Source organism: Phascolarctos cinereus, unplaced genomic scaffold, assembly GCF_003287225.1.
Source record: "Phascolarctos cinereus isolate Bilbo 61053 unplaced genomic scaffold, phaCin_HiC Scaffold_2;HRSCAF=192, whole genome shotgun sequence".
Lineage (NCBI taxonomy): Eukaryota > Metazoa > Chordata > Mammalia > Diprotodontia > Phascolarctidae > Phascolarctos > Phascolarctos cinereus.
The window spans coordinates 379,133,915-379,206,003 of record NW_027555625.1 but is presented as its reverse complement, the minus strand read 5'-3'; the positions used below and the strand labels follow the sequence as shown (position 1 = coordinate 379,206,003).

Here is a 72,089-nt window from a genome sequence, read left to right as displayed (position 1 = left end):
CAAATCCGCCTCAGACCAAGTACTTGACACTTACTAGCTGTGTGACCTTGGGCAAGTCACTTAACCCCAATTGCCTTTTAAAAAAAAGTGTGACAGTTTCTGGGTAATTAATCATTTTATTAATTATGTAGTAGATAATTAATAAAAAGGGTCAGTTGCATTTTTGATTGCCAAAGACCCTTCATGGAAACTACTCAATGCTTATATACCCTTGGAAGAGTGGGCATGCCTAAGGGTGGCAATCAACTCCGATTGGTTAAAAAGTAATGAGAGAAAGAACATTATAATGATAGGTGGACCTATTCTAATAAGAGGCTGAGTGATGTGGTTTTGATTGTCATTTACTTCCAGATGTTTCCCAGCCTTGGACAATCTAAACAAAGGATCTACCCCCACCCAAACCTGAGTAGAACACAATGGGCTAGAATTCAGTTTAGATTAAATTCTTTGTAAGGTTTTCTTTTTTAGGCAACAACTCCACCTAGATAAGAAGGACTAGGTGGGTAAATTTTGGGGCAAAGACAGATTTCCTAAAAAGGAAATAACTCTGGATCTTCCCAATAGTTGGTTATTTAATAATCATTTTTCTCAAATATAAGTGTTAAACCTGCGCATATTAGACTGAGTAGTGAAATGAGAGGACCTGGGTTCAAATTCTATCTTTTCACCTACTACTCATGTGACTACAAACAAGTTATTTAGCCTCATGAGTGCTCAGTTTTCTCATCTGTAAAAAGAATTGACTGGGCTAGATGACTGACCTTTAAGGTTCTTTCCAGCTCAGATAAATCTATAATCTTTTGACCCTATGTTGGTTATAGGGAACGAATTGGTCTTTTTCAAGTGGTTCATTAGCCCTTTTGGGCCATCTGGGCAGCACTTGGTGAAAGACTTCTGCACTAAGCCTCGGAGGTCTGTAAAAGTTTACCTCCAAGGGCTTGACTGCCTGCTCAGCCATAGAAATAGAATCTCTAGTGAGGTAGTTAGAGGCAGATAGATCCTCCAACTCTGCTGCTGATCATAGAAAGATTTTGGGAAGATAAGTGCCAAGGGCTCGTAAAAGACTGTGCAGATCTATTATATAAGTGTTATGGAAATATTACATGATGGAATTCATTTTAATCCCTTACTGTGCCTAATTATAAATAAATGGTTGAAACATTTAAACATACCACACACAAAACATTACTAATGTCTCAGCAGAGACCATTTCTTCTTTCCCTATGGCCTGCATTGACTCATTTTTAACTTCTATGAATTAAACTCTGTCCTTACCAGTAAAAGCATTGAAATCTTTCTTTTTATCATGGGATCTCAAAACACATGAGCTAATTAAACCTTATGGTTTAATTATGGGAGCTCTCTAGAATTTATTGTGCCTGGTACTTAAAAGCAATTGCTTTTAATGTGGGCATATACCCCAAAATCATGCCAATCAAAAAAGTTAAGAAATGATAATAAATAGAAAATTTTGGAATACATTGTAGATAAATTGTAATTGAGATACTACAATAGGATATAGGGGGTGGGTGGCTGGGAAGGAGAAGATCTGTGTCTGAAAAGTTTCAATACTGATTTACTGTGTGGGACAGTTAGTGTTATGACCTTATTGTTCTTTGAGTTTCCTATTCCTAAAAAAAAATGACAGTAAAATTCCCCCTTGCCTACCTCTCAATCACTTTTGATTTAGCAACAGTTTCTTCAGAATAACTGTAGGCTCTTGAGATAGAAGTTTGTACACATACCTTCTCACTATGAAGTCTAGGAGCTGATTGTTAATGACCACTTGAGGTTACCATCCTCCATTCCAAAAGCAATAAGAAAGACAGCTCAATGAAATAAGACAATATGGTCTTTGTTGTCGGGGAATTTTTCCTTTTTAGATATTTCCTTCCAAAAGCCACATATAAATGTGTGGCTTTAACAGATGAGTGATTTGAAGTTCTTACCAGGTACTCTGATTAGAAAAATTGCTGATTGGTAACCACCAAGACCCAAATCCTCTCTCAATTTGGTGGCTCTATGTTTAAAATTAGGAGACTTTTGAGCATGGTTTGGAAACTGAATACATATCTTAATGAGTTATGCAATCATTTTATTTGATATATTTCAATAATAATTTCAGACTAATTCATCAGATCAGAGGTTAATCTAATCCCTTCTGTTTTATTTTACTGTTTTTTTAAAAAATGAAATAAATTAATCATGAAATGGTTGGGCACATTCAATTAATTTTAATGGCACATTGGTCTCCACATCATCTACATCATGTTAATCTCCACACATAGTCTTCACATATCAGAGCCTGGAATTAAGAACTTTTAAAAAAATATAAGAATATTATACAAGATTTATTAGATCTAAGCAAAAAATGCTCTTACTTTATGCATTTATCATGACAGCATGTGGCTGAAATGGTTTATAAAGACACGTTTGCTTTTTTTTTGATGAGGCAGTTGGGGTTAAGTGACTTGCCCAGGGTCACACAACTAGCAAGTGTCATGTGTCTGAGGCTAGATTTGAACTCAGGTCCTCCTGACTCCAAGGTCAGAGCTCTATCCACTGAATCACCTAGCTGCCCCTTATAAAGTCACGTTTGAAATAATAATGTGGCAGGCAGAACTGGACTTTGCAATTGGAAGGAAAGGAATAGTTTTAAGAAGCAACTAAGGGTAAAGTAAATACTGACCAAGCAAATAGCTTTGTGAATTTAAAATATCAGTGATATTGTGCTCCATATTCCACCCATCCCAGAATTTTATCTCTTACAGTGATACCAAGGGAGGGTTTGTAGGAAAGCACGCCTGTCACCTTTAACATCATCCTCAAAATATTAAGTATGTACCCCTGAACATTCCTAGGCTACCCTAATTACCAATTATACATCTCTCCATGAACTTATCTAAGTACTTCTTGAATTATTTGTATTTTTAATCCACTCAGCTTCTTAGAGTATGCTACATTAGTCAACAGAGGTCATAGGGTCATACATTTAGAAGTGGAAGGGATCATAGGATCATAGGGTCTTAGAACTAGAGCTGAAGGGAACCTCAGAAGCTATCAAGTTCAACTCCTTCATTTTACAGTTGGGCAAACTGAGGCGTAGACACAGAATATAAAAGGTAGAACCTTTCATCGAACACAGGTTTTCTGACTCCCAATGAACCTTTCTTTCTTTCTTTCTTTCTTTTTTAATATAAATTTATTTATTTTTAGTTTTCAACATTCCCTTCCACAAGTTTTTGAGTTCCAAATTTTCATCCCATCTCCCCCTCCCCCACCCCAAGACGTCATGCATTCTGAATATCCCTTCCCCTACTCTGTCCTCTCTTCTATCTCTCTCCCCTTCTCTTATCCCCTTCCCCTTCTATTTTCCTGTAGGGCAGGATAGACTTCTGTACCCCATTTCCTATATTTATTTCCCAGTAGCATGTGAAAACATTTTTTTTAAACATATGTTTTTAAAACTTTAGGTTTCAAATTTTCTTTCTTCCTCCCTCCCCACCCACCCTCATTGAAAAGGCAAGCAACTCAATATAGGTTGTACATGTGCAGTTATGCAAAACATCCATAGTAGACATGTTGTGAAAAACTAACTCTATTTCCCTTAATCCTATCCTGCCCTCCCATTTATTCTATTCTTTCTTTTGACCCTGTCTCTCCTCAGAAGTATTTACTTCTGATTAACCCCTTTCCCAATCTGCCCTCCTCTCTATCATCCCCCTGCTCTCTTGTCCCCTTTCCCCCCTATTTTCCTATAGGGTAAGACAGAATGTGTATGTTATTCCCTCCTTAAGCCAAATCCTATGAGAATAAGATTCACTCATTCCCTCTCACCTTCCCCTGTTTCCCCTCCACTGTGAGAGACTTTTCTGTTGTTTTTTTTTGTGAGATAATTTACCCCATTCTACCTCTCCCTTTCTTCTTCTCCGAGTATAATCCTCTCTCATCCCTTAATTTTATTCTCCAGATATGACCCCTTAATCTTCAGCTCACCCTGTGCCCTCTCTATCTATCTACATATACATACATATAATTTTTTTCCTCCAACTACCCTGATACTGACAAAGGTCTCATGAGTTATAAATATCATCTTTCCATGCAGGAATGTAAACAGTTCAATCTTAATAAGTCTCTTATGATTTCTCTTTCCTGTTTACCTCTTCATGTTCCACTTGAGTCCTGTATTTGAAAGTCAAATTTTCTATTCAGCTCTGGTCTTTTCATCAGGAATGCTTGAAAGTCCTCTATTTCACTGAATGACCATTTTTTCCCCTGAAGGATTATACTCAGTTTTGCTGGGTAGGTGATTCTTGGTTGTAATCCTATCTCCTTTGCCCTCCTGGAATATTATATTCCATGCCCTGGTCCTTTAATGTAGAAGCTGCTAAATCTTGTGTTATCCTGATTGTGTTCCCACAGTACTTGAACTGTTTCCTTCTGGCAGCTTGTAATATTTTCTCCTTGACCTGGGAACTCTGGAATTTGGCTACAATATTCCTAGGAGTTTTCCTTTGGGGATCTCTTTCAGGAGGAGATCTGTGGATTCTTTCAATTTCTATTTTGCCCTCTGGTTCTACTATATCAGGGCAGTTTTCCTTGATAATTTCTTGAAAGATGATGTCTAGGCTCTTTTTTGATCATGGCTTTCAGATAGTCCAATAATTTTTAAATTCTCTCTCCTGGATCTATTTTCCAGGTCAGTTGTTTTTCCAATGAGATATTTCACATTGTTTTCTAATTTTTCATTCTTTTGGATTTGTTCTACTGTGTCATGATTTCTCATAAAGTCACTATCTTCCAATTGCTCTATTCTAATTTTTAAGGAAGTATTTTCTTCAGTAAGCTTTTGGACTTCCTTTTCCATCTGGCCAATTTTGCTTTTTAGGGCATTTTTCTCCTCATTGGCTTTTTGGACCTCTTTTGCCATTTGGGTTAGGCTATTTTTTAAGGTGTTATTTTCTTCAGTATTTTTTGGGTCTCCTTTAGCATCACTCTCAGTTTTTCCTCTACTTCTCTAACTTGCTTCTCAAAATCGTTTTTGGGCTCTTCTAAGGCCTGGGACCAATTCCTATTTTTCTTGGAGGCTTTGGATGTAGGGGCTTTGACTTTGTTGTCTTCTTCTGGTTGTATATTTTGGTCTTCTTTTTCACCAAAGTAAGATAATATAGTCTGACTCTTTTTGCCCTGCTTGCTCATGATCCCGGCCAATTATTTGAGTTTTAAACTCTTTGTTAAGGTACGAATCTGCTTCCAATGTGGAGAATGTATTGTCCCAAGCTTCAGGGGTTTGTACAGCTGTTTTCAGAGATACTTGTAGGGACCTGTAAATTTTCAGTTCTTCCAAGGTGGTATGATAAGGGGCGAGGTGTTTACTCCTTTCCTGGCCTGCGACTACAAGTACTCCTTTCTGTCCTGTAACTGTCCTCTCCACAACCACTACAAGCTCCACAAAGCCAGCGCTCCTCTTCACCCCAGCACCGCTGCCCAGAACTGTGGCCTAGATCCAAACACGGGCAAAGCAAGAGAGTCCTGCCTCTGCTCTGGCAGAGAGATCCCTGCCATCCCTCTCTGATCAGCCACTGGATTCCCCCTCAGTCTGTGGGCCGGAAGCTCGGGAAGCTCCCCCCCCCCACAGGGCCATGCTCTTGGGCAATGGAGCAGAAACCCCGCCTTCCTTTCTCAGGCACCGACAGAAACAGACTTTTCCCACTGACCTTCTAATTTGTCTTTGGCATTGGCGGATTGAGGAGTCTGGAAACCTCCACAGCTGCCCACGATTCGGTCCTCTGAGGTTTGCTCCAGGTTTGCTGCAGCCTGCGTGCCCATGCGGCGGCCTGTTCACCCATGCTGCGCTGTGCTGCGCTCCCAGCCCGGAGCGACACACCTTCCTGATCAATCACCCAGGTTGTCTTGGGCTGAAAATTTGTTTCACTCTGTCTTTTTGTGGGCTCTGATGCTTCAGAATTTGTTTAGATCCATTTTTTATGAGTATTTGGAGGGGTTTGGGGGAGAGCTTAAACAAGTCACTGCTTTCACTCAGCCATCTTGGCTCCGCCCCTCCAAAGCCTTCTTTCTACCATGTACCACAATGTCTCCTTTGAATCATACTCCTTTGAATGGCAGTCTTTAACATTTAGTGTGTCCTAAAATTTTTTTGCATTAAACTTAAAAGATGCTTCTTAGTCCTAAGTATCTTGATAATAATAAAATCATTTCATATGCTATTTCTTCTACATTGCCTTGCCTCCCTAATATCCTCTGACAAAGATTCACTCATATATACTCATCAGCATGTGATCATTCACTGCTCACACCAAGCTCAGGGTCTGTTGGCTTCTCCATAGAAGTCTCTTTAATTACGTGGCAACTCAGAACTATGTCATTCAGATATGCAGGTCTTTTAGGGTGTTGTTACCACAGGTTTCTAATTACTGAGAATGTTATGTAGGGATCAGTACTAGGAACTAGAAGCGTAGGCCATGACCAACTCAGGAAAGTAAGAGCTGTCTTGGTTAGTCCCTAGAAATGAATTCCCTGTTTACACGTGGCTCAAACTATTCTTCACTAATTTGGAATGGAGGATGTCAGTACTCATACATACTTCCTGACTCACTCTCACATTCTCATATTCTGTATCTCCTCTGTATATGCCCAATAGCTGATCCACACTCACTTCTCTCTTTTGTTTATCTTTTCCACTTCATCTATTCAATAATGCCTCCCCCCTTCTCACAACCTTACCCAGGAATCAGATCCTACACTACCATGCCAACAGTCATGTTTCTATCCTCAGCATCAAGACAACATCTTGACACTCTTTCACAGCTATAGAGATAATTAACAATTGCAGAGTGGTGTGCAAACTGCATCTCCAGGATCTGTCTGTCTTCCCCAGGTTTTGTAAGATTAATAGCCTGACAAATGTTAGTACAGCTTCTGCTTAAACATTTTCAGTGCCAGAGAATTCACTACCATACAAAGCAGCGTATTCCATTTGATTCTATCTTCATATGTAATTTATTTAACAACCTTTTATTAACAACATTCATTTTTATGTCACAATCATACACAAATGAATCCATTCCCCACTGCATTCTAGCTTCTAGCAAAAAAAAAAAAAGCTAAAAAAAACTTGACAAAATGCATCTGAAAGCATAAACAACTTTCATCACCCACAGTCTCCCACCTCTCTATCAAGAGAAGGGAAATGTATTTCGTTATCTGTTCTTTGGGATCAAAATTAGTCACTATGGAGTTAATCTGAGTTTAGCTAAATTATTAGTTTTTTAAAAAAATTTACATTAATATACTAATTTAGTATATTGTTTTAGCTCCCTTTTCTCAGTTCTGCATGCATTTAAAAGTTTTTCCATGTGTCCCTGAATTTCTGATATTTGCTGTTTATTGTGGTATAATATTATTTTGCCACATTCATACATTTAGCCATTTGCCAATTGATGAAGACCTATTTAATTTCTGTTTTTTTTTTTGCCACCGTATAGAATGGTGCTATGGAAATTTTGTTAGGTATTATAACAGCTAACACTTATATAGCACCCACTAGGTGTCTGATGCTTGCTAAACACTTAACGAATATCCATTTGACCCTCACAATAACTCAGTGAGGTAGATGCTACTATCTCCTTTTTACAGTTGAGGTAACAGGCAAACAGAGGTTAAGTGACTTGCCCAAGGGCACATAGCTAGTCAGTGTCTGAGTCCAGATTTGAACTAAAGTATTCTTGATTCCAGGCCTCGTGCTCCGTCCACTGTACCACCTAGCTGCCCTTAGTGTATTCTATAAATGACTTTCTTGGGGATATATGCCCAGTAGTAGATAAAATAGTGTGAAAAGTTTAATTATGTTATTGCATAATTCTAAATGGAATCCCAGAAGAGTTAAGTCAATTCACAGCTGCAACAATAGTGTTATTAGTTTGTCTCTGTTATTCCATAGGTCTTCCAGCCTTCATTGTGTCAGTCTCTTTATCATCATTGTCAATTTAGTGGTGTGAGGTGAAGTGTCCAAGGTATTTTAATTGATATTTCTTTTCTTTATTAGGGATTTAGAGCTTTTTTTTTTAATGGTATGATTGTGTCACATTGTGGGTAGCAGCAGGTAGAGGAAAGTGGAAAGGAAACATTGACTGGGGAGGTATAATATATAGGAATTTAGGAGGCATAATAGCACCTCCCTCTTGAGGTTGTTTGTGAGTATTAAATTAGATAATCTATGAAAAGTGCCAAATAAATGTCAGCTGTTGTTACTTATATATATATATATATATATATATATATATATATATATATATATATATATATTTATAGAAAAAATATATATATATTTATAGAAATATATATATATATATGTATATATATGGGACAGAGAGAAAAGAGAGAAAGAAGAGAGAGAGGAGAGAGAGAGAGAGAGAGAAGAGAGAGAGAGAGAGAGAGAGAGAGAGAGAGAGAGAGAGAGAGAGAGAGAGCACATAACACATTCAGTCAGTCAGTTAGGCATTGTACTAAGCATGGGGGATACAGAGAAAAGTAAGACAGTCCCTACTCTCAAGGAGCTTAAATTCTAGTGCGCTGATAGAGTCAATAGAATGATTGACTTGTAGTTGCAAAGAGCTGCATTCAAATCCTACATCCAATATTTACTAGCTGAGCGATCCTGGATAAGTCATTTATCCTCTTTGCCTCAGTTTCCTTATCTGTAAAATCAGGAGATTGGACTTAATGACCTCTATAGTTCTATCTAGCTCTGTATCTATGATCCTATGGACTCTAGTTTAACTGTTTCTTTGATTACCTTCTGTATGCTGCTCTTTCAACTCTGAAATAGCTGCTAATTGCTGTCTATGTGCATGCATTTGGGCCCTTTTGCATTATCTGCTCTAATGTCTGTGACTCATCTTTTTTATCTGACACTTGACCATATTGCCCTGACTGCCTATGTTTCCTGTATATTCTACTTCCCTAGTCAATGTTTCCCTTCCAATTTCCTCTGCCTGCTGCTACCAGTCTGGGCCATGATTAGGTATCAGGTCCAGGTATCAGGTCTAGGATTTGAAACCCAGTCTCTTGACTCTAGGTGTTGTGCTTGTATCACACAACATCCATGTATTTGGGATTTACAGATGGAAGGGACCATAGGTATTTAGTTCAACCCATTCATATTATAGATGAGAAAAATGAAGGCCCAGAGAAACTGAGTGATTTGCCTAAGCTAAGGAAAATAGTAAACAACAGAGGCAAGATTTGAATTCAGGTCCTCTAGCTTCAAATCCAGCAGCTGCCTCAACATGTAACAAATGTTTTAAAGCATCTCTTATGTGTAATGCACTAAAGAGGTGGTGGAGGAGGAGTAAATATAAATTGAGCTTCTGAAGAAGCACTATGGGTCTGGGATTGTGTTAGGAGCTGGGTTGCTTAGCAACTTTTGGTAATATCATTATTATCAGCTGACAGTAAATTACTGTCCAGCTGTTTAGAATGCTAAGATGTACCAACTTGCCACCTACTCCCTTGTCTCCAATTAGAATAAAAGTTCTCAAAAATGTGGAAATTGAGTCATGTTTCTGGCTTGAAGATCATAGAACGAGGACTAGAAGGGACCTTAGAAGTCATCCAGTCCAACCCCACTCATTTTATAAAAGAAACTGAGGCAAAGAGAAGTTAGTTACTTGTCTAGAGTCAGCCATTGACAATCAGTAAGTATATGAGGCAAGATTTGAATTCAGGTCTTCCTGACTCCACGCCTAGTACTCTATCCACTGCATCACCAACAAAGCTATCTGTTGTTAAGATCATTTATTCTCCATTCAGAAGTGAAATTCATCATGGAAGAGGGGAATTTCTACTGGCCTTCATACTTGGCACAGAAATTAGAATGCAAAAGGTATGATGTTGCCATCAAACCTGAGAAGGTACTCTATAGCTAAGTCTAGCAAGGTGGAAGATGATTGGATAACTTTATCAGACTGGAAGTAGTTGGCAACTGAGTCAACTCAGAGCTTTCTCCATCTCTCTTTTCTTATACACTCTCACTGTTCCCACCCCGATTTGCATTTGGCTAATTAATTCATGAAGCATTTATTAAGCACCACATTCCAGGCACTGGCAATATGAAGACAAAAGTGAGATGGTTCCTGCACACAAGGGGTTAACAAATTATTTGGCTGGGGAGGGAAGAAGGTGAATAATATGTACACAGAAAAATAAGTTCAGAAGACAAAGTAAATCCTAAGAGAAAAAAGTGTAGGCAGTGACTAGAAAACCTCAATTCAAGCTCCTTTCTGACAGATACTGGATGCGTGACTATAAGATTGTAAGCTAACTCCTTGAGGTCAGGGACTGTCTTTTGCCTCTTTTTGTATTCCCAGCACATAGCACAATGCCTAGCACATAGTACATGCTTAATGAATGTTTATTGATTGACTGATTGATTGATCATGGTCAAGTCACTTAATCTCTTAGTGATCTGGACAACTCTCTAAGGCTATACATTAAAGAATAGCTGTTGATCTGCTTGGTAGAAGTTTCCATATCAGAAGCTTAGTAGGCTAAAAAAATATATATATTTGAATAAAAACAAAAAAAAAATCCAAGGTGGGAGGTAGCATTAGAAACTGACATGATCAGAATATACCTTGGTTAGGAGGTAAGGTTCCTTCAGCCTTGAAGGAAGTAAGGGATTTTAAAAGATATGGTTTGGAGCTGGAAAGCTTTCATAGTTTGGTGTCAGAGTGGACCCCTATGGATCTAGGAGAGCTTATTCAATTCCATCCTACTTACAAGAATGCCTATGTTCCATATCTTTCTGGTTACTTTTAATGAGGGGGGAAGGGAACAAACATTTAATAGACACCTACTATATGCCAAACATGTACTTAAAAATATTATTTCATTTGATCTTTAAGATTTACCTGTCATGTTTGGTAGAGTCATAGATTTGTCCTAAGTTAAAGATCGATTCGTACGTTTGTACTGAGCTGGAAATGGCCCAGAGTTACATGTATTGATTAGTCTATTTCTCTCCCTCTCTTTTGGGCAACATTATCTTTTTATTTAGCATGTCTCAGCCTACTAAGTGGCTTATTGTCCATTGCTTTAGAAGATCTCGAGGCATCTTGGGTCATCACCAGTCATTTTGACTTTTTTCTTGCGATTGGACTCTGATGACTCTTGAGGAGAAAGTGAGACTGATAACTTTGCACAGTTCTGCCTTACTTAAATCCAACTCACGCACAAGTTTGATATCATCCAGATGGTGTCATTGCTCCTCTTCAGGAATGCAGAATGAGCAGCAACAACTACAACAACAACAACAGAAGATCTTGAATTAATGAGAGCACTGGACGTGAATATAGATTTGGTGAAAAAACAATGCACATTGTCACGGTAACACACTGTGTTAATATTGGTGAGAACAACAGAAGTACTCATTGTTTCTGTACTCAAGCAACTGTTTAGGTGGGGCAACAACACATCAACTTATAAAAAAAATTCACTATGTAGTATTCATACCGATCATAGAAGGATCCAGAAAGCGGACAACTCAAGGAATAGCTCTTTTATACAATGACATGCTATATAACAAGCAAGCATTATATTCTGCTGTCTGGAAAGCTAAGCTTTAGTTTGTTAATATGTCCATGACCCTCCTCTTTTTTTCCTTCTTAAGTTCTTCATTTTAAGACAGACCTAAAGCCACCCACTTTGTTACATTTTTTTCAACCATTATTTTTTTTCTCTTATTATAGATTCTGTGGCATTTCTATTCTCCACTTAAAAAATGTGTTTATATTGATGTCTTTTGTTTTTACTTCGTGTTCATTTATAAATATATTCTTTCTCTGTCCCACTTTTGTTGGAATGGTAATATATCTTTCTCTTTTCTTTTCAGAGGTGAAGGATTATGGTTAATTTTGTTGAACTGTTATTTTTTTTTCTCTTTCTCTTAAAATCTTGGTTATAAGAGACAGTTCCCTTGTTAGAGAAAATTGGTAAGAAAATAGTAAGGAAAAGATTCTTAACAACGTTATCCTAAAGTAGAATGAGCTGCCTCAAGAGGTAGTGAATGGTAGATCCTCCCACCCCTGTTCAGGATTTTGTGACTTTCTATGACAAGGATTATAGTGGAATGAAGTGTTGAAATGCTGTTTCCCATCACTGAAGATCTTCAAGTGGAACTTACATTAGAATTGACAAAGAAATTATATAGTGGGTTCTATGGATTGAATTAAATAATCTCTAAGGTCCCTTCTAATTCTGAATTTTGGTTTCTTCTCTACAATATTTCTCTCTTTTTGCCTAGGAGTCCTGAAGGAGACTAGTTACTGTTATCAATTTATTTTTTTTATTACTCTTCCAGAAGCTGGAGATGATAAGAGTTGGTAGAGATGCATAATCTTAGGAAAGCAATACCTTCTATCATATCTGAAATTTAATTATGAAGTCCCTTTATGGACACAACACCTATTACATTTATTTTTATGTCTTTTTTATTGATATCTTTTGTTTTCATATCACCTTGATTTTTCGATATGCCTCTTCTCCCTCCACTACCCTCCCTTGTAACAAAGAATAAAAAGAGAGAGAGAAAAGTAGCTTCACAAAATCAAATAACATGTCAACATGTTGGATAGTATATTTATTATTCCACCTCCAAAGTCCCCCAACTCAGCAGAGAAGGAAGGGAGGTGAATTGTCTCAACTCTTTCCCAAGGCCAAGATTGGGCATAACATTTATTTTAATTTTTTTCCATTCCATTCCCATTACTTGTCATTGTGCAAGTTATTGTTGAAGTTTTGTTTACTTCATGTTGGATCAGTTAATTTGAGTCTTCCCTTGCTGCACTGAATTATTCCTATTTTTATAGTACAGGCAGTCCAGTAGATAGAGTGCTGGGCCTGGAGTCAGGAAAAACTCCTTCTCCTAAGTTCAAAAACAGTCCTATATGCTTAATATCTGTGACCCTGGGCAAGTCATTTAATCCTGTTTGCCTCAGTTTCCTCATCTGTAAAATGCGCTAGAGAAAGAAATGACAAACTACTCTACTATCTTTGCTAACAAAAACACCAAAAGGGTCACAAAGAGTCAGATATGACTGAAAAATGACTAAATAACAAATAGTGCAATAATATTCAATCATATGTGTGAAAAGATGATAAAAGCTCTTAGATTTGAGAATATGGGTGCTTCTTCTTCCAATTGATCACAGAGTTGGAATCCAAAGTAATTTATGATATCGACAGGTTAATTTCCCATAAGGGAAGAACAAAGCAGGTAGAAGATGATGAAATATTTCAAAACAAGAGAAACAGAGACTTGTTAGGGTTCTTCTAACATACAAGTACTTTGATCCTTTTTATATCCTATCTAGCATTTCTTTTAAGTAATTAATGAAGTTAGCCATAATCCCATACTGCAGGTGAGAGGATTTCTCTTGTCCCCAGGAAAACAACTCATGATATATTAGCTGTCAGCCATAGTTTCCATGAGATTCAACATCAGTAGTGATGTTAAGCTTAGTCTAAATATATAGATTTGGCTTTGAATCAAGTATTTCTGAGATTGAAATCATCTTCAAAGGGCTAGCATCTCTATCCATAGGTATTCTTGTTTGCTCTCTGTTCACAACTTTTGCCCAGTTCTCTGGGGTAGCGTGGTGTAATGTAGAGGACTTTGGCCTTGGTGTCAGAACACTTGGATTTGACTCTCAGCTCCAATGATTATTGATCAGCTCTCTATTTACGTGCATCAACTATCTCCCACGCAAAGCCCTCCATTTGGCATTTAAAGCCATTTACAACCAGGCACCAACATGCCATTCTAACCTTATACGTTATTCCTCTTTATAAACTCTGCTGTGCAGCTAAATGGGCCTTCTCACTGTTCCTGACACATCGTCCTTCATCTTTCATCTTGGTGTGGGCTCTGCATGGCCCTGTGCCTACAATGTACTCCCTCCTCATTCCTGGCTTGAGCATTTCCTCATCTCCTTCAAAGGTCGGTTTGAGTATCATCTTTTACATCATCTCTCCTAATTCCCCAGCTGCTAGTTTTCCTTCCTTCTCTCTCTATTACTTTATACTTGTATATATTTGGCGCATATGTACAGGTTTCCCCTTCTTCCCATTGAATGTAAGCTCCATGATGTAAGGGGCATTTTCATTTTTGTCTTTATGTCCCCAGCATTACACACAGTGCCTAGATAGTAGGTGTTTAATAAATATTTCTTGAATAATTACTTGTGTGGCTTTGGATGCATTTTTACTCTAACACTCAGTTTCCCCCTCTGTAAAGTGAGGATCCCATTTCTTTCAGTGAGGCATTTTTCAAAGTACTCCAGGAATGTCAGCTGCATTATCATTTACTCTTGTTTCCCCTATTTCAGTGCATTTATGACCAATTTGTCTCTATATCTAGCATCACAAGATACATATGTATATTTATATATGTATACATATAAATATAAATTATATATGTGTACATATTTATACACATATATATGTGTATGTGTGTATGTGGGACACACACACACACACACACACACACACACATACACACACACTTATTTTTTTTTCTCCCTAATCCCTGGGAAAGGGAGGTACCTCAAAGATGTTTTATTCCAAATCCCTCATTTTCCAAATGAGGAAAGTCAGGCTTAGGTTAAGTGAATTGGTCAAGGTTATACAGATAGTAGGTGGCACACCCAGATTTGCTGACTCTATATTTAGTGCTTTCTCCATGGTACCAGTCCTGGCAATGAAGCAAGTAACGTCATCTTACCAAAGCTGAACAAAGCAACTAAACTCTGGGACAGGTTCCCACAGGCTGAAGGAGAAGAAGAATTCTCTAACCCACCAGGCTGTCCAGAAGTTAGGACTGTATCGCTGAATAGCACTTCTGAGCATTAGATTGATGATTAGAAAACATCCAGAGGCTTACTGGTTTAGTATGCATGGCTTTCCCCTGCCTGAATTTCCTGAAATGGGAGACTACCAAAGGGAGGGGGCAAAAGGGTAGAAAGAAAGAAAAGAAAATGCATGAAATTGACTGGCAGAAGGCTACAGGTTTATCAACTGTTTCAGGAGCTGGCCTCCATCACCTCAGCTTTGCCTCCAGCCCTCTGGAATTATTTTTATCTGCAGGTTGGTTAGATCCTTTTTTCCTTCTTTCTACATCAAATGACTGTGTTGGAAAGCTATCAAGCATGTGTCCAAGGCATAGAATCACAGCCAGCAATGCTTAAAAAAAGACCAGGCTCCAAACACAGACTCATCTGTGCTATCTTGCTTCAAGTCAATCCAAGGACCCCTCAGTAGCTAGGATAATGAGAAAAAGAAGCCAAAGCTGTTTGATACTATTAAAAAGCAATGACATGGACAAGAAAATCTGGGCATGAGAGAGAGAGGAAGAGGGAGAGAGAGAGAAAAGAGAGAAAAAGAGGGAGAGGGAGAGGGAGAAGGAAAAAGTGAATGTTTCCTCTAGGTGAGAGCTATCAAGTTCATAGAGCAGAGAGAGAGGTAAATGATCAGTCTGCCACCTTTATCGTGTTTCACCTGAAATTATACCATGGTTCTAGTTGATGCAGGGGAATGACAAGGAAACCAAAGATCTCCTGGTGAGTTCTCGCCCACAACGAACACTAATGGGAATTATTCTGCTAAGGAAGTGATTGACATGTATAACACTGTTAACTTGCTTAGAGATGTAATGAGAGAGTGATACATGCACAAAGTGCCACTGATACTACTCCCCATATGGAAGAAAAGGCGGGAGGGGCTGGCTTCTGAGAGAGTTGTGATTACGTGTGATGGAAGAGACAACAAAACTTTGGAGTATCACGAGACCTTTTGTGGCTGGTTCAGTTCACCTGACCATGTGGTGGACAGCAGCCTTTGGCTGCAGTAGCAAACTTGCAAATGGAGAGTGTCTTGAAAAAGCCTTAGTTGTCACTAGACACCAAATATTTATCATGTACCTACTATGTAGCAGGCACTGTCTTATGGACTAGAGATACAAGGAAAGGTGAAAGTCTCCACTCGTAAGGAGCTCAGTCTAATGGAGGAGAGACAACATGAAATCAACTTTATAAAAACAGAATACATGCAGGATAAATTGGAGATAATCAACAGAGAGAAAGCGTAACATTAAGAGGTATTAAGAGAGGCTTCCTTGTAGAAGGTAGGATTTTAGCTGGGACTTGAAGGAAGCCAGAGAAGCCAGGAGGTGGAGATGAGCATGGAGAGTCTTCCAGGTATGAGGGACAGACAGTGAAAATTCACAATTGTGAGATGGAAGTTTTATATATAAAGGACAGCAAAGAAGCTAATGTCACTGGATTCCACTGTATATGGAGGGGAAAGGGAGGAATATATCAGGCTATGAAGGACTTTGAACACCAAACAGAACTTTTTATTTGACTTTGGAGGTAATAGTGAACTAGTAGAGTTTATTTTAATGATGTGTGTGTGTGTGTGTGTTGTGTGTGAGAGAGAGAGAGAGAGAGAGAGAGAGAGAGAGAGAGAGAGAGAGACATGGTCAGGCCTATCTTTAGGAAGATTGATTTGACATCTGAATGGAGGGTGTACTGGAGAGGAGAGAGATTTGAGGCAAGGAAACCAACCAGCAGAGTATTACAATAGAGATGAGGAGGGCCTATACCAGGGTGGTTACAGTGTCAAAGGAGAGAAGGAGGTAGGTGGGAGAGATATTATGAAGGTAGAAATAATAGGATTTGGCAACTGGAGATGAATGTCTAGAAGTTAGGAGAGATGTTAGGGCTGGATCTGAGAATTATCAACATAGACATGATAATTATTCAAATCCATGATAGCAGATGAAATCAGAAGGACCAGGACAGAGTCCAATAACACCCATAATTATTGATCATGACCTGGATAAAGATTTAGTAAAAGAGACTGATAAGGAGGGGGAGGAGAACCAAAATGCAGTAATGTCATGGACACCTAGAGAGAAGAAAGCACCAAGGAGAAAGGAGAGATCAACAGTGTCAAAGGCTGCTGAGATGTCAAAAAGGGTGAGGATTGAGAAAAGGTCATTAGATTTGGTGATTGTGGGATCATTGGTAACTTTGGATGGAGTCAGAATCTAGGCTATAAAGAGTTAATAAAAGAGAGGAGGAAAAGAGAAAGGAAGTAGAGACACCATTTTTCTCTCTCTTGGTTAGATTTCTGCTCTTTTTGGGGGTCTTCTTTGCTAATGGTGTCTAGTAAAAGACATGCTGAAAGAGGAGAGGCCTCGGATCCTCTTCCTTCAAGGCTGACAAGTGGCTTTGTGAAAATGATCCTTGTTTCTTTGCCTGCCTCAACATTTGTGCTTTTATGTTGTGAATTTCAAAAGGTCAGGAGGGCAAAGCTTTAGGTGTCCTGACATCCAGGCATCCATGCATTCTGGAATCTGGAGAGTCCAGGGGTCCAAGAGTTGAGTCTGTGCTGGGTCTTGCAGCCAGCCTAGAATCAATGTTCTGAAGATTGGGTAGGAACCTTTGGGACTCAGCCCAGTGGGACAAGGCTTATCTGGTAGCCATGTCACAAGTGGAGGTGAACTTGGTGTGACCAATGTTTTATAGAACATGTGTTAAGTCTAAGCCCCTTCCACCCAAATAACTGATAGGGGATGAGAGAGAGCCTATCCTCAATATGTTGGGGATAAATATATTTTTATTATATTTTAAAGTAAATATTCCTTTGTAAAAGCTAATTCATATTATATGGTTAAATAGAACTGCAGTTCTAGTCACTTGTGACTAATAGTGTGTGTGTGTGTGTATGAACACAATTAGTAGAGTTTTAAGCTAACAGCAGTAGGGAGAGATACTCTAATCCCTTAGGTCACCCCTAGAACTCTGAGGGGGGAAATTTAGTAGACTGACTCTGGAGTAGTTAGCTAGAGCATATTTACTACAGATATTTAGTTGAATTGTTTATGTCATCAATATGGGAATTTCCTACACTCGTGCACCTCATTCATGCCTTCTTAATCGATGTGATTCCTGTCCATATTTTCTCTTCTTGAGTGCTATCTTTTCTAATTGGAATGTAAGCTCCTTGAGGTCAGAGACTATCTTGTATGCTTTTATTTCTATCCCCACTGCTTAGCCCAGTGCCTGGTAAATATGAAGCATTCAATAAATTCTCTCTCTCATTTTCTCTCTTCCTCCCTCCTTTCCTTCTTTTTCCCTCCTTTCTGTATCTTTGTCATTTCCTTGTTCCAACTAATGTACTTAGGAGGCTTTCCTCTGTTTCTAACAGCTAATGTTTATAGATGGTCTGAGATTTGCACAGTTCTTAATATCTGCTATCACCTTTTCCATCACTCCGCTTGTATGACTGAAAAAGCGGAAGGAGACTATACAAGATTGAAGACTATTTTGCATTTTCATCTTTCTTGAGACATCATGGCCCAGCAAATTTATCATCAAGGGGTCAACTTTCTGAAGATGAGCATCTCTGCACTTAGGTGTTTTGATGACAGATAATCCATAGTCATGATGAACACTAACAGCTTTTCCAGCTTGGCAGAATCTGGCAGGGTTTGTGAAAAACTGACATATGCCTTTTAGAACCCTGGATCACCTCTATATTATAGTGAGAGATCGAATGAGGGGTTTTACTCAGAATACAGGACCAGAATACAGAATCTCATAGATAGAAGGGATTGGAGAGACCATCTAGTCCAACTTGTATTTGAACAAGAAGCCCTCCATGACATCCCCAACAAGGTCATCCAGGCTTCTCTGGAAGTCAATGAGTAATGAAGACTCCTCTGCCTTTTGAGGTAGCCAATGCCCCTTCGGAACATTTCTAATTTGGCATTTTTTTTTTCTGCTTACATTAGGCACATATGTCTCTCTGCAAATTACACTCATTTCTCCTGGTTCTGCCTGTTAGGGCCAAGCAGAACAATGACTGTCCTTCAAATACTTGAACACAACTCCTTCCATTCTCTTTCTACAATTGCTTCAGTCAGTGCTCATGCATAGAGATAGTGTTAGAGTCAGGAAGATCTAGGTTCAAATCCAGCCTCAGGCACCGACTAGCTGTGTGATCTTTGGCAAGTCATTTAATTTCTGTTTTCCTGTTTTCTTAAATGTAAAATGGGAATGATAATAGCACCTGTCACTCAGAGATTTTGTGGTTATCAAGAGATTATATTTGTTAAAAGTATATAGCACAGTGCCTGGATAATATTTGCTATATACATGCTTATTCCCTCCCTCTGCTCTTCATATTATATAATCTCAAGGCCCTTTTCCATCCTTTGTGTTGTTCAGTTGTTTCAGTTGTATCTGACCATTTGTGACCCCTTTGAGGTTTTCTTGGCAAACATAATGGAATAGTCTGACATTTCTTTCTCCAGCTCATTTTACAGATAAAGAAACTGAGGCAAACAGGGTGGAGTGACTTGCCCAGGGTGACAGAGCTAGTAAGTGTTTGAGGCCAGATTTCAACTCAAGAGGATGAGTCTTCATGACTCTAGGCCCAGCATTCTCTCCACTGAGCCACCTCACTACTTTTCCACATTAGTCATGCTCTTCTGGGTGGCAACCCATTCTGCTTTTGGATAGCTTTAATAGTTAGGAAAATCTTTACATAAAGCCTAATTCTCCTCTTTGCTGCTCATTTTTCTTGGTTCTGCCCCTTTTCCATATGACAGCCATTTAAAGAAATGAAGACAACCATGTGCTTTGTTCACTAGATTTATGGAAGAACATGTTCACACTTTAACAAATTAATGGTAAAATATTTTAATATCCACAGAAATATATTCCTACTGTTAGCCATACTTTAGAGATGGATAAGCCAGAATGGCTATGTGGATAAACTAGAAATGGTCTAGTGACTTGCTTTTAGTCTATTACCTAGCCTCTTGCACCACATTTCCTCCATGCCAACTTCAAGGATGTCCCAAGAACAAGACTGTAACAAGGACGCACTATTCCTATACAAAGAAACTGTGCTGACCTATCACCTATGATGTGGCCTATGAATTGCTTTTTAATTTAAAGAGACTGATTCATTTATAGTCATGTTCAAGGTTTCATTGTGATCAACTGCCTAGCGATTGGTTATAACAAGGATATTTGGACAGAATGAATCTTGGTTCTATCTTCATCCCTCCTGACTCTGTAGACTTTCTCCACCATTCCACAGAATCCTCTTCACCCTGGATGTTTATTTCACTCCCGCCTTTCTAACACCAGAAGTACCCTCTGTTCCTGCAGTGTCTTCTTAGAATTAGCTGGTTCCACCTAGAATGTCCATTTTAAGGAAAACACCTAGGCCAGCCATGTCTTCATTCCTCTCCAGGTTCCACTCATGACACTCTGGACTTCGTTTACCACGCTTCTGCCTGAATAGTAACCTTTTCCCTCCCCCTCTCCCCCGATTTTTAGCCCTCTTTATGTGTTATCTTCTCCTATTTGAACACAAACTCCTTGAAGGCAAAGATTGGTTTTATTTCTTCTTATATGTGTATTCTCAATACTTTAGAAAAATGCCTGGCACATAGTAAGCACTTAATAAAAGCGTGTTGACTTGATTTGACTCGATCTATTCGGGGATCAAGCCTATGACCTCAGCATCATTAGGCACTGTGGTCTTACCAAATGTATTAATTAGAGTCATAGCTTGCCCTCCTTGACTCCAAGGTTGGCAAATGGAGAGATTAATTTAGATGTAAAATATGATCTGAAGGGTAATCTCTGTGTCTCGACTCAGAGATCAAGTTTCCTTATCATTCTGGCCATCTTCGCCCTGTCTAGTCCTGCCTGCCATGCTCCCTGGGGTTGTCATCCACCATTGCTATCACTAACAGCAGCAGCAATGGTGGTGGCGGTGGCAGCAGCAGCAGCAGAAACTAACAGACTTCTCAGCCTTCCGATTTTCCTTAATAGGTCAAATTATTAAGACCCCTGAATGGAATTGTAATTGCAATAGTGCCTCTGGTGACTAAGTGTAAGACGATTGGTTAGGTAGTGCATATAACAATGTATAATAAGTGTTCTCTAAATTTTGATTATTAAGAATCCTGAGTCAGAAATATATCGTGAGGGTAGTTTAGCTGATGTGCCAAACACTATTCTTTACAATTTTATAACTTTATAATTATTATCTCATTTGATCCTCACAGCAACCCTGGGGGGTAAGTGCTATTATTATCCCTATTTTAGAGATGAGGAAACTGAAGCAAACAGAGGTTAAGTTACTTGCTCAAGATCACACAGTCAGTAAGTGTCTGAAGCCTGATTTGAACTCAGGTCTTCTTGACTCCAGGCTCAATGATCTATCCACTACAGCCTATAATTTTATTCATGTCAATGATCTCTCTCTTGGTCAAGATTGGGGCCCTTCCTCATACTGGAAGACAGTTTCATTTTCCTGAGTTCAATAATTCAATCCAATAAGTATCTATTAAGTAACTACAACATGAGAAGTACTGTGCTGGGTACTGGGAACAGAAAGACAAAAGCAAACATTCCTTGCCTCAAGGGCTTGCATTCTACTGGGGCACATGATCATAGGTTTGTACAAATGGGCACCATGAGAAGAGCATTCCTTTAGGAATAATGGTAATGCTGATGCAAGATGTGTTGGTGTTTTTAGGCACACCCAGCTCACACACTATATGCATGCATATGGTTAAAACACATACACAAGTAAACAAATATCAGTTGTGGTGATCCCCAAACATTCTAGCACATAGAATCTAATCCGCTCCTTAAGCACCTCTCCAAAATGATTAAGGTTGTCCTTTAACTGATAGATACACAATCCACTGACAGTACTGTCCTTGAAGCCTTTCCAGATTGGCATGACTTGTCAGTGCTTGCATTCTGCTAACATTACCTCCAAGAACACATTGTAGTTGCAAGAACATTGAACTTGGAGTCAAAGAACCTGAATTCAAATCCTGGCTGTGGAATTTACTACCTCTTTCAAGTCAGTTTATCTCTTTCGACCTCAGATTCCTCATTTATGAAATGAGGAAGTTGAACCAGATGATTTCTAAAGTACCTTCTAGTTCTAGATCCTTCATCCTCTGAAGCCAGGGTTATCACAATACAATGAGTCACAAGGATTAGAAATTAGTAGACAGCCAGACTAACCCTTTAGAAATGGAAGAGCTGAATTGGATGGGCAACCATAGAGTTCGTTTTCATGCTTCTCCATGCCTCGGTTTTCCAATCTACCAATGTGGAATTAATGACACCTAACCCTTGTATCCTTCACAGGGAAGCAAGGAGAATTAATTGAAGAATCTGTTCAGTGCTTTGTTCACTGGGGAGATGGGGTCTCTGTAAATATAAGGCAGTACAGGAGAAGAATCATAAAATATGCTCGTTAAAGCAAAGCCAGGAATCAATCCAGCTCTATGTTCCAAATACAACATTTTATTAGAGGTTGGTGAAAAAAAAATCACCATATCGTTTAGGATTAATTTACAGACCATCTACTTATACCTGAGGGACAACATGAGGTAACCGGGGCCTATCATAAAGAAAAGTGACTGAAAATCAATCAGCTCGGATAGCTGTAAACAGGTCACTGGGGAAGTGCAGCTGGGCAACTCCAGCCTGGACTATTTAGTGTGCCAACAGTGGCCTATATTCCACTAATTCAGATGTCTCTGAGGGATTCAAGGTAAGAAAGACCATGAAGTCAATGTCCCGGTGGAGTCATTCTTAAGAAGGCGTGAGGCAGAGCTATTCACAGTGTGCTTCCACCCCATCCCATCCATTACTCATTTAAGTAACAGCATTTTTATAAATGAAAAACATCACAAAAGAAGATAATACTTAGGGATAAAGGGAGCGTAATTGTGGACTGACTGACTGACTGACTGGCTGGCTGTATGTATGTATGTATGTTTTTTTTTTCTTTTGCCGGGAGGAGGTAATAGGAGATTCACCTAATGTCTCAGTGACTCCCCCCTCATGACCACGTGGCAGTTACTACAGCAGTGTGGGGCTTAAAGTAATAATCTAGATTCAGCATGCGTCAGGTCTGGCTCTGTGTCTCATCAACCATTCAGTGGCCTGCCCTTTGAAAACAAGATCTGGACAATAACTATTTAGAAACTTTGGTTGAAAGTTGTAGGTAGGAAATTAATCTTATTTTATCTCACTTCATTAATTCATTTAATTATTGTCTGGGCCTGTGATTTTTTTTTTTGCAGGAATTTCCCAGTGTAGAAATTTCCTTCACTAAAGTAGATGGGCAACTTCCTTTTTTAAAAAAAAATATTTTTAATTTATGGAATAAAACAATCATTTCCATAACATAGTACAATAAAAAGAATGCACGTGAAACTGCAAATCTACTATGTACAACTTGCTATTCCTTTCAGATACACAACAAAATTATCATGTAAATTTCTTTTTTTCTTCCCTTCTCCTCACCCTAGAGATGGCTACCATTAGACACAAATGGGCATATATATATATATATATATATATATGTGTGTGTGTGTGTGTGTGTGTGTGTGTGTGTGTGTGTGTGTGCGTGTGTGTGTGTGTGTGTGTGTACATATATATATGTAAAATTATTCTATACATACTATTTATCAGTTCTTTCTCTGGATGCAAATAGCATCTTTCTTCACACGTCTTTTATAGTTAATTTGGATATTTATAATAATCAAAATAACTTATTCACTCAAAGTTGTTCTTATAACAATACTGCTGTTACTGTGTACAATGTTCTCTAGGTTCTGCTCATTTCACTCTTTGTTATTCCATGCACGTCTTTCCATGTTTTTCTAAACTGATTGAATTCATCATTTCTTATAGCACAGTAAAATTCCATTACAATCATATCACAACTTGTTCAGTCATTCCTCAATTGACGGACATCCCTGCAATTTCTAGTTCTTTGCCACCACAAAGAGAGCTGCTATAAACATTTTAGAACATATAGATTGTGATTTCCAGTCTTAGAGAGTTATCTGAGGACACCAAGAGGTCAAGGTTTTTCTTCTTTTTGACATTTTTACCAAGAGTCACTGAACTGATATGCATCAGACTGAGCCATCTTGAATCCTTCCATGCACAATACCATGATGCCTCTACGTAAGCTATGTACTACATAAACAATTTGTAGTTGTGGGCACATTCTTCCTTTTTCCCAACCACTGGCTGATTAAGCTACTAATTAGCATTAGATAAGCCAGTGTGGTTTTTCATTCTTTGATATAATTTAACACTGTGACAGATAGTTGGAGAGAGAGACGTATGGATAGACAGATATTTATTATACCCTTGTTATATGGCAGACACTGTGATAAACTCTGAAGACCCAAAAACAAATACTCAAGGCAGTCCTTGCTTTTAAGGAGATTGCATTCTAATGGAGAAGAAAGCACACAAACGGGTGCTGAAAAGGAGAAGGCTAGAATAGGAGTAGAGGCATGGTTTTTGCATAAGGTCAAGGTTCACTAATCAAAGCTGAGAGATCTTGACTTAGAGTTTGAAGGTCTGGTAGGAGGGAGAAGAGACTGATTTTCTGACAGCAGGCAGCAAGATGAGAAGATGGCCAGGAAATGACTATACTATATTGTAATTGGCCAGATGCTCAACCAACCAGTGATAGAGTATACTGGATTGCTAGAGGAGGCTGAATGGGTCTCCCTCCATGTTTCCTCCATTGGGCACACAATCCAAGAATGAGATCCCTGGCAGCAGAATGAGGTGGCATTATGGCAATCAAAACACCACTGAGTTCTCCAACTACTGGTTAGAATCTATCTTTCCAGAAGGCAGAGAAGAGCAATCCCAGGTGGGGCTGGTTAACATGAGGGGTGGAAATACTTTCAAATGTACAGTATGGTTACAATTCTAGTTTGGTGCTGTAGTTTATTAACTCTGTCATCTCCACTTACTTTTGAGAGGTAGAATTTTCCAGTAGAAAGAGTTCTGGATATGGAATCAGAAGATCTGGGTTCAAATCTCAGTTCTCCTGATTACTACCTTGGTGACTTTAAGCAAGTCACTTTATGTCTCTGAGCCTTAGTTTCTCTATCAGTGAAATGAGGGAATTATACTATATGGCTTCAAAGGTACCTTCCAGTTCTAATTCTGTGATTCTTATTTAGAGGTATGCTAGTAAATATGTAACAACCAGATCTTTGGGAAAAATTAAACTTTTAAGTTTACTTTGCATTATTAACATTTTCTGCATCATTTTCTTAAGCCTAGAAAATAAATGAAGCAATAAATCAAGCTCTAATTTGTATGTAGTGTTTGCCAATTTCTGAGGTGTAATTGCTCACATTGAAAATTTTGCAATCATCTTATGATCTGTTTGGGGCTGGCACCAGCATATCCTTGCTTATGATCTACCCCTTCTAATACTGGGCCTAGAAAAGATACAATTTTGCTTATAAGAGTTCTGAGCAAAGCCAGAGGCTTGAGCAGTCTGTCTTTCTAAACACTAATAGCTTTTTTCTCCTTTTCAAATAATCATCATTTGCTTTCGGAGTCTAGACAGGACAGAGGTGGAGGTTAGATGACAGGGAGCTTGCTTGTTACACTTAAAATGCATAAATTGAGCAGAAGAAGTAAATGGATCTGCCATGGCTAGGTGGGTTCATTTAATTGAGCCCCAAATCTTTTCATGTCAGGTAGACTATGAGACAGGGGGGGCAGAAGGGCTTTCAGCTTTCCTTGTGGATAGTTAGACCAAATTCTTTTGAATGGTTATAGATTTCATTTAGGAGGCTCTGTAATAATCTTAGATTTCACTTTCAAAAATTCTTCCTTATCACATACATATCAAAGATGCCTTCAGTACATATACAAATTATTCTCACAAAGCTTTTTTTTGAGAGGGTCAAATAATCCACCAGCTGTTAGTTACTGATGTCACCAAAAACTCTAAAATATACAAGGTATATTTGTTTTCCTCTTCCCTCCTTCTTGCTGTTTTGTGATGTGATACTGCCCATAATCCTCTATCCTCCATAAAAATTTTATAAATGAATTTATATGACATGTTATTTTTTAGCATATAAATCATGGCTGCCATATTTTTCTACTTGGCCAAAAGCTTGAGTGTTTGGGAGCTGAGGTGGCTTCTAGATTCCACTGGTCCAGGAATGGGGAACCTGCAGTATTGAAACCACATGTAGGTCCTCGGGTGCAGCCTTTTGACTGAGTCCAAGTTTTACAAAACAAATCCTTTTACTAAGGGGATTTGTTCTGTGAAGTTTGGATTTAGAGTCTAAGGGCCACACTTGAGGACCTAGAAGGTCACATGTGGCCTCAAGCCTGCAGGTTACCCACCCCTGTGGGCTGGTCCTTTCAATGGAGACATGAAGGCAAAAAAAAAAATTGTTCTTGCCCTTAGAAGTCTGTATTCTACTGGAGGGGCACAACATTTATACATGTAAATAGAATATAAGGTAATTTGAAGAGGAAAAGAGTACTAGCAACTGGAAAGATTAAGAAAGGCTTCATGGAAGAGATCTCATTGGGCTGAGATTTTAAGGAAGACTAAAATTCTGAGAGGTAGATGAGGAGAGAATGGTTTTCAGGAATAAGGAATAGCTTGCATTGATAAATGGAGATAAAAGAAGAGGCGAGTACCATGCAACCCACAGGGGAGTGGTTCCATCAGGACAACACAGGCCCCCAATTTTCTTCATTACTAAATCTCCCTTGAATGTAGGAGAGTGTGAGCAGTCACATCTGGTCATCCTATATGACTCTCATCCATGTCTTTCCATGAATTCTACATAAATTCTAGCCCAGTGGGATAGGGACTTTCTTCTAGATCTCTTGACATTGGGTGGGTGACAGGGGAACCACAGCATGTCCTTAGGTTATCCCTTAATCTTATTACAGGCCCATTTCCTTTTGTGGTCATACCACCTACTTATGATATGCATGCATTAGGACATATATGATATATACAGAGTATATAAAAGGTAACCACTTTTGGGGAAACTGAGGCAGTTATGAGAAGCGATGGAACTGATAATCCCCAAAGCACAGATTCAGTCCCCTAAACCTTAAATTCAATTTGTATTTTGACCACATGGTGTAAAACTTTAGTGTTTTTGACTTCCTAATTAAAATCAATTTAGGTTAATATTCAAATTGTTCAGCTGTCTCTGAGTACCTACTGAGTGATAGAATAGGAAGGTTGGGTACTAAAAGGCAGATAGACAGGTGGATTAGTGGCAGGTAATCAATGTCCTGGCTCACAGAGAACTAACCAAAGTAAATTGGTGACCTGAAAAAGCTGACATCTTTTCCCTAAAGGGAGATGCTCAGACTCTAGGATGATTTTATTTATGTTATGGTACAGCTGAAAGAAGGAAGGAAGGAAGGAAGGAGACAATTATTAAACACTTGCTATGTGCTAGGCACTGTCCAAAGCACTTTTGCAAATATTATCTCAGTTGATTTTCACAAGTTCCCTGGGAGGTTAGGTGCTATTATAACCCTCATTTTACAGTTGGGGAAACTGAAGCAGGCAGAGTAAGTCACAAGCCCAGGTCTTATAGCTAAGTAGTATCTGAGGTCAGATTTGAATTCGAGCATTCCTGATTGCAGGCTCAGTGCTCTAATCACTATACTACAGCTAGCTTCCAAGAAATTAGAAAAAGACTTAGAGCACAGGGAGTTGGGAGTTCTGTGATTCAATCTTGGCTCTGTTACATGCTACTTGAGAATCTTTGGAAAGTCATTTAGCCTGTCTGGGCCTTAGTTTCCTCAGCTATAGAACGATGGCGTTAGACTGTGTGACCTCTAACGCCCTTTCCTGATGATTCCTGTCAAGAGGCGTCATGGGTTAGAAATCAAGAGCTGCTGTCACAACAATTCAAATATCCCATTTGCTCATCTGTAAAACTGAGCAGAGAAAATGAGCTGATCGCCAAGGCTCTTTCCAACTCAAATATTTTAGGATTTTATTGGGAAGCTGTCAGTGAAGGAGCATCTGTTTTGATTCAAAACATCTGAATTGATTATACATGGATACACAATCTGAGAATGACCTCATGCCCAGGGTGGTTTGGAAGGCTTTCTGGAGCAAAGGAATGAATGCCCCCGGAGCCTAATATAGAGACAATGACGACTCTACAGAGTTCCCTAACATCAGTGACACCTTTGATATATGCCCAGCTGCTTTGGTGCTCCATCCAGATGTGTGCTTGTATCATTCAGCTAGAAGCTCCCAACATTTCTTTCCATTAATACAAAGTCTGTGCATGAAATAAAATCTAGAATGTTTCAGCCATCTGTCATGCCGGTGGCTCTCAGTGTTCCTAGCAGGGGAGGGATTAAATGCGGTCTAACTCTTAGCACAGTGTGCTTCTTCAGGCATCTAGGTCAATGGCTACTAGCAATTTCTGTCTCCCTGGAGACTGGCTGCTAATCAGGTGGCTCTGCCCACCTGGAACCCAGAAAAATCCCCTATCTGTGGGCTGCTGCTCACGAAACACTTGCCTGACAATCCTCTGGTGATTGTATTCACAATAGCATCTATTTTTGTGCAAGATTGTTTAGACAAAAGCAGCACTAAAAGCCTCCTTTCCAAACACACGGCTCAGTTTATCAGAGCATCAGAGAAACCCACAGTGGGAAGCACTGATCCAGCGAGCCTGTCTTTCCAGTGCATGATTGCCTCCAGTAACAAATTTTTCATTTGGTCTCATCTTGTTTGAAATAACTAGGTCGCTGAAGCTTTTGTGATTTCACCAGGTAGACCATTTTTCTTAAACAAACCAGACTTCTCTTTGGGAGTTGGGGAATTTCCATGATCATCCTCCTTCACTTCCTTCCATGTAGTTGGTTTTTTTTGGTTTTGTTTTCTAATTCTTCTTTGGAATATGCTTCATCATTCCAGTGAGATCATAAGCTCACTGAGGGCAGATATTACCTGTTACGTTTCTTCAGTATATTTCCTGAAGCCCGGCACAGTGATGGATATGTGTCTGCCCCACCAAAACCACAAGCAAAATTCTTTGCGTGTATTACCATAAATATTCCTTAAAAAGAAATAGGAAAATCTGGGCCACCTAAGTGATCCCTCCTTGATATGGTCTTCAGAATAGGCTTCAAGAAGTATCGTAGATTGTCATCGCTTTCCCAGAATGTTTAAAAAATGTATATGCCTTGCTCTGTAATTGAAATGTTTCTATTGTGTGAAACAAAGTTAAATTCCTTGCCTTCAGTTTGGATGCTTACTCCTTTTGGGAAGTCCAGTTGATAAACCAAGCATCACAGCAATGGAGATTATAGTTTTAAAACATGTGTCCCATGTGTCCCCTTCACTCAAAATGGTAGTATTTCTGTGGGCAAGAAGCAAGCAAAGGCAAAGCTGGGATCTACAATTTCTCTAGTTCTATTTTATCCCATTCTATTCGGCCAATGTTTATTAAAATTCAGCAGTTGAATTGAATATGGATTTAAACAATGGAATTCCTCATACATCAACTAATCAGCTTCCTTTGCTGGGGTCCTCTTTCTGTCTCTATGTTTGCTTCAGTTTCTCTCATCTCTCAGAAGCAGTGTGGTGCACTGAACAGAGTGTTGGGTTTGGGATCAGGATCTGGATTTGAAACCTGGTTGTCATTTACTACCTGTGACACTTTGAGTAAGTCATTTAACCAGTCTGGTCCTCAGTTTCCTTATCTATAAAAAGAAAAAGGTTGGATTAGATAATATCTAAGGTTTCTTCTAAGTTTACCTCTTTCTTATGTACTATCTTTCTTAGTGAATATGAGTTCTCTAGCAAATACCAATTTGCTAAGCTACTGGGACTACAGAATATAGTACCTAGTTCATTTATTAAATATTATTAATGTTCCTTATGCTGAATGAATAAGTGAAAAAATATTTAGTAAGTGTTTGCGCTGTGCTAGGCACTGAAGATATAAGTATAAAAATGAGGCAGTGTCTGTCTCAAGGAACTCATATTCTAATTCAGGGAGAAAATACATAAAGGAGGGTGCAGCTGCAGATTGAATGGCAAGGCCCAGGGTACGTTGTCAGGTTGGATGTCAATGTCCAGTTTCAGGAGGGCACACAGGCAGGGCAGATGGTAAGGCCTGTTTTCTTTCTTACCAGTACTATACTATTATACTTGGATTACTCATCACAGTGGTGTAAGCAGCTTTGAAAGCACATATAAGGTCTGTAAGGGCCTGGCTCACAAATGCTGGGAAGAGGAAGTAGATCTGAAGATTGGAGTAGAGCGGGAGCCTCTAAATTCCCCCCAGGGGAATTATAATACAGAGGGGATCAGTGTCCAGTCAAAGAGAGAAGGGGGCATTGGCAGAAGCCACTGTGTCTGGTACATGGTGGGGTTTGGATGGAGGGTGGGCTGAATCAGTAGAGAAGAGAGAGGAGCATACAGCAACTTGTTACCCTCTCTTGCTGGACTCTCCCTCCTGATACAAGGTAAGGGAGATACAAATGCACTTCCAGCCCTCATAGAATTCATGGTTTATTAAAAGTACAGCCTAGTACACATAGAACAATACCGATTAACTATTTGTTGGATTGATTTGAATGCTTGATAAGAACAAAGCAAATTCCCACATACACTAGCTACCATTGCTCCGTTTCACACTTATAGGTTTCTCTTATGTCTATTCTCTCAAATGCAGGAGAGGTACAAGGTTTGACAGAAACCATTTCCATGACTAGAAAGACAATTCACAATGCATACCCTAATGATGGTGGGTGAGTGCATGTATTTTATATATTAGTATGATATAGTAGAAAACAGATTGGTAATTATGAGATTGAGATTCTAGGGGGCCATATTAACTCACTGTTTGACTTTTGGCAAGTTACTTCTCTGTGACTTATTTCTTCCCTGGTCAAATGGAGAGATTAAATCTCTAGATCCTCTTCTAGATCTAACCTCCTATGAGTTTTATTCTCCTGAAGACCTAGTGCATTTTTATTTGAAGGAACTTTGATTGAATTCCATTCCATTCAATACACTTGCCAGACTGTACTAAGGGCAGGGGATATAAAGACAGAAAAATGAAAAAGAAAAACAAAACCCCAAAACAAAACCCTGCCCTCCACTTTACATTGTAAACTGGCGTTGAGGATGGGGCACAGCTCATGTACATAGATCAGTAATTGCAAAATAAAAAGTGCATGCATAGTATTTTCCAGGTACAGGGTGAGGGTGGCACACGTGACTGGGAGGATTAGAATAGGTTTCCTGTAGGAGATGGTGCTTCAGTTGACCTTTGAAAAAGTGAGGGATTCTGAGACAGACGAGAGGTGGAGTGTGTTCCAGGTATGGAGGACAGTCAACCTACGCAAAGATGGGAGTAAGGAGAGCAGCTAGGTGATGCAGTGGATAGAGCATTGGCCCTGAAGTCAGGAGACCTGAGTTCAAATCTGGACTCAGACCAAACACTTGACACTTACTAGCTATGTGACCCTGGGCAAATCACTTAACCCCAACTGCCTAAAAAACAAACCAAACCCCCCCCCAAAAAAAAAAACAAAGATGGGGGTAAGAAGGGTAGGAGATGGAATGTCATGTAAATAAAATAGTAAGCCATCCAGTTTGGTTGAAAGATGGTATATGTGAGAGGAAGGCAAGGGAAGGAGAGGCTGTAGCCAGATCATAAAGGACTTTAAATACTTTAGGACTTTAAATAGATAGAGAAGTTTGTATTTTGCCCTAGAAGCAATAGCAATGCACCCAATCTTTATGAGTAATGGAATGACTATCAGACCTGTTTATGTGAATATCAATTTGATATCAGGGTAGTGAATGTTTTAGAGCAGGGAGAAACTGGATTCAGGGCATCATTTTGCAATAGACCAGACCACAGATTATGCAACCCTAAACTAGCGTGGGGTCAATGAGAGTGGAAGGGGGATGTAGGTGAGATAAATTGCTCATATTGAATAGATAAGATGTGACAACTGGTTGGATGTAAGATGTGAGGGAAAGGGAAAAGTCCAGGATGTCTCCTAGGTTGTGAGTGGATGACTAGAAGGATTTCATCATTGTGAGGAATTCCTTTTGCCAGTGTAGGTAATAATGGGACCTATTCCTTAGTAGATAAGTCCTAGGGAATTGCCTGAAGCACATAGAGCTCGCCAGAGTTTGAACCCAAATCTTCCTTACTTTAAGCCAGGAACTCAATCCTCTTTTAGCAGACTGCCTCAACAATAAGCATTCATGTTTATTTCCCAAGAAAAATACCATTTTTGTAATTCTCTTGGTCCCCACCCCCCTATCTGTTTAAAGCACATACCTATTTGTTGTAAACGTTTGTCTTAGAGCATCAATGGATCAGAATTTTAATTCCCACATTATAATTAACCTGCTAGTTTGATAGATATTCTAATAAGCAAAATCTGAAGGTATGTCCTCTAGAGGCTAGCTCTAGAGCTAGAGGGGACCTCGAAGGCCATCTAAGCCAATATACTCATTCTACCAATGGGGAAAATGAGACCCAGAGAAGTCAAGGGACTTGCCTAAAGTCATTTAGGTAGTGCCAATAGGAACTCTATGGAATGCCACAAATTTAACTATTTTTTCTTGGTTATCTCCTGCCTGTTATCATCAGGTTATAAGTAAGCTCTTATCTTTCCACTATGAACTTATTAGAAAATTAATGCTGACACTACAGTTAAAGTTGAAATTGGCCACACTCCATGCTGTTCATATAGTTGTTACCATGAAATTAATTACATGCCATGCAGGCAGCTAGGTGGCAGAGTGGATAGACTATTGAGCCAGGAATCTAGAAAACCTGGGTTCAAATTTATCCTCAGACACTTACTAGCTGTGTGATCTTGGGCAAGTCACTTAACCTCTGTTTGCCTCAGTTTCTTTATCTGTACAATGGGTATAATAATAGTATCTACCTCTTGAGGTTGCTGTGAGGATCAAATGAGATAATATTTTCAAAGTACTTACACAATGCCTGGCACGTAGTAGGCAATATGTAAATGCTAACTGTATTAATATTCTTGGCCTCCACATGTGATAGTCTATTAAAAAAAAAGAATTGAGGGAGAGTTTGTAAAATGAACCATTTATCCCACTGTATACATATTTTCTCCACTAACCAGCTTATTCCTCATAGCCATTGTAATCTAAAGAGGGGTGTGTTACTTAAAAAGCAAAATCAGGATTCATGCATTCGTTTTCCCCTCATTTTCTAATGCTTTCTTCCATGTAGTTTTTCCACTATTTGCAGCACTCGTGGATGAATGTGATTCCTACTTATTGACTAATATCATTGCAGATCACATGCCAATCATTCAGTTTTGTTCTTTTCCCTAGAAGTCTGCAAGGTCTGGCTTGCAGTCAGGAGATCTTGAATAGAAAGTAAAGAAATATATGCTAGTGTTTTCTTAAATGAGCAGGTGGTTCCTTTGTATAGGTGTGTGTGTGTGTGTGTGTTGTGTGCATGTGTATGTATGCATATTTGTATAGGTATGTTTATATGCTGTCATACATCTGTAGGTAGCAAGGAAAAGCTGCATTCTGAATGGACCAATCCTCAGAAATTCAAAATTTAGGAAGAATACAAATATGAAATTAAAAAAAATCAAAGTGAATGAAATTTTGGTTATAAATTCTCCACCTCACCCCACCTCACCTCTACCCTGAATAACTGCTGACTTTCCAACCCAGCAGATGGGGTTTTGTTTAGACTCATACATACACAGAAAAAGAAACATTCTATTTCTTTTTTCGCTTGGTTATTTGATGAGCATGATTTTCTCTTATTTTTTTTTCAACAACACTTCTAAGTAAAATTAGAAGAAAAAAAAGACCCAGAAGAAAAGGATCCATGGGATTTATGAAAGCACAGGGATAAAAAATTTGAAAATTCAAATAAGCCTGCCAGCTATAAATTAATATCTAGTTTGTATAAAATTGGATCATTGGGTAGCAAGCTTTTGATGTCATTGAAACTAACAAATTATTTAAAGAAATCAACATTTAATAGATGTGAAATATACATGTATAACATGTACATGTTCATTCACATACATATGTATTGTATCTCTTATTTTTGATACTGAAAGCTAGCTAATGGCCATAAGCTGGGCCTAAAACACAATTTTGAAGGCAAAATGGATTAATGAATCCCACTCCTCCACACTTATTTCATATGTCCTTTTTTACTATTCCTCTTGCAGTTAGTTGCCAGGTGACGTGGTGATTATTAGGTGTTATCATGGAGTATTGACATGGAAGGCACAGTTGGTTTCCTTTTAGCGCACGGCTTTCCGTGAGACTGAGTAACTATTTCCTTGCTGGTTCTCGGATTCAGTAGAAAGGTACATATCTATGAATATACGAGTAATGAGAGCTAAAGGACTTTAATGTAAGAGGAACTGTGTGATGGCAATCATTTTCCACAAATACATGTGAATGTCTTGCAGAGACAATAAATGTTTATTCAATTCAATTGAGTGCCCATGATACTAACCAATATAGGTCACTATACTGAACATGTTGGGGATTTGTAGGTTCCTGTCTTCCTGGGGTTTATAGGAGGAGACAGCACTAATCAAGATTTAGCAGTAATACAATGAACATATTGGAAATGAACCTATGAATACCTATAAATAAAAACCTATAAATACATTGGTATATTGGTCACGTTTGCCATGTTAATCACAGATTCATGCCATTGCCAAAGATTAAATGCCAGATTAAGTCTCTAGTAAATGACTTAATCAATTTGCTATTTGCTTTTAAAAATATTGAATGTTAGTAATTTGGTCATTTATTCAAGGCCTAATCATATCGCAATTACCATTTTCTCCACTTCAATAGATTTGGGATATCAAAGCAAGAGCTGGCTCCTTCCAACAAAATAGATTGCAATCAAGTCTTTATCAATCTTTAAGAATCTCATTCATGTCCTCCTTTAAGTCTTACATAGAGATCTATCAATGTGCTTAAAAACGTCCTTCGAGTCTTTAAACATTTTGTGGACACCAGCACCACACTCTAGTACCTTATGTAGACAATGGTGACTCTACATAAATTTCTATACACAAATGAGACTTTGTGTAAAGAATTCTGAAGGGAATCTGTATTTAAAAAAAAAAAACCCGTGTTGACTTTACTGTACAGTATGAGGCTCTCTCTCTAAGGCTCTCTCTCTGTCTTTCTTTGTCTCTCTCTGTGTCTCTGTCTCTGTCCCCCTTTCCTGCCCCTTAGTTTGGCTCTGTGGCCTCCCACAGTGCTCCCCATCCCCCAAAACAACCCCAAAACTAAAAAAAACCCCTCCATATGAAAGCTTGGAAGCAGAAGAAGGGCAAGCAGAGAGACCACCACCGCTACCAGATTGGGGCATGGCTTGAACCTCCAGCTCCCAAAGAGGAGACCTTTGCCTGGCTCCACTTACCTGCCCACATATCTAACCTCCCACATGTCTGTCTTCTGTCTGTGCTTATGGGTGCCTGTGTCTGTATCTGGCCACCATGAGCCTGCCCCGTGTGTTCTTCCTCTCCATTGGCCCACGTGGCTGGCTCGGGCCCCCTGGTATTCCTCCTCCTTCTCTTGCTTCTCTGTACTGGACACCTATGTGTCCTTGAACCATGTGCCAGCTGGGAGCCGGATCCTTTCTTCCCACTCTCTTCACCGTGTCTGTGGGCAAATTTACATTAAATTTCTTTACATAGAGGTCTGCAGAACAGTCTACTTGTAAAGCAACAACTGTATATATTTCACTTGTGTTATATGACTGACCACCTCCTTTTCTAATTGTGTTTCCTGGTTCATATGTGTCATGCCATTGCTTGCACACAAATTAGCTATTGGTAAACAGCTTGTTTCAACCTGCTGTCAAATGTTACTCTTTCTACCCTCACAACATCTCTTCTATAGAGTGCCTTCCCTTCATCTGAATAGTCACCACCCTAGTACAGACTCTCATCAATGCTTTCCTAGACCAGTATAATAGTCTTCTAATTGGTCTCCTTTCTTTAAGCCTTTCCCAGTCCATCTAATTTCCCAGTTCAATCCATCCAATCATCAGTTACCAAAGTGATTTTCTTAAAGTGCAGGTCTGACATTAGCATCTTTTTTTACTAAATGAGCTTCTATGACTCCCTGTTATCTTCAGGATCAAATAGAAAAAAAATTATGGCATTTAAAGCCTTTCACAACTTGGCTCCTTCTTACCTTTCCAGTCTTCCTATGCTTTATTTCCCTCCACATACTATATAAATCAGCTATACTGGCCTAAGTGGATAGTGAGGCTCAGTGGATAGAGCATTGGGCTTGGAATCAAGAAGAGTCATCTTCCTGAGTTCAAATGTGGCCTCTTACTTACTTACTCTCTCTCTTACAAATGTGTACACTTACCAGCTGTGTGACCTTGGGCAAGTCACTTAACTCCATTTGCTTAAGTTTCCTCATCTGTAAAAATGAGCTGGAGAAGAAACTGGTAAACCACTTCAGCATCTTCACCAAGAAAACCCCAAAAAGAGGTCACAAGGAGTTGAACAGCAATGATATGCTAGTCTGCTTCATTTTCTTCATATACAAGCCTCCATATCCAGATGCTGTTTTTTGGCCTAACCTGGACTATTCTCGTTGCTCATTTCTTCCTAGTTTTTCTGGCTCCCTTCAAGATAGCTCAAATCTTGTCTTAAAAAGGATGCCTTTTTGGCTTTCTCTCTTCTTTTCTCCTGCTTTTCCCCAGAGATTGTATTCCATTTACTACATCTATATCTAATCTTTATCTGTAGTGTAATTTTGAAGGCAAAATAGATCAATTAACCTCCTTCCCCCAAGCCATTTCATATTTCTCCTTTTACTATAACTCTTGAAGTCAATTACCAGGTAACTGGTGATTATCAGGCATTATCATAGAATAGTGACATGGAAGACACAGTCTGATTTACTTCTAATGCATGGCTTTCCATGAAACTGAGTAACTATTCCCTTTCTGGCTCTCAAATACAACAGATCTATATCTATATATAGATATAGCTCTCTCTCTCTCTCTCTCCCTATGTATATATATACGTATGTGTATATATGTGTGTGTATATATACACATATACATACATACATATACATATATAATATATATATATATGCGTATGTATATATATGTATATATATATGTATATATATATGTATATATATACATATATAACCTTATTGTTCAGTCATTTTTCAGTTGTGTCCAACTTTTTGTGACCCCATTTGGGATTTTCTTGGCAAAGATATTGAAAGGTTTGCCATTTCTTTCTCCAGGCCCAATACTCTCTCTAATGTGTCACCTAGATGCCCTGTGTCTTGTATGTAGTAATTTATGTTATCTCCAGCATTAGAGTTCGAGCTCCTTGAGGGGAGGGATCATGTTTTTTACTTCTCTTGTATCCTTAGTGCTTAATTCACTGCCTGGCACATGGACAAGTTCTTCTTGACTAACTGATAAAAGACTTTTTCTCATCATCTATCGCTCAAATGTTCTTTGGAGTCACTCATAATTTTGACTCTTTGGAGATTATACAACATCTCCTGATTTGCATCCACATAACCTCAGTGGAAGAATATTCACATTAAAAGTTGAATTTTCAAGTTAATAAGCAACTTAGGATTATGAAAAATGTTGCATAATTTCCCACAGGTTCTTCCTGTTCAATGTAGTGTGTGTCCAAAATGGATGTACTGATGGATTCAGTGAATACTGATGAGTATTAATGAGTACTCAATGGGTACTGATGGTACTCAAGACTTCAATGTCCTGCCCATATGTGTTTTACTCTTATGCCTATTACCTGCATAATTTTATACAGGTAGGCATTTAACTTCCCTGGGCCACAGTGCCCTTATCTCAAAAAGGAAGAGGTTGGACTATAGGGTCTATAAGAGTCCTTCCAGCTCTAAATTTATGATTCTTGTTGGACAATAATCATTTAGAATGTTTTCTGCTAGATTGTTTATCCAATTTTTTTTGAGTGGTCATAGATTTTATTAAGGAGGATTAATGCAATTAATACAATATCTTGTGCAAATAACAGTTTGATTTGGAGAACCTCACATCTATCAGAAATCTTTCTTTTACCTGAGCTCTGCATCTAACATTCTCCATGACAAAGGTAAACCCTGTTGGTGAGCATACACTTCTTGTTTTGAACCTAACTTGCTATCTATAATCAGAAGATTGTTGAACTAAAATTATTTTTTTGGCTTAGAATCTTGTATGATCTTTCCTATCTTCCCATGTGAATAGGAAACACTTTGGCGAAGGAGAGTCTGTGTTTATTCTATGCTGTTAAAAGTGGAGTCTTGAATCCTTCACACTTTTCAGCCTATTGTGTGACTAGGAAACCTCATCACCATAATACTCTGGGGCAGAAGTAAGTAGCATGGTATGTGAGAGGGAAATGATAGAGGGTGATGAAACTGGCACCAAGAGATCTATGGGTACAGTTCCAGCCTCTAGCATTTTACTAGTGTGACATTGGCAATCTCTTAACATTGCTTGGTCTCATTTTCCTCATCTATAATGGGGTTCCTCACAAGGATAGTGTAAGGATCAAACGAGGTAAAGTACAGCTAGTACTTTTTAAACTTCAAAGAATTATATAAATATAAAGGTGAGGTTAATACATGAGTGTATTGAAAAATGCTTTAATAACCGGATCTCCAAAGCTACACAGCACACTTTTAAGTTTAATCTGCATTATTAACATTTTTCCTATCATTTTCTTGAGTCTAGTAATCATTTGTTGATTTCTTAGGTATAGGTGCTTATATTAAAAATTTGATAATCAGTTTGAGAGCTGGTTCCAGCATACCCCTGGATTGACTCCACTCCATTTTGGTTTTAGTGTCTTTTGATTCAACTGTGTGTGAATGGGACCTGTAAACCTCTTTGAACTGCTTGGAACAATTGTGCCTGAACTTAGAACTTTTCATCTAAAATAAACTCTCCGAAAGGTGATGCTGTGCATGGACATCACTAGATGGTCAACATTGGAATCAGATTGATTATATACTTAGTGGCCAAAAATGGAGAAGCTTTATATAGTCAGTTAAAACAAGATCTGCAACTGACTGTGGCTTGGATCATGAGTTTCTTATTGTAAAATTCAGATTTAAATTGAGGAAAGTAGGGAAAATCACCAGACTACGTAAGTATGACCTAAATAATATCCTTTATGAATATGAAGTAGAAGTGATGAATAGATTTAAGGAATTAGATCTCGTAGACAGAGTGCCTAAAGAGCTATGGACAGATGTTTGCAATACTGTACAGGAGGCAGTAACAAAAAGCATTCCAAAGAAAAAGAAGAGCAAGAAAGTAAAATGGCTGTCTGACCAGGCTTTACAAATAGCTGAGGAAATAAAAGAAGCAAAAGGTAAAAGAGAAAGGGAAAGACATACTCAGCTGAATGCAGAATTACAGAGAACAGCAAGGAGAGAGAAGAAAGTTTTTTATGTGAATAATGCAGAGAAACAGAAAAAAAAATAGAAAGAGAAATGCAAGAGATCTCTTCAAGAAAATTAGAGGTATCAAGGTAATGTTTCATGAAAAAATGGCATGATAAAAGAAAAAAAAACATAGTGGGGACTTAACAGAAATAGAAGAGATTAAGAAAAAAGTGCCAAGAAAATACAGAACTATGTAAGAAAGATCTTAAAATCACTGATCACCACAAGGGTCTGGTTATCGATCTGGAGCCAGACATCCTGAAGAATGAAGTCAAGTGGGCCTTAGGAAGCCGACAGTCACTGGATTTTCAAAGAGTTCTAGAAAACACCTAACCTGCTTCATTGATTACACTAAAGCCTTTGACTGTGTGGATTACCACAAAATGAGGCAAGTTCTCAAAGAGATGGGAGTACTAGATCATCTTACCTGTTTCTGAGGAACCCGTATGCAGGCCAATAAGCAACAATTAGAACCAAACATGGAACAACTGATTGATTTAATATTAGAAATGGAATATAATAAGGCTGTGTATTGTCACCTTATTTAACTTGTATGCAAAGTACATCATGGTAAAAGCCGGCTTGGAAGAATCAAAAACTGGAATTTAGGGTATCAGAAGAAATATCAACAATCTCAGATGTACAGATGATATCACTCTGATGGCAGAAAATGAAGAAGAATTAAGAAGCCTCTTGATGAGGGTGAAAGAGGAGAGTGTAAAAAGTTGCCTTGAAGCTTCACATTACAAAAACTAAGATCTTGGCAACTGGTTCCATTACTTCCTGCAAGTAGAAGTAGAATAATGGAAGCAGTGTCAGATTTGACATTTTTGGGCTCCAAGATCACTGTAGACAGTGACTGTGGCCATGAAATGAAAAGATACTTGTTCCTTGTAAGTAATATTGTGGCAAATCTGGACAGCATATTAAAAAGCAGAGACATCACCTTGCCCATTAAGTTCCTTATGGTATTTCCAGTAGCAATATATGGCTGTGAGAATTGGAATATAAGGAAAACTGAGCACCACAGAATCGATGCTTTCAAACTGTGGTGCTGGAGAAGACTTTTGAGATTCCCTTGGACAGCAAGGAGATCAAAGCAGCCAATACTTAAAGAAATTAATTCAGACTATTCACTGGAAGGTCAAATACTGAAGCTGAAAAGAGGACAAGACTCAAGACCCTGATTTGGGAAAGATTAAAGGCAAAAGGAAAAGGGGACAGCAGAGGATGAGATGGGTAAATAGTGTCATGGAAGCAACAAAAAGGAGCTCGGACAGACTTCGGGAGATAGTGGAGGTTAAAAGGGCCTGGTGTACTACATTCCACAGGGTCACAAAGAGTCAGAAATGACTGAATCGACTGAACTACTCGACAACAACAACAACATACCAAAGAGGAGAGAACCAAGTTTAGCTTAGGGGCTATTATATTACCTCCCTGGCTTAAAGTAAGCTACTTATTATATAACAGGATGCTACATAAATACCACTTATTATAACCTATTTGTAGATTATTAACATCTCTGCATATTTCCAAATAGATTCGAAATAGATCCATTAGACAGATACTTGTGCAGTGCTCATCTAGTCGAAGTATGCTTATTTTTCTCAATCTTTATGTACGTATATACGTATGTATAAATATGTAATATAGACATAAATATACATGTGTAAATATGCTTTGACGACATCACATCGAAATTTCTAGACATAGAGATTTTATGACCAAATGAAAATGGAAGCTTTTTAAAAGCACAGACTCACAAAATTTTAAAGTTGGAAGGGCTATTTTAGCAGCCTTCTTATTCAACTTGCACTTCCCAAGGAAGCACCTCTCTAATTGTTAAAAGTTTTTCCTCGGAGATCAACCTTTTTAAAAATCAAATTCCATCCATTGTCACTGTTTTTGTTCTCTTTGATCAAACAATTCAAGTCGATTCCCTCTTTGATACAACAGTGTTCAAATACTTGAAGACGGCTATCATGTCCTCCTGACACTTCTCCAGGTAAACTCTAAAGGTTCTTTTAACCAGTCATCATAGGACATGGACTGAAGGCCTCGCCATCTTGGTTGCACTCATTTGGACGTTCTCCATGATATCAATGTCTGTTTTGGATAGTGTTGCCCAGAAGTAAGTGCTCCAGAAGAGCTCAGAGCAGGGCAGAGTACATTGGAACCAACTCTCCCCGGAATCTGGCATAATACCAGTACAAATCTCCCTCTCTTAAGTTACCCCAAAGTCCTATCAGCGTTTTTCTTTTTTGTTGGCACATCACAGCATTGACAACATATCATGTTGTGTTTGCAGTCCACTAAAACCTTTTAGAGCAGAAAAGCTGTCATCTTACCATGTCTTCTACATACATACATATGTGTACACACACACACACACACACACACACACATATTTATTAGCCAAGGTGTAAAACATTTGGAATCCTAGTGTAAAGCATTTCTTCCTAAAATTCATCTAATTAGGCTCAGTCTAATTTTTTAGCTGGCCAAGATATTTTGGCCTCTCTACTCTGCTATCCAGTGTGTTAGCTATCCCTCTCAGCTTAGTGTCATATGAAAATTTTATGAGCATGCCCTTTACTCTTTTCTCTAAGTCACTGACACAAATGTTGAACAGCACAGGCCAAGCATATATGCCTGGGGCACTTCTCTGGAGACCTCCTGCCAAGCTGACATTGAACTTGAACTATTAACAACTGATCCGAGGCCAGCCATTCAACTACTTCTAAATCCATGTAATTGTATTATCATTTAATTCACTTCCTTTCATCTTCTCCCCAAGAATAGTATGATATACATTAGTGCTTTGCTAAAATCTAGTAAATTGTATACATGCATTTTCCCTTTCATCTACCACTTTAGTACGCAAATCAAGAAAGGGTGTCTGGTGTGTCCTCCTGGAAAAAGCCACATTGGATCTCTGTGTTGGATCTCCTTAGGCCTTCTTACCTGATCCATTCTAGAATTTTACCTATAGTCAAAGTCAAGTGGCCTATACTCTATAGAGTCTGTTCTCTTACTTTTTTTTGAAAGCTAAGATGTTTGTTCTTTTCTGATCTCGTGGTACTTCCTCCATTTCCTATGATCCTTCAGATATCACTGACAATGACTGGGCAATCACTTCTACTAGTTCTTTCAGTACTTGTGGATATAGTTCATCTGAGCCAGGTGATTTGAAATGATAAAAGGCAGCTATTTGTTTACTTATTTGTCTTGTGTATAACCTCCCAAGCTATCTTTCTTTTGTCATGCCCAATGCAAAGATCATTTTCCTTGTCAGAGGAAACAAGTAAGCAAAGAATTGAGCAGCTACGTCTTCTCTGTTGTTGGTTACTGTCCCATTCACCCCCAAAAGAGATAGTATTACATCCTTGATTCTCTTCATTCTTCTAAGATAGCAAACCCTCTTTTTTTTATTGTCTTTAGTTTTTCTTACTAGTCTCAACTCATTACACTCCTTACACGATTTTTATACAACAATGCCATGCTTTTATTTTCATGTTCTATTAGCTGCTCTTGCTTCCATTTTATTCACATCAAAAAACAATATGAATTCTCTTGGAGCATGAGGATACCCTCATAGAAACATATATGTTATCATTATGGGGTATGCAGGCATGGTGGCTATGCATCTTAGCACAACAGTTGATAATCTTATTCAGTAGACTGCAAAAAATCAGTTGATCAGGGCCCTTCTGTATTTTTTCATAGTTAAATTTTCAATTAGGATCATCCCTGTGAGTGGAGTATGGGCCACTGCATTAGAAATAGTATATGAGGAGATATTATAGAAATAATAGATTATGTATGATTTGTGTCTTATTTGTTGGAATGCTAACCTGTGATGTTTGAATCTTTTCAGTTCTTGAGGTTTAATAGTGACTTGTAAAATTTTAATAATGTAGCATCTGGGGCTTTCCTTCACATGTAGAACCCTGGGTCCAAGATATTCTTTGGGTTAGGATGCATTTAAAATCATATTTCATGATCCCCAACAGTGAGTTTACTTTTACCAGACAACCAGAAGACATATTCATCTGACATAAAAGACATTTAATCAAATAGCATAGTAAAGAAGAGGAACAAAAAGGTTCATCCCATGCTCATGGAGTACATTCTCCTATAGGTGGTTACCACAACATTAATGGGGAAGAACAAAAACAGAGAACATGTGTGATTAGAGAATATGCATGTAGAAAACATGTGTAGGGAACATATAAGGCCAGGAAAATTTCATGAAGGAATCCATGTGACCAGTACATACACATATAAGATATATACAAAAGGACAAATACAAATAGGGAAAATATATAGCCAGGGTGACTCACATCTACAACTCTGCAAATGTACACTGGTGTTTTTGTTAGGTTGTTCTTTACTAGATATTGCATCTAAGCCCTCCACTCTGCTTCAAGTCATCTCTGTTGGGTATTGTAGATCATCTAGTCTCTGTTGGACATCCTTGCAAAACTTTTAGACACTGATATACGTTCTGATACTACCTGCTGCTATTCTGCAGATGGGAAGCAATAGATATCTGTTTCCTGATGAAGGCAGAGTGATATTCTTTTAGAATATAGCTAAAGTAAGAAGTCATCATATCTATCTAAGGAACAAACAAAAGCCAGGACCGTGTCCCCAAATTAAGATCAAGCTTATTTTTTGACTGCCTTTATCTGCTGCTGATTTGAGATCCTTGGTCCCAGTCAACTAACTCCTTAATTTGTGATTAAATTCCTTGTAATTCCCATTAAATTCCTGATTGTGAGTCTGTGTACCTAAATTTTTTTTTTTTGCTATTTGGTGAGGCAATCAGGGTTAAGTGACTTGCCCAGGGTCACACAGCTAATAAGTGTTATGTGTCTGAGACTGAATTTGAACTCAGGTTCTCCTGACTCCAAGGCCAGACCTCTACCCACTGCTCCACTTAGCTGCCCATGTGTGCCTAAAATTTATTTTTTGACTTATCTCTGGTGTCTCTCTCCCTCATCCCCCACACCATCAAGGCTATGTGGAGGCTGGGGAACTGAGGCTTACCTCCCTCCAAGAGATTTTTTTAATTGGCATGCAATGAAGCTAAGGACTGGAGTAAAATAGGGAAGAAGTTGGCAAGGCCAATGCCCTTTACCCGCTAGCCTGTATACTTTCTTTTATTTTGCGTATTTCTTTTCTTTTCTTTTCTTTTCTTTTCTTTTCTTTTCTTTTCTTTTCTTTTCTTTTCTTTTCTTTTCTTTTCTTTTCTTTTTTTTTTTTTTAGTGAGGCAACTGGGAGTAAGTGACTTGCCCAGAGTCATATAGCTAGGAAGTATTATGTGTCTGAGGCTGGATTTGAACTCAAGTCCTCTTGACACCAGGGTCGGTGCTCTATCCACTGCACCACCTAGCTGCCTCTATTATGCGTAATTCTTAAGAACATAGCTCCTGACTTTTGAAGCAATATTTTGGCTAGGGCAAAAGCTCATTTTTTTCCTGCAAAGAAAAATACCAGTTAAGAATAGCCAAACCTAATGGCTTCCTCTCAGTCCTCATTCTTCTTGACCTTCCTGCAGCATCTGACACCATTGACAGCCCCCTCATCCTTCATATTCCGTCCTCTCTGCAATTTCATGATACTGCTCTGTTTTGCTTTTTCTCTTACTTGTGTAAGTATTCCTTCTCAGACACCTTCACTCACCCATCATCTATACTATGTTCACTAACTGTACATGTATCAAAATTCTCTGTCCTGGGTATCCTCTTCTCTTTCCCATCACTGTTTAGATGAATACTAGATCTGTATATCTAGTCCTAGTCCCAATCCTGAGCTCTAGTTCTTCACAATAAACTACTTATTGGGCATTTTATTCTGGGTGTCCTATAGGCATCTCAAACCCAAAATGTCTAAAACAGAACTCCTTGTCTTTCCTCCTAAATCCTACCTCTGTACTGCCTCATTACTGTCCAGGCCATAGTCATTTTTCAGTCTCCCAGGTTTACAACCTGTGCGCTATCCTTGACTCCTTACTGTCATTTATTCTAAGTATCCAATGAGTTGTCCTATCTTGTAATGTATCCCTAACATCTTTCATATAAGTTCCTTACTCACCACACTTTCTATAAATCCACCACCATAGGTCAGTCTTATCAAGTCTCACTTGAACCATAGGAATTGACTCCTACATGGTATTCCTACCTTATATGTCTGCTCACTTTCATTCATTCTTCACACAGCCACTAAAGTAAGGTTCCTGAAGTTGAATACTGGCCATATCACCCTGCTAGGATTCAATATACTTCAGTGGCTCCCTATTGCCTCTAGGATCAGCCTTAAATCCCTCTAGTATTTACATTTTTAACAGCTTGACTGTTTTTTTTGTTCCTTTGTTTGTTTATTTTGCCTTTCCAGTTTGTTTGTACATTCCTTCTTTCCAGTGCTCTGCAAGCCAGAACTAGGTTACTTGTCATTGCTCACACAAGACACTAACTCCAGTTTCTGTGCCTTTACACTCACTGACAGCTGACCTTCCCCCCTGTCTGGAATGTATTTCCTCGTCATTAGTATCTCTCAAAATTTCTTTTTCTCTATGACTCGGTTCAAGCATTACCTTTTACATGAATTTTTTCCTGATTTCCTTGCCCTTTCCCCACCAGCTTCTAAGAGCCAACACCCCCAGAACTTAGGACAGTGCCTGGCATATTATAGGATATTGAATAGATGATTGTTGAGATATTGATTGCAGAAAGCAAAAGTTTGCTGACTTTTACCTCCCTCTCCTCACTGCTGCCTTTCCTTTGAGATCATCTTCCCCATGTTCTGTCTTTATCTTGCATATGCAAAATTGTATTCATATTTTCTCCCAGGCAGGAATGTGAGCTTCTTGAGGGTAAGGATTATCTGCCTTTCTTTGTAACCTCAGTAGTTAGCACAGTGCCTGACACATAGTAAGAGACTAATAGATGCTTATGTACTGACTGACTAGATTTTTTTCCCCTTCTTCTTAATGGTAAACCAATACTTTATTTTTTTCAACTTATTTTCCAACTCATAGCAAAGAAAAATTACATTAGAAACAGTGGTTCTTGCTCTGAGATCTTGTGAAATCTCCTTTGTATTAGGCTCTGGTTGCTAGAGACACTGAAAAAGAATGGCTTGAATTCATACAGGTGGAATACTGATATACCGTAATAGTATTGTATAATAATTATATAATATATTTATGTTATAATTATTATATTATACATCAATATAATATAATAATGAAACTGATATAGTGTAAAGCCTTTTGGGGGGAAAAAGACAGTTAAGGATCCAATTATTTTCAGATGCTCTTTCCAACTTAAATCATGCAAATTAGCAAGAATTTTTATTTGGTCCTTTTTATTAATGGCAAAACTCCTTCTTTCCTTAGTGGGATACTTATCAAACTTAGGTACGGCCTCATGTGTATATATGCTCCAATGAAATGCCTGGAGCATTCTTGGCTTAACAGAGCTCTCTTAAAGAAAATCACCAAGGCATAGTTGGAGTTTTTAAAGTATAAAATTGAAGGTATTTTCTGCTGTTTCTGGAGTTTTTCTTGTCTAGAAGTAACAGTGAATGAGCTCTAAGTGATACTGGCCCCAATTCTTGAATCCTCCCCATGCCTCACCTCAGATTAACAGAGAAAAGGTTCATGAGAAATACATGAATTGTTAGGCTACATAATACTTTTCTTTTTCCATTTGACTATGTGCCCCTTTAGTTCAATTATTTGGTTTATTGCTTCTGTGCATGAAAACAGAAAACCAATCCAAATTAGTCACATGAAACAAATGCAGAATGTTCTTACAGAGACTGGGAATTAACTTACTATTTTTCTATCATATGTTATCCCAGTGGAATATTAAGGTGTACAAAGGGAAGACAGTAATTTGGCAAGGAAAAATGTCTCTGTTGGATGGATGAACAGCTAGACATGTATGTAGATACATGTATATATACATTGATGGATAGGTTAGCTTTCCTAGTTTGAAGAAAATTATTGTTTAAGATCCCAATGGCAATTAACAGAACATATAGGTAGAATTTGTATCTGTCTGGATCATCAAATTGTCTCTCCAGGATAACAACTTTATAACATTTGATCTGGCTGTGAAGATAAATTCACACCTTGTGTCCCTGGACCAGATCCTGGAGAGAGATAGAGAGGCTTTGGTTTCTTGTCATTTCTCTATCCCTGATGATCCTCTGGTGTTGGGGACCCTCTGATAGCAGATGAGCATGTGGCTAACAGTGTGGGTGGATGGACTGCGGTGGTTAAGAATACTATTTGAGCTTAGGGATCTCGGAAGTGCCAAGAATCTGACAGGATGACAGATAGCGAGGGAAGAAGCCAAGGCTGTTTGGGGTGGCCTCCATTCAATCCATGGTTGACAGCCAAGGACAATTTGTGGTTGATGTCACATGCCAACTCATGCCACACATATGCATATTTACTCCAAAAATTCTTAGGTACAATTATCCTAATAGAGCTCAGTAAAAAAGATATGAAGGTACATTTTAAAATAAATATTGAAGGAAGGTGATTAATAGAGCTCTTTATTGAATGCAAAGAATGTGGATTTAGTTATACAGTCAACTTTTCAATTCATATCAACAAGAATTTATTGTGTAGCTTGCATTTTTTAGGTACTGTGCTAGGGAATAAACCCTGCAAATGTGCATTAAGTTCCTTCCATGTACTAAGCACTCCATTAGTCACTATAAAGACAAAGGAAAGAACTGAATCTGTTGTCAAGAAGCTTCCATTCTATTGAGGGAGGAAACATATAAGTAAGCATATACAAAGTATGTTTGACTACACATAGGAGACACGAAGAAATACAAGGTAGTGTTCTTGAGAAATGTTCAATCCGAGGAGCGGAGCCAAGATGGTGGAGTGAAAGCAGTGACTTGCTTGAGCTCTCTCCCACACCCCTCCAAATACCTATAAAAAATGGCTCTAAACAAATTCCAAAGCAGCAGAACCCACAAAAAGACAGAGTGAAGCAAATTCCCAGCCCAAGACAATCTGGATGATTGATTGGAAAGGTATATCACACAGGGCTGGTAGAGGAACACAGTGCGGCATGGGGGCGCAGGCCGCAGCGAACTTGGAGCAGGCCTCAGAGGACTGAATCATGGGCAGCTGTGGTGGTTTCCAGACTTCTGAACCCAAGAATGCCAAAGGCAACTTAGAAGGTCAGTGGGAAAAGTCTGTTTCTGCGGTGAGAGAGGAGCTAGGTCTCAGAGCCAGTTCCAGAATGCAGAGCACAGAGCATGGGCGCCTGGGTGGCAGCTGTGTCCTGAGCTTCCAGCCCATAGACTGAAGGGGAATCAAGTGGCTGATCAGAGGGGGATTGCAGAGATTTCTTTGCCAGTGCTGAGGCAGGAATCTCTTGCTTTGCCTGAGCTTGGATCTGGGTCACAGTTCTTGGTGACATCCTAGGGTGAGGAGGAGTGCTGGCATGGTGGAGCTTGTAGTGGCGGTGAAGAAGAAACCTTCCTTCTAGTTCCAGGACAGAAAGGAGTGCTTGTGGTCACTAACAGACCAGAGCACAGGCCAGGAAAGGAGTAAACACCTCACCCCTTATCATACCACCTTGCAAGAACTGAAAATTTACAGGTCCTTACAAGTATCTCTGAAAACAGCTGTACAGACCCCTGAAGCTTGGGACAATACATTCTCCACATTGGAAGCAGACTCTTACCTTAACAAAGAGTTTAAAACTCAAGTAATTGGCCGGGATCATGAGCAAGCAGCACAAAAAGAGTCAGACTATATTATCTTACTTTGGTGCCAAAGAAGATCAAAACATATAACCAGAAGAAGACAACAAAGTCAAAGTTCCTTCATCCAAAGCCTCTAAGAAAAGTATGAATCAGTCCCAGGCCTTGGAAGAGCTCACAAGGGATTTTGAGAAGCAAGTAAGAGAAAATAGAGGAAAAACTGGGGAGAGAAATGAGAGTGATGAAAGAAAATTATGAAAAACAAGTCAACAGCTTGCTAAAGGAGACCCAAAAAAATACTGAAGAAAATAACACCTTAAAAAATAACCTAACCCAAATGGCAAAAGAGGTCCAAAAAGCCAATGAGGAGAAGAATGCCCTAAAAAGCAAAATTGGCCAAATGGAAAATGCCCTAAAAAGCAAAATTGCCCAAATGGTAAAGGAAGTCCAAAAGATTACTGAAGAAAATACTTCCTTAAAAATTAGAATAGAAGCTAAGAATGGAAGCTAGTGACTTTATGAGAAATCAAGACATTGTAAAACAAATCCAAAAGAATGAAAAAATAGAAGACAATGTGAAATATCTCATTGGAAAAACAACTGACCTGGAAAATAAATCCAGGAGAGAGAATTTAAAAATTATTGGACTACCTGAAAGCCATGATCAAAAAAAGAGCCTAGACATCATCTTTCAAGAAATTATCAAGGAAAACTGCCCTGATATTTTAGAACCAGAAGGCAAAATAGAAATTGAAAGAGAAATGTTCAATCCATTAGCACAAGATTAATTACCTAAAGAATTACTTAATGATTTTCTCCCTAATACTTTTTGAACTATATATGATCTATTAGTTGCAAGTATATGTATGTGTGCATAAACATAAATTTGTCCTCATGCTTTTATCTGAATATTAGGTCTCTTACTGCATTTCAAAATTAATTGCAACATTTTTTATATTCATGGGCTATATTGTCTTTCTCTCTTCCCTAGGGTTGATTGTCATATGAAGTAGGTAAGTTCTATCTTCTTCAGTAATTCATCTCCTCAGGATCACTTGACCTTAATTTTCCCTCTTTTCCAAGAAAACAATATCATATGCTACTGTCAGATAAAGTTTATCTAGTTAGTCAAAATATTTCTTGTGTGTTGATATAGTCCGACTATAAGGCTGGGGCCATGTTTATGCAGGATAAGTATATAAACTGTTTTGATGAAAAATGTCTTTGGTGTACAACACATCCACTTGGCATGAGTAAGAAAGGATATAGAACAATTGTGAGAATAGGGGGGAAATGGGAAATAGAGAACAGAAGGAAAGAAAAGAGGAAGGGAGGGAGAAAAAGAACAAAAAGGAAGGAAAAGAAAGAGGGAGAAAAAGAGGGGAGAAGTAAGGAAGAAAGGGAAGAAGTAAAGAAGGTTGAGAAAATGTCAGTTTTCAGGGAAAATGAATCATTTTGTATCTATACATAACTACATGGTAAAAATAATTATTTCAGTGACCCTCCCCCTCAATTCTAAGTACATTATGGCTAACTCTTATGTAATCAGGAAATATCATGAATTAGGATTAGAAACAAATAGCAAAAGTTTGAAGAAAGTAAAAAAAAAGATTGTTATTTTAGAAGGAACACTATTTAGATCATTGATAAAGTCCCCATATCAAGAAAAGACCTATTGATATATTTGGAGATCATTTTTTACTATGAAAATAGTTAATGAGATAACCCACTAATATATCTTCTATCTTCCAGTAAGTCATCAGATGCTTAAGTAAAGTTGCTCATGCCAGTTTTCCTTTTCATTAAATATTCATATTTACTAATGGAAATTGTTCTGACAAATTGGGCGAATTGACAAACTTATAAATTCATACCACAAAAAGAGGAGTTTTGGAATTCCCAGTGAGCCATGATAATGTTTAAATCATTAACACTTCATCGATTTTGTAATTAAAAAGCCAGAAAGTAAATATAGCATGTGTTTTAAATGCTGTGATAGTTGTTTATCTTGAAGCTCAGAACACAGCCATTTTTATTGCTGATATCCATTAGCTGCTAAATATGCCTACTGCCATTTTGTCAAATCATCTTCTTTTTATTTTCAGGGGGCAAACCTCCTGAAGCAGATTGCCTGGAGGTATATCATGGAAAAGCAGTGCTTAGGGAATCATAGCTTTGCCATTGACTTTCTGTGGGGTTTCAGGACATTAGGTTCAATTCAATCCAATTTGTTTCAACAAGCATTTATTAAGTGGCTACTATGTTCACAACAACTATGCTAACTGGGGAAGTAATGATCTCTGCTTCCTTATTTTTAAAACAAGAGAATTGATCTTAAGATTCTTTCCATCTCTTTAGGAGCCAATCTGCTAAACTTGTATTGTGGGCCTACTCACAATCATTTCTTTTGAGTATTTTCCAAGGTCAGATATTCTGTGTCTGCTTCTCATCTTTTTCCTGGCATCCTCCTTTCCCATGTGGAAATTGTTAGGAACTCAGAACTATGTCATTCAGACATGGCACCTAATTATTCTTCAAATGCGGACAACATTAGGATCTAGTATACACATAATCTTGCTGGCTGGCCACATACACTGGGGACAACTGCATGTCCCCACCATTTTCCTTGCAAATATCTCTTTTGCTCCGATGATTTCATATGTGGGGTTTGATTTAACTGTGTGCATGTCATATTCACTAACAATCCTCTTTTTCCACCACTCCTGTTCTCAATCCTGGAATGAGAGAAGCTTAGCTTCCAGAAAAATAGAGATGATAGATATTGGTTAGATAAAATCTGGTAAATTCCATTTAGTTTTGGATGCTACAGTTTATCAAAGGCATTGATAAACTGGAAGTCATCCAGAAGAGGAGAGTCATGAAGGTCAAGGGCCTTGAGTCCATGTTATATAAGGATTAGTTGAAGGAACTGGGGGTATTTGGCCTAAAGAAGAGAATTTTCAGGAGAAATCAGTTGATCAATTGTCCAAAAGTACTTAATAAATGTTAGGTATAAAATATAAGTACTTAGGATAAAAACAAAGCAAAATGAAATGAAAAAATAGAAGCAAAGCAGCCCATGTGTCAAAGAGCTTACATTCCAGATGGACAGACAACATGCTTGTATATCGGTGTATGCATAAAATGAATACAATGTAATCTTGATTCGGGAGAGTTGGCTGGAAGACACCACCACCTAGGGGAATAAGAAAAGGTCTCATGCAGAAGGTGGCACTTGAGCTGAGTCTTGAAGGAAACCAGAGATTCCTATAGGCAGAGTTGAGAAGGGAGTGTATTTCAGGCATGGGAGACAGCTATTGAAAAGGCACAATACTGAAAGATCTAGAATCATGTATGAGGAATCACAGCATGCATGAAGATGAAGAATGTGTAATAAGACTAGAAAGATAGGAAGGATCCAGACTGTGAAGAGCTTTAGATGCCAAAGGAACCAAAGTTTGATCTTAGAGTTAATATGGAGTCACTGGTGTTTACTGAACAGGGGAAGTGTCATGGTTTTTAAGAAGGATTTGCACATCAGGAAAATGAACTGGGTGGTTGTGTGAAAGATAGGATAATATCCAAGTTGAGGGAGTAATCTATATAAAATGATAATCAGATCCATGCTGTGGCTGAGGTCACTGAGAGATATTGTAGAGAGAAGATAAAAAGATCTAGTACAGAGAGTTAGAATACACTTAAAGTTAGGGGGGAGAGAATGGGCAATGATAAAGCAAAGGAGACTGAGAAGTGGTCAGACATACAGAGGGAGAACCAAGAAAACGGTGGCATAAAAACTGAGAAGGAAAAGAAGATACACGAGGAGAGGGTAGTCAACAGTGTCAAATACTTCAGACAGGTAAAGAAAGATAAAGATGGAGAAAAGATTATTAGCTTCGACAATTAAGAGATCACTGATAACTTTGGAGAGAGCAGTTTCATTTGAGTAATGAGGTGGGACCCAAATTACAAGGAGTTGAGAAGTGGGGAGAGAGAGATGAGCAGAGAAGAAGAGGAGGCTTGAAGCAAATGACTTTAATTTACAGTAAAATATAAGTTAAAATCTTTAGCTGAGAGGACATAGGGAGGAGTACAGATTTGTGACACCTGATGTGGGGAATGAGCTAGTGAATCTCTTAAGGAAGAGTAAAACGATTGCCATGTTGTAGTGAAGTCCCCGGTGAGAGTGGACAACTTAAATTTATACAGAGCCTAGTTATGGTTGAATGACTTCTTCCAGCTCTGTTTAGCAGCATAGGAATAGGAATGAAAAAGTTGAATAGTGAGAGTAATCCAGGGTTGGGTATGACAAGGAGCAAGGCATCTGAGAGTAAAGGGTAGTATACAGTTGAATTGATTCATCAACAGATTGAGATGGTCGCTCAGTGAGCATTTATTTATTGCTTACTAATTGTCCTAAGTACTGGGAATGCAAAGAATTCAAACCAAACCAAACCAAACAAAAAACCCCACCAGTTCCTGCTCTTGAGCAATGCACATTCTAATGGGAGAGACAGTATACAAATATTTAGATGTATATGTTTGTATATGTATGTGTATATATGTAGTGTATTTGAAAATACTCTGAAAAAGGTAGGCTTTAGTAATGGGGACACTAGAAAAAGCCTCTTAAAGCAGAGGAGATTTGAGCTGATTCTTATAGGAGAACAGGGAAACTACAAAGTGGAGGCTAGGTAGCAGAGAATTCCAGGTATGAGGTAGGGCTGGTGTAAAGTCATGGAGCCAGGAGATGGAGTATGGTGTTCAAGGAATTGCATGTAAGCCAGTGCATCTGGATCAGAGTGCCTACAGAGGAGCAAGGTGCATAAGAAGGATGGAAATGTAGGAAGGGACCAAGATGTAAAGAGTTTTAAATGTCAAACACAGGAACTTCTATTTGATCCTGGTGGTAACAGGAAGTCACTTGGGCATCTTGAGGAGGGAGGTGATACAGTCATACCTATGCTTTAGAAAAATCATCTTGGCATGTGAGTGGAGAATGGACTGGAATAGGGATATGCTTGAGAGCTTGGGATGAGAGGAGAGTATAAGTAGAGGAAGTTTAATGAGCTGGGAAAGCGCAAGGATTGGAGTTCATGAAGAATAGGTTTAGGAGGCTTGGTTGCTGTCCTTTATTCTTAAAGGGGGCCAAAATGGCAGCATTATGCAAGTGTCTAACTGTGGCTGATTAGACCAATATGAGCTTGTAATGTTCTACCACTTCTTGGGTATAAATAGTCCATGTGAACATTTGAGGTGGATTCTCTAAATTTGTGCATCTCACGTTTCTTTTGAGCTGTTTCAATTCTACTTTGCTCATAGAGCACTGTACCTTCTCTGATGTGAGCACACCATGCTGAGCAGTCCTATGCCAGTGTCTCTCACGTCACACAATCAGTTCCAGAGCTCTTAAGAGAGACCTTGAGAGTATCCTTGCATTGCATCTTCTGACCACCATGTGAATGCTTGCCCTGTATGAGTTCTCCACAAAATAATCTTTTTGGCAAGAGTATGTTTTGCAATTGAGCAATGTAGGTAGCCCATCAGAGTTGTGCTCTCTGCAGAAGAGTTTGAATGGTTGGCAGTTTGGTTTGAAAAAGGATCTCAGTGTCTGGTATTTCATCCTGCTGGGTGATCTTCAAAATCTTCCTAAAACAATTCAAATGGAAGTGATTCAGTTTCCTGGCATGGGCTGGTATACTGTCCAGGTTTCACAGGCATACAACAATGAGGTCAGCACAAGGGCTCTGTAGATCTTCAGTTTGTTAGTGAGTTTAATACCTCTTCTCTCCCACAGTTTCCTTTGGAGCCCTCCCAAACACTGAGCTGGCTGTAGCAATGCATGCATCAACCTTATTATCATTGTGTACATTCCTGAAAAGTACACTACCAAGGTAAGTGAACTTATCCATAGCATTCAAAACTTCTCCATTTGTTGTAACTGATGGTGCGATGGTGGCTGATGGAGCACTTGTGTTTTCTTGATGTTAATTGTCAGGCCAAGAGTAGCACAAGCAGCAGAGAATCAATCCATGCTTTGCTGCATCTCAGCTTCAGAGGCTGCATTGAGCTCACAATCATCAGCAAATGGAAAATCATGCACCAACTCTCCCTCCACTTTGGTCTTGGCTTGTAGCCTTTTCACGTTGAATTTACCATCAGTGTGGTAGCTGACCTCGATGCTGCATTATCCTCATTGAAGACATTTGTCAACATGGTTGAAAACATCATGTTAAAAAGCATGGGAGCAAGCACACAACCTTGTTTCACCCCATTTATATAGCACTTTAAGGCTTGCAATGTAACAATTTACTTTTATGAAAACTTTGGGAGGTAGTGACTATTATTACCCTTGTTTTACAAAAGAGGAAACAGAGGCAGGCAAAAGTTAAGTGACTTTCCCAGGGTCATATAACTAGTGTCTGAGACCACATTTTAAACTCAGGTTTTCCTGACTCCAGGTCCAGCACTCATCTTCTCCATAATTACATGAGCGTATAATATTATGTTATGATCATATTCTCCTAGCTTTTGACAGGAGAGTATGATAACACTGGAGCATCCTGAAACAATTGCTCCTCAATGCTTTGTTGTTGGGCTGGCTGCAATACCCAGCCTGGATTCCTAGATTCCTAGATCTTCCTGGGTTACAATGTGTGAAGAACTGTGTCTCACATTTAGAACCTTGATTTGGACTGTGGCTTGAACAGTACTTCTCACTGGAAGGCTGCTTAGGAGTTTCTACTTCTTTCCCTTTATTTTATGGATGAGATAAATAAGGCCTAGAGAGGGAAAAAACTATCCCAAGGTCACACAGGTATTCCGTGGCATTGAATCCAAGTCTTCTGAATTTGAATCCAGTCTTTCCCCCATTTTATTACTCAATAAAGATTGATGAACTTCCACTAGCACCACAGTGTATAACTTGATTTTTTTTTGTTTTGCTGATGTCTTCTGTTTTTGCAATTATTTTTCTATATACTCTTCCTGCCTTTCAGTAACTTGTCCCTTATAACATGGAAAAAGGGGTAAACCAAACTAATGATACAGTGATCTTGTGTGACAGTGTATGCAACATTCCACACTTGTAGTTCCCCACTTCGCCAATGAAATGAAAGAGGTATATTTTTTGTCTACCATCCAGAATTCTACTGGTCATTATAATGACACAGTGTTTGATTTGTTGTTAATTTCACTTACATTATTGTAGTGGTATATATTCTTTTCTTTGTTGTTCTTATTTGAAAGAAAGAATGAAACAAGCATTTATTAGGTGCACATTATATGCCAACTACCATGTTAAGTACTGAAATACAAAAAGAAGCCAGACAGTCCCTCATGTCAAGGAACTGAGTTTCATTGGGGGAGACAATACATAAGAGAAAGTTCAGTTGTAAGGCAGATGGCAAGGTCTAGGGGTCTTTAGTTGGTCTAATGAAAGTATCGGGAGTCTGGAGGGAGTAGAGCTGGGCAGATGATAAGTTCTAGGGCATTTCAAGACCTAGTGTCAGGACAAATGATATAGCCTGGTGGTCCTCCATTTTCCCCTGGAAGGGATAGGGTTGGTGACTCACACCTCATCTAAGCCATATGAACAATTGGTTTTGTGGGATACAGAGTCATGGGAGGAGCCAAAAGGGAAGGGAGAAGGTGATTCTAGGGATAGTAGATCTTCTTGCAGACTAGCCATTTTGAATGGGTTCTGGGCGGCTCCAGGAGAGGCATCAGGGGAGGAATCAAAGAGTGAAGACTGTAGGGAGCAGACATTGGTTCTTAAGAGCTTCCCAGGTTTCTCTGCATTTTTATATTTATTATTTCTTATAACAAAGGTTATTCAATATTTATATACCATAATGTGTTCCAATTTCCCCAATAGATGGGAACACCCTTTGTTTCCATGTCTTTGAGTAATCTGAATTTTTCTTTCTTTTTCTTTTTTTAAATTTTTTTATTTTTAGGCAAGTATCAAGTGTCAATCTGAGGCCAGATTTGAACTCAGGTCCTCCTGACTTCAGGGCTGGTGCTCTATCCACTGTGCCACTTAGCTGCCCCCCCCCCTTTTAAAGTGACTTGCCCAGGATCACACAGCTAGTATAAGTGTCAAGTGTTTGGTGTGAGGCGGGATTTGAACTCATTTACTCCTGACTTCAGGCTCAGTGCTCTATCCACTGCGCCACCTAGCTGCCCCTAATCTGAATTTTTCTATTGTGTTTTTTTTTTCCCTTTTGGCTAGGCAATGGGGTTAAGTGACTTGCCCAGGGTCACACAGCTAGTATGTGTTATGGGTCTGAGGCCAGATTTGAACTCAGGTCCTCCTGAATCCAGGGCCGGTACTCTATCCACTGCACCATCTAGCTACCCCTGAATTTTTCTTAAGGGATTGTGGGACTACCATCTACCTACCATTTTAGGAATCAAACCACATTCAAAATTATTCACCTTGGTATGCTATAACAACTTGAGAAAATTAAAAAAAGGACATAATATTTCCCAGAGAACTAAATCATAAATCACCTTTAAAATGCAAAGTATCAGGAAAATATGGAAGAATCCTCCTTGGGGTCAATGTGTGGGGTATAGTATAGTGCATGAGAGAAATCTATGCCCAGTAAGAGGGCTACATCAGCAATATCTGGTACTCTAAATGCCAAGGGGACAGGTGCAGATGACTAGCAGCTCTCTCAGAGAGGTTCTAGAAGGGGAACCTCAGCTCTAGCAATTAGTATAGGAAGCAGCCTCTGATTTTCTTCTTCCCCAGGCTGGCATGGCAAATTGTTTTCCCTGCATTCATTCGGAAATAATGTAGTGTTTGGGCATTCCTTGAATCACACCATTTCATACCCTCCCTGTATCATCTAGATTAAAGTGAAGGGAGAACTCTAAATCAAGAAATATGTTGTCTTTGACCATAAACCCCACCTACTTTTTTGCTGAATTGTTTTGAACTTCATGCTCTCTGATTAGCAAAAATTTATTCTTCCTGCCTTATTCTCTTTCCTCCCTTTACCCGACACCCCCTCCTCCCTTACTTTGCCATCAATTCCTGTTATAATCACCTACATTTAAAATATGTTCTGTGGCTGCACATTTGGAGAGCTTTGGAGTATTCCAGTCCCACCAAAATGTGAATGGAATGAAAAATGGATCTTCATGAACATATTTACTTCTATCCCTGAACTAATAGGGGACTGTAAGTAATCCAAGCTATGATGAAGCCATGTAATGACTTAAAGACCAAGAACATCTGCTGTTTAAAGATAGCTTTCAGCTCTCACCTACAGGAAGTGATAAGAGAAAATTATTTTTTTACAGTCATAAACATACCAGATGGAAAAAGTGCCCTGTGAACATTGTTCATATATTAATGAGTAATGAATTTGTAATGTTATTAATCACGAGTAAGCACTGTGGGTCATAGTGATTGTCCTTTTTTTAAGCCAAATTCTAATTAACGTTAACTTTAACCAAAGAGATCTGGCTAATATTAAAATTTTCAAATACTGAATAGAAAGGTTTTGTTATTAACTGGGGTCAGCTAGATCTCATCCACCTTCTTGAAATGTATTGGCCAAACCCTTCTTTGTATGAACTAGAGTTTGGACTTCAGCTCTAATATATCTAAATTTATTTAATAATGGGAGATGTGAAGCATTTTCCACATTAAGATGTTTTCCAGAATTCTAATCAATAAAATGAAAATGAAAACAATCACCAGACAACTTTGGTAATTTTAAAACAACTTATTTTAAATTTTAAAAATTATTTTAAAAACTGAAGATGTAGAAAACTGTGTTTGTGGTTAAACATATAATTCTAGGCATAAAACACTGTAACCTATAGTCCAAGGTCCCCTGAAAGCTCTAGGCTCACACAAATTAGATTTGATTTCCTAAAGGACTCATTTCTTTCTTGGCTTGTTGCCCCCACTCAAAGCTTGCTCTGGGAAAAATCACAGTTTAATTGATGTCTAGATTCTCACAGAAATGGGTAAAAGGGATCTATAGTCTATATATAAGCAACCAAAGTAATGAATGCATATTGGATGGATCACAGTTTTAATTCTATCCTTTTGAAAATGTTCAAATGTAAAGGATGCACAGGAGATCATAAGTAGATGAAGAAACCCCATAAATCATGCACAGTTGTCTTTAGAAGCAACTGAATTCAGAGTTGCTATCTGGGCAGTGATCTGGCATTCCCATGAAATTCCCATATTCTTCCAGAGAGCCATGTGGTTCCTCCCAAACTTAGTGTCCCTTGTGATTTGTTCTTCCCCTAGAAAATAAACAAAAAAAGTTTTGGCATTGTTACCAATGATCTCTTAAGAATTTGAAGGGCATCTCTCAAATATCATGCTTCTTGTCTACTCATCAGCTTTGACATTATTGACTATCCTTCTTTCCCTGGATATTCTTGCCTCTCTGTACTTTCATTGCTATGTTCTCTGGCTCTGCTTTTACCTGCCTGGCCCATCCTTTTCAGTTTCCTTTGTGAGATCATTGCTCATATACACTCCCTTACTCTATGAATACCTAAGACTCTGAAGTCCCTTCCAATTCTCAAATGATGCAATCCTAGGAAAATACTTAATAACTGATTGTTTAAGGGAATTAGTGAGTGATGAGTTGAAGAAGATTCTGGGATGAGAATTTGGGTTACTGGAAGGGTGCTGGTATACTCAAAAAATTAGATAAATTAGGAAGAGGAGTGGGTTTGAAAGAAAGGCCATGAAGGTAACAAATATTTGTTAAGCGCCTTCTATATGCTAGGCACTATGCTAATTGCTTTTCAAATATTATCTCATTTGATCCTCACAACAACCCTGGGAGGTAGATGCTATTATCCTTCTTTTTTTAGGAAACCAAGGCAGGGAGAGGTTAAGTGAATTGCCTAGGGTTACATAGCTAGTAGGTGTCTGAGGTCGGATTTGAGTTCTCTACACAGTGCCACCTAGCTGTTTCGGAAATAATGAGTTTGAGATGTCTATGGGATACCTAGATGATGATGATGATGATGATGATGCTTAACTGGAGCTCCATGGAGAATGAACCTAGTTAGCACAATTGTATGGTTTTCTCCACAACTGTTCAGCAGCATATGAGCAGGAACAAAGAAGGTGGGTAATGTGAATAAACTAGGGTGATGACAAGAACAGAAGAAGGATGACAAGAACAGAAGAAGTATGACAAGAGTTCTGTTTGGTCACTTGTTAATAATACAATGGGGGATCTACAACAGAAGGAGAAGGCAGAGCAAGATAGGGACTCAGGTTGAAGTAATGAGGAGTGGTAGTATGGGAAAGGAATTTTCACCTCGGTAGGCCATGACTGAATCATAGGTATTCTGACGGGAGGAGGGAGAGTTTGAACCATAAGACAGATTTTCACAGACTTCTCAGCAGCAATTCTAGCTATGCCCTAGACTCCACTCAATGTCAGCTTTCTGAGGGAAAGGTATGGTGGGAATGGGGCTCATTTGCTTCAGATGGTGGCCGGGGGGTGCTGGTAAATGCTTTACAAGCAGCAATCCCTAGGATACACAAACTTAAAATTGGTCTGGATCATTAAACTTTTTGCCATCACTTTGTTAAGACTAAACAATCAACAAGACAATAAATCAAAGCCTTGGTTTATAGTTGGCTGATTTTTAAAAGGTATAAATGCTCACAGTGAAAATTTAACAAGTGGTTTTGGAGCCAGTATGAACTGGATCCAGCACACTCCTGCCTAATGGCAGGGTTGTGAGAGGCCAAAATGGGAGATTTCCTGATTAGACACCTGATGTTTGAATCCTCTCTATTTATCTAGTGGTAATGTATAGTTGATTGGCTGATACAACAGCTGCTTCATAAACACTTATTTTTTCCTAAACAACAAGTAGCACTAGTGGGAAATTTAATGAAAGATAGACAATTTTGTTGGGCCAAGAACAAAGCAAGGTAGGGAAAGAGGTTAGAGTTAGAAGGAACCTTAGAGAGCATGTGGTACAAATCTTTCACTTTTTAGATGAGGAAATTGAGGACCAGAACGACTAAAAAAATTGCCCTGGACCCGTACATAGGCTGTAAATGACTGAGCCAGGATTCAGACACAGGTTCATTGATATCCAAAATAGTGTTCTTTCTAAACTACTAGGCAGTAAGGTAGGGAATTATGGGAGGGAATTCTGTTCTGAGCTGCTTTTTCTAATGTTTGCAATGTAGTCATTGAGACATTGAATGTTTGAGCTCAAGGGATGCTAGAGATCATGGAGATTGATCTCATCTTTTATAGAGGACCAAAAGAAATGCCATGGCTAAAATCATACAGCAAGGCAATGACTTCAACTCACCACAGAAGCTAGATTTTCTGACTTCCATTGTATATTCTTTCTCTTATACTATACCACTATGGTTAACCCCACTGGGATTTTCAATAATGAAAAATAGGAACTTTATAAGATCTTTTGTTTGATATAAATTAAAATCAAGGTTTTTTTTCAGAGCTAAGTAGAGTAGGAGACATTCAGAAACTATTAATATTTTTATGGAGAGGAGGATAGAGTGAAAAGCTAGTTTACAAATACAAATAATAAAAATTCATATATATACATATATAATATTTAGAAAAAGGGAGGAGGGCCACAGCAACCAAGAACACCAAGCCAGCAGGGCATATGTCATATGAATTTTGGGGAAAGGGCTTATGGGAGGCCAGATTTCCTGGGTCTGGGAGGAGGTGGTATAGATGTTTCAGGTAGGTGACAATGCTATCTTTGATAATCTGGATAAAGATCTGCAGGTGGACACTGCCTTTGTCAAAGAACCATGTGAAATAGCCAGAAAACATCTCATAGATCATCCTCATGACCATGAAATAACCTGAACCACAATGAGCTTTTTCTTTTGGGGTTTCCCATTAAGCTATTCTTCCTAAAAGCACAAACAAATCTCAAAAGGTAGTTGCTTTTCTTTTTGCCCTTTCTGATTTGCAAAGAGTTTGTTGAGGAAGACTTCTGGACAGAATAGCTTGACTTTCTTTTGCTACTCAATCAGTTGGGGTCTTCAAGTGGAAGATGTAGATTGTCCAGACCAGTATATTTCTTTTTCAGATTTATTCATTTTATTTTTAATTTATGGAATAAAACAAGCATTTCCATATCAGAGTATAATAGAAAAGATGGTTGCACATGAAGCTGCAAATCTATTATGTACAACTTGCTATTCCTTTTAAAAATATAATAAAGTTATCTTGTAAATTTTTTTTCTTTTCCCCCTCCTCCTCCTCCAGCCCTAGAGATGGCTACCATTAGACATAAGTGTATATATATATTTACTTACACATACATATACACACATACATATATACATACATATGTTTGTGTGTGAAAAATTATTCTATACATACTTCTATTTATCAGTTCTTTCTCTCAATGCATTGGCACAATCTGATGGCACAATTGATATGGCTGCCGACTTCCAAGATCAGCCCCCTGTCGATGACATCCAATAACCTTCCATTAAAAAAAAATTCTGCTTTCTGTTAGTGATTCGATGTGGCCCAGGGAACTTCACCTATCCCCTGACAGCCAAAAACATGGACCTCAGATCACCATAATAGTTAACAACCTTGGAGGTTGGTCACCTTTGGCATTGGAATTTAATATCCAGATCAGTCATTGAAAGAGAGCTGACCTACAGTACTGGAGAACTAAAGAAATCATGCTGCATGGGAGCTGGGGGCACTTCTACTTCCAGGGGCTTCCTTTGGGCCACACTGCTTCAGCATTGCAGTTGCCCACGCTGTAGTCGCCCATGTTGGTTGGCCCCGTGGGAGAACCAATGATGTTCAGGAAAGGGAAGGCATTCTGGTTAGGCATGCCGAGCTGCACCTGATCTAGCTCTTCCCATTTCCTATCTTGTTCTTCCTCATTAGTTCATTTTCCCTCTCATCTCAGAAGCAGATACTGTGGACTCTGGTTTAGTTGAGCCCTAGGCCTAGAGGATACAACAGACTTAATATCTCTTCACCAGGTTCATGGGTACCTCCTCGGTGCCACTGTTTATCAGGTTTTTTTTTTTTTAGTGCATGTTGCAGTTATACCTTCCGCTTGGCTGGGTCAGGGTCATCAACCCATTCCTAGTATTTACCAGTTTTCACAGTGCAGGCTTTGAAGATATTATTCTCTTCCTCATGTTGAGGACTATGTTAGGTTGCATGTTTCCAAAGAATTTGGAAGCCTTGAACTCCATGTGTAACCAGACAATCCCAGGGTACATGTGACCATCTACCTGGGCCACTAACCAGGGATTCAGCTGGGCTTTTTGGAATTGGAGGGCCATGTTCTTCTCAAACTCTTAACATTTCACTCAGTAGAGCCAAATGAACTAACAAGAAAGAAAGAAGATGCTTTTGTCCTGTATCCCTTTCTAGGTTTGCCAAAATTTGGTCACCACTGGCCCTGTTTTCCTTCCTTTTTTTCTGCCTTTTAGAAACCTAGTTGTATCATTGATCTGATTCTGCTGATTTTACTCTGCATTACATTATAAGGTCTTTCCTAATCAAAATTATGTAAGATCCTGTGAAATGGCTCTTTCTGGCTTGTGTTGCTTCCTTCTGCTTTCAGAAGGTGAATGTCACAGTCCACCCACAGCTCAGATGCCATCCCCTGAACTGTTTCAGGGGCAGGCATGAATCTGCACCTAACAGGAAGCTCAAGCCATGGTGATAATAGAGCCAGGATCTAAGTCAGGATGGTGCAACCAAACAGACCAGCAGGGCAGCCCAAAGAAGCTCCATGACCCCAGATGAGAGCCCACAGGAACTGAGCAAAACCATGAACCCAATCTCCCTCCTTTTCCTAGAGACTGAGGAGGTTCAAGCCTAGGAGGTGGACCATGCCTTCCATAAGCTGGAGGAGTACTTCTGCTCATTTGTGATCATATACCCTGAAGAAAAAATTCCTTTGCAAAAGCTACTTTGATGTTATTGGCTAAGTAGAACTAGGGGACAGGGGACCCCCCCTATACTTGGGGGAACTCCATCAGTAGGAGCTGGAACCATTTTCAGAGAGCTTAGACACCACCAAACCCCCTTAAAGGCATTTTAGAACCCTGAGGGTGAAAGAGAAGTGAAACATTTTCTACTTGGCCTTTAGGCAATGGGGGGACCAGGATAGCTGGGTTGCACCAATGATGAGTTTACTGGGTCCATAGTGAAGAAATCAAAGAAATCCACAATGAATGAAGCCAGAGGAGCTAAAGAAGTCCAACATTAAGTGCAACCAGATGAGCAATGAGGAAATGTTTCAATAAATGCTTATTGAATTGAATTGGCCTATCAGTTGCTTGCAGGACCCCTGGAATGGGTCTTTGTGAATGGACCTCCCACTATTTTTGCAGGCTTAAGGATTCTCTCTTAGTTGATAATCACTTGCTATAAGCCCCAGGATACACCTTCTCTCCACCTGAATAGGGCAGGGACACAACAATGATGAAGGATAGGAGAAAGACAGGATATAACAAGGTCAAAGGAGGGAAAATGTATTTGAACTTCAGCTGCATTCTTTCTTCCTTTATTCTCATATTGTCTCAAATTTGAAATATACCATTCACCAGATGTGATTTTTGACAAATATGAACCAATTGTTTGGCAAAAGAACCAGCACAATTGGACAAAAGCACATTAATAACTATGCTATACATCAATGTCACCATTGGGTTTGGGAAACATTCTTTAAACGTCCAGTGGCCATGTAAGCTATCTAAAATTTCCATCAGCTAAGGGGAGCACACATGAACAGCACCTGCTATGTGAGATAATTAGGCTGGCCCCAGCAAAACCATTAGCTCACCTGCCACTTCATAGAGCAGTAACTTCAGACGGAACAAGCACTTGAACAAGTTGGTTCTACAGGTCTGAGCATTTCATGGTCTACCAAGTGGCTATCATCTTGACTGACTAAGGTCTGAAACATTTCCCTTAGTTTGCCACATTTCCATAAGGCTTATGTCCTTTCTTTTTTTTTTTGACAAGGAACTGCTTCCCTCACCCCCTACTGTGAGAATTAATGCCTTGGGGGACACTCTCACATATCTCCATCTTTACAGCAAAAAGGCTCATGTTTATTAGGGAAGATAATGGCATGTACCAGGCTGTACTAGACTGACTATGGAGTTGTTCTTTAGAAGTGAAGTTGCTCAAGGCCAATAGAGAATTATAGTGTTAGAAGGGGCCTCAGAGACTATCCAGTTCAGCTCATATTTGAATGGGAATAATATTAATGGTTAGCACATATGAAGCACTTTAAGGTTTGCGGTCTTCACCCTCTGGAGTGAAGGTTTGGATGGTATCAGTGCTCCCTATGAATACAGTCACCTGGTATTTCTTAAACTTCCTTTTCTTTTTTGCTCATGACACAATATTCTTTATTGCGAGGAATCAAGGCAAGGTACATTGGATATTTAAACTGGCAACACCATAGAAATATCAGTAGACTTGTGCTTGTATAGTTTCCCTTCAATATGAGCAATTATTATTATTATTATTTTTATTGTTGAGTTCTTCATGAGTTTAGATTCTGAAGTGTTTTGAGGTTGGTGCAAATATAATAGGCAAGTTTTCTTAATTTTCGTGAATCCTATACATACTTTACTGAGTTTAAGTACAGCCTCTAACATTTAGTAGCTGTGACTCTGGGGAAGTCACTTAACCTCTGTTTACCTCAGTTTCCTTAACTGTGAAATGGGGATAATAACAGCACCTACCTCCCAATGTTGTTGTGAGGATAAAATAAGATATTTGTAAAAAAACACTTAGCACAGTTTCTTGCATGTAGTAGGCCCTATGAATGCTTATTTCTTCCCCTTTCCTGTACTGCATATGTTGAGTAAGTAAGATTTATATTAAGCAAATTTATTTATAAATTTTATTTAATTTGTAATAACATCCAAAATATTATGACACAGCTAGAAAATTTCATATCACACCCTTTGTGAATTACTATAGCAAGTTTTACAGACAATTGTGAGAATGAGCAGACAATAAGAATTATTTTTACCTAGAGTCAATATTTCTAATTGGACTATTAGCCATTTGGACTCTAAGAGACAGGTTTATTGAGAAGGCGGTATTCTTTAGCATTCCTACAAGCCTTGGTAAATGATTGTAGATACAGATGCTCTTCTGTACATTTTTGATGAAGTCGGCAAGGACTGTTCAATTTTTGTTTTTGCGCCCTCAGAACCTAGCCCAGTGACAAACACATGGTGGTTGCTTGTAAGTGCTTGCTTGCTTGGTAACATTGTCTCATTAAATAGAGATTCAATCCCCAGTCTTACAACAGCATTAGAAAGTAAAAGTTGTATTAGAACTCTGGTCCAATAGTTTTTAGATTATAATTTGGCACCTACTGAGTCATGCCATTTTTTGATATCTTCCTTTCCTGAACTCCCATGGTCCTTGTTTGGCAATCTGTTGGTGTTCTCTCAAGTGTATTATGATTTTTTCATTCTTCTTTCTCATAGACTTAAAAGGTTATAGGTCCAGAGTTAGAAGGGGTTTTAGAAATCATCAAGTCCAACCTTCTTTTACAGATGAAGAAACTGAGACCCACTTATATGATTTAAATCATATAGATAGTAAGTGGTAGGGGTAAGATTTGAACTCAAGACCTGTCATTACAAGTTCATGGCTCTTTCCATAAATTTCTGTAAGGTAGGGAACACATCTTATTCATCTTCATATCTCTCCCTCTCCAATACTTAATCAATCAACAAACATTTATTAAGCTCCTACTATGTAAGTACGTGGCACATAATAGACAATGATTAAGCAGAAGAATGAATGTTGGATGGGAGAAGATACATCTTTAGCAATAGAATATAACCACTATGAGCATATTTTGAAGGAAAAAAAGCCTGTCAGGATTCAATCAGTAGTTATATGCACAATTTATAAAGCATATATGTCTTCTCATTAATCCCAGAAATGGGTTTCTGTAAAAACTGCTAAGGCAAGCAAAAACTCTGACATGATGATGCTTGCCCTTCATTTTTCAAAACTGAACAGTTATGGGGTAAGGGACCTACATTAATTACCCAGTTTCAACCAATCTCTCTAATCCCTGTAAACATTTGTATAGTAGGAAAGAGTCAATAAGCATGGATTTCACCACTTAATATTATGAGTTTATTGATGCTAATAAACATGGTTCATTTCTAATAGTATACTAATTTGATGGTCATTAGACAAGAATCTCATATTTAGTGTCAACAGATTAGTTAATGATTATAAATTATCTAAAAACTATGATTTTTTTAAAGGCAATTGGGGTTGTGACTTGCTCAGCGTCACACAGCTGGTAAGTGTCAAGTATTTGGTCTGAGGCCAGATTTGAACTCAGGTCCTCCTGACTTCAGGGCCGATGCTCTATCCACTGTGCCACCTAGCTGCCCCTAAAAACTATGATTTTTAACTTTAGTTTCTGCAACTCCACCATCTTCACTGCAGAAGCAGATAGGAGACCCATATGATTGGAGGACCTTTTAAAAATGTTCTTTGTTTCATGGATTGCCAAGGTCAGAGAATTCATCTCATATTGGTAAACTACCAGTAAAGAATCTCTCTGTTCTTGGCATATTAGTCCTTAGATAGTCTTGTGTTGGGTCTATTTCTGAAGGTTTTTTTTTAAACATGGCAGATCTGTACTGAGCTTGCAGTCTACTGACTTTGCCTTTGAGAGCCCTAGTTCACTTTCATGCTGCAATGAGATACCAGAGGAGTACTTCTTGGTAGAACCAAACAGAATCATAGCAATATTGTCATTCTTGTGCTGAGAATAATCAGAAAACAAAAGCAAGTTGCAGCTAAATGTAAAGATGGCTCATAGATTCTCTAAGGAGGGCAGCCATATTTTTGGTGGAATTAATTTCATTGTATATCCAAGGCAATGTGAAACACTTTTTTTCCACTGTTGATTTTTTATCATTTTTTGCACTTAAAAATATTTTATTATTTTTCCAATTACACTTAAAGATAGTTTTCAATATTCATTTCTGTAAGACTTTGAGTTCTGAATATTTCTCCCTCCCTCCCTTCCCTCTCCTTCCTTCACAAGACAGCAAGCAATCTAATATAGGTTATACATGTACAATCATGTTAAACATTTCCACGTTAGTCTTGTTGTGAAAGACGAATCAGAACAAAAAGGAAAAACCATGAGAAAGAAAAATCAAAAACCAAAAACAGTAAAAATAGTAGACTTTGGTCTGCATTCAGACTCCAGTTCTTTCTCTGGAGGTGGATAGCATGTTCCATCATGAGTCTTTTGGAACTGTCTTGGATCATTATATTGCTGAGAAGAGTTAAGTCTATTATAGTTGATCATCGCACAATATTGCTGTTACTCTGTATAATGTTCTCCTGGTTCTGCTCACTTCACTCAGCATCAGTTCATGTAAGTCTTTCTAAGTTTTTCCTAAAATCTGCCTACTCATCATTTCTTATAGAATGATAGTATTCTGTTATATTCATATAGCCATGTGTCTATTGATGGGCATTGCCACAATTTCATTTTTTTTTTTTGCCACCACAAAAAGAGCTGCTATAAATATCTTTGTACTTGTGGGTCCTTTTCCCTTTTTTATGATTTTTTGGGATATAGGCCTAGTAGTGGTATGGCTGGATGAAAGGGTGTGCACACTTTGGTTGCACCACTATCAGCCCCCCTTTTCTTTTCCCTTTCCCTTCCTACTTCCCTATAGGTTAAGATAAATTTATATGTCCAAGTGAGTATGTATGTTATTCCCTCTAAGCATAATCCAATGAGAGTAAAGTTCAAACAATGCTTTCCCTCTACTATAATATATCTTTTGTACCCTTCATGTGATTTAATTTACCCTATTCTGCCTCCCCCCATTTCTTTTTTCCCGGTACAACCATCCCTTAATTATTTTATATCATCACATCAAAGTCAGCTTATACCTACACCCTTGTCTATTATACTTTTTCTAACTGCCCTAATAGAGATACAATTCTTAAGAGTTACAAGTATCTTCCTATGTAAACAGTTTAATCTTATTGAATAATGTGATTTTTTTTCTTTCCTGTTTAACTTTTTATGCTTCTCCTGAGTACTGTATTTGAAGATTGAATTTTCCCTTCAACTCTGTTATTTTCATCAGGAAATTTCATTTTTTCATTGAATAATTTCATTGTTTTATTGAATGTCTATCTTTCCTCCTGAAAGATTATGCTCAATTTTGCCGGGTAGTTGATTCTTGGTTGTAATCAAAGCTCCTTTGCCTTCTGGAATATCATTCCAAGCCCTCTGATTCTTTAAGTGAGAAGCTGCTAAGTCCTGTGTAATCCTGACTGTGGCTCCTTGAATTATTTCTTTCTAGCTGTTTGCAGTATTTTCTCCTTGACCTGAAAGTTCTGGAATTGATCTACAACATTCTTGGAGTTTTTGTTTTGGGATCTCTTTCAGGAGGTGATTGGTGGATTCTTTCAATGATAATTTTACTCTTTCTTTCTAGGGTGTCAGGGCAGTTTTCCTTGATAATTTCTTGAAAGATGATTTCCAGGCTCTTTTTTAATCATGGCTTTCCAATAGTCCAATAATTCTTAAATCATCTCTCCCAGATCTATTTTCCAGGTCACTTTTTTTTCCCAATGAGTTGTTTTACATTTTCTTCTTCTTTTTTCATTCTTTTGATTTATTCTTGATGTCTCATAGAGTCATTAGCTTCAACTTGCCCAATTCTAATTTTTAAGAGAATTATTTTCTTCAGTTAGCTTTTATACTTCCTTTTCCATTCAGCCAATTCTGCGTTTAAAGGAGTTGTTTCCTTCAGTGAATCTTCCCCCCCCCCCCCATTTGGCCAATTCTATTTTTTAAGGAGTTGGTTTTTTTGGTCAATTTTCATGCTTCCATATTCAAGCTATTGACTTTTTTGGCATAATTCTCTGCATAACTCTCATTTCTTTTCCCAATTTTTCTTCTACTAACCTTACTTGATTTTAAGAATCCTTTTTGAGCTCTTCTAAGAGTACTTTTTGGGCTTGAGACCAATTCATATTCCTCCTTGAGGCTTCACATGTAGACATTTTGACATTGATGTCTTCTTCTGAGTTTGTGTTTTGATTTTACCTGTTTCCATAGTAGCTTTCTATGGTCAGGGCTCTTTTGGGTTTTTGCTCATTTTAAAAAGTTGAGCTCTGCTTCTCAGGCACAGGGGGCACTGTCTCAAGCTTCTTATGCTAAGATCCAGGGGCCTTGTTACTGGTTTTTCATACAGGGGCCTCAGGTGCTTGTGCTTGCCTGCTGTAATGGGGTGGCCCATCCTAGTTGCACCTTTTGTGCTGGGGTTCCTCGGCTGGCAATTTTCCTTTTGCACTGGTGTTAAAGGCCTCATAGCTGGCCTGCTGTACCACTAGCTTGCTGAGCCAGGACTGAGGAACCTTGGTTTCTGATCTGTGCTGTGGCTAAGAGCTTCCCACTGGCTTGCCTAGACATCATTTATGCTAGGCTGTGCTCCGCTTTTACCCAAGTGAGACAGTCCTTTCCTGAAGTACTAAGTTATCTTAAGTTGGAAAATTGTTTCACTCCATCTTTTTGTTGGTTCTGTCACTCCAGAATCTGTTTAGACTAAAGGTTTTATTTAACGTTGTTTCCCAGGGAAACTGGGGAGAGCTCAAGTAACTTCCTGTCTCTCTGCCATCTTGGCTCTGCCTCCAATAAAAATCACTTAATGAGATGCTAAAGCAAAAACCAAAACACAAGACCCTAAAGACAAAAACTAAAAACTATTACCTCAATAATTTCTGTTTATGTACCTACATTTGTTGTGAATAATGAATATGTAGAGCAATTATATGAAGGCAAAGCTATGTGCTTTAATACTTGGGGACTTTAATGTCAAGGTGGGCTTGGGAAAAATGGCAAAAAGGATGCTAGTAAAATATGGTACAGGTTTAAGAAATAGAAGAGACTCGAAACTACTCAGAATACTAACTTATGCATCCTGAGTACTTTCTTTGGGAAGAATGTTAGAAGGTGTTGAACACGACAAACACTGACAGTGCCACAAAAATGAACAGACTTTATTTTATGCATAGGAAATTACTAATAGATCAATTTCTGATGTAGAAATTATATGTGAATCAGTTGTCTCTTTGCAGTTAGACCATTGCTTAGTTAGAACAAAGGTCAAAATCAACATCAACATAACTAAAGAAGTTATGTCCTTTAATTTTGAAAACTTCAACTTGACCTATTAAAATGAGAAATGTAGAAAAAGCAAAGATATTGATCTTTATTATTATTGCTTCCTTTGGAAGTTGAATTTATCCAAGTCACTTACTACAAAGAGGAAGCCAAAAGGCTCTAGAAATCACCCCAGCCAACTGAAATTTGATCTCCTAGGCAAGCAAAGAGATATGGCAGCCAACAGCAATACCTACAATATTGGCAGAAGATGAAGAACAGTATTGCCTCACAAGACAGTAAAAAGCATTGGAAGTGCAAAGAAGTTGGAAGAAAGCTTGGCATGAGACCAAACCAAGCCATATTATTCCAAGAGAATTTGTAGATAAACCTGGCAGGGGGACAACAAACAGAAAGAAAATGTAACAGATTTGTCATCATTTCTACATTCTATTTTCATCACTAATGATTGCAAATCTACCATATTTGGATGATAGCACCTCAATACAAGATATGTTATATTAACAAGTAGAAATGCCACCTAACAAGATAAAGTTGAGAAGCTCAACTGTGCATGGAGGAGATCTCTGCTTGAAGTGTCACAGTTTTATAAGCATTGAGAGATTTCTTAACAAAATATCTCAGAAAGGATTAAAGAATGCCAAAAGAATGAGAAAAAAATCAAGAGCAATATACCTACTGCCCATAC

At 38.5% G+C, this 72,089-nt stretch overlaps 1 pseudogene; it reads right to left on the bottom strand.

Moving 5' to 3' along the window:
• Positions 1-34,256: 34,256 nt before the first annotated feature.
• LOC110192867 (interferon regulatory factor 6-like) lies at positions 34,257-63,515 on the bottom strand (annotated as a pseudogene).
• Between the last annotated feature and the right edge of the window lie 8,574 nt (positions 63,516-72,089).